This window comes from Anastrepha obliqua, chromosome 2 (assembly GCF_027943255.1).
Source record: "Anastrepha obliqua isolate idAnaObli1 chromosome 2, idAnaObli1_1.0, whole genome shotgun sequence".
Taxonomy (NCBI): domain Eukaryota; kingdom Metazoa; phylum Arthropoda; class Insecta; order Diptera; family Tephritidae; genus Anastrepha; species Anastrepha obliqua.
The window spans coordinates 71,116,197-71,188,285 of NC_072893.1; the positions used below are offsets into that span (position 1 = coordinate 71,116,197).

A 72,089-nucleotide genomic window follows, 5' to 3' on the forward strand; every position below is an offset into this window, starting at 1 on the left:
TATACTGAACTTGATCGCTTTTTGAGAAACTTAAATAAACCTTTTTAAGCTTACAAAAAAAGAGTAATTACAGAGCTGAAGAGAGATCAAAGAAGCGCACACGCCATTACGTATAGAGGTATAATGAAAAGAATTGCACTTTGTTTAGTTAATTAGCGATAAATCAAAAGACTCAAGCAGCGAACTTGGCCAATGCAGGTGCATTTGACTATGAACCCATTTACAGCGCTGTAACTTACATAATTAGAAAAAAACTAATTTTCCACAATTTAGCAGTATTGCTCATATTACAAGGGTGCGCATTTTTTTATTTTCATTTTATTACTGGCATTCTTCTATAAATATAATACATTTATGTACACAGTCCACCATGTTATCCGCTCCTTCATTTTCACTGATTTGCAGCGATCAAGGCACTGGCCTCGACGCGCATATATTTAAAATATGCTAAAGAATGCAAGAAGTCGCTATTGCTTGTCCAATAACACAACACCATATCTTTTTGTGGTCCCCGGCCACTCTGGAGTGGAGAGAAATGAAAGAGCGGATGAGTGCGCAAGGAAAGGCTCTGAGCTTTACCTTCAGGGAGCTGTAAAGGACTTAAGGAAACCAATGGAAAGAGGTATCTGACTACTAACTGCAGGGTTTCCAAAGCGATCTGGCCAAAACTGACTCTTAGAAGGACAAAATGTCTGCTTGAATTCACCAGATCAACCACGAGCATACTCACAGGTTTTATAACGGGTCACTACGCTATTGGCACCCTAGCGAGTAGGATGGGTGTACTTCACAATGACTTCTGTAGGAGTTGTGGAGCTGAAGAAGAAATTGAGTCGGTACAACACCTCCTCTTTGAATGTCCAGCACTTCAAAGAAACTGTGCCAAATAACTTAGCGATTTTTTCTTTGAAGACCTGGGCGATTTGCAAAATGTCTCGCTGGAGAGACTAGTTGCCTTATTAAAAATATCTGAGTGGTTTCGGCAACGAAGTTAGGGGACAGAAATCAAATGCAGGTATCATTACGGGCCTTAGGGTCACCAAGTGGCTTGTCTTAGATAAGCAACCTGGCTAACATAACCTAACTCAGAGAATTTGGTAGTCGAGCCCATTTTTTTCCAATATCGGTCACCCAACCGCAGTAAATGCGGAACCGCTGAGTTTATTTTTGCTATGAAAAAGTTCTTCATGAAAACCATTTGCCGTTCGGAGTTGGCTTAAAACTTTAGAACAGTCCATTTGTAGAACAACATCGAGACGCACACCACAAGTAGAAGGAGAAGATTGGCCAAATATCCAATAAAAATGAAAATAGGAATTATCTAGAGGAGATTTAATTGGCAAAGTAGCTAAGGAGTACAAAGGGCTGCACTCATCGGTATCAGAAATCATTTCTTCACTCGGTTAAGGGCGCAGCCTGCTTTAGAGGCTACAAAAAATCGATGTTTTCGTGGATTTTTTTGGGAAGAAAAGAAATATTCGATTGAAACGAAACGTTCAGGTTTTATTGTTATATATTTCAACAGTCTTATCAAATTTTTCCTTTAAAATATATGTCATATTATGCCTGGTACAAGCATTTTGCCGAGGCGCCTCGAGTGTGCATGTGTCGTGGCGGGGAAGATGCAGGTCGAAATTTTCATCTAAAACCAAAAACCCAAAAAAAAATTTATTTTAGTATAGTATAGCTTCTAGTTAAACCAAGAAAATTAAACAAAAAGTGAGAAATTCAACCATTTTTCGCTAATTAAAAAAAAATTCATTTTTTTGGAAAAACCAATTCACTTTAGATTGTTTAAAAAGTGGGTTAATCATAACTTTCTTAAGGTTTTTTAGGTTCAACTAGAAGAGAATTTAATTCCGAATACAATCAATCGATTCGATAGGACGTTTAACTTTTTCCCTATCTTCCCGCCAATTAGGAAAAATCGTAAAAGTAAAAACCAAGAAATCGCACTTCGAGCGATCCGGCCGGTCGTATACCTGCACGACGCTTGCTCACAATTTCTTCTGTGACTCCGAAAATATTTTGGATTTGCTTCTGAAATTTTGAGGACACATTCTTGGATAGTTTGGCAAGACATGTATGCAAAAACAAAAAAAAACGATTTTTTCAAGCCTCTAATGCAGGCTCCCCCCTTAACGCTTTACTTAATGGGCTTGCCATGGACATTGTCGGGAAAGCTGCCATTAGTCGTGCCGTGATTAGCTGTAAAAGGACAGACTATGGGGTTCGTGTAAACTATACCTGTAAGCATTTCAAAATTCTTAGAGTACCTATCTAGTGTAAGCACAAGTTATATCCAAGCAGAACTCTTCACGTTTAATATTTGGGCATAGCGCCCAAGAGAACCTGTTCAGAGAATATCAGAAGTTAGTTACACAAAAATTAGGCGAAGAGTCTTCTGTGCTCCTCTGCTCCCTATTAATTTACAATTAGGCATTTCGATCACTGCAAATGTGCTTTAGTGCAAAGGTGCAAACAGCCGACTGGCAGTAAAGTAGTGAAATAGCTTTCCTGGAAATAAGTAGCTAGGTGAAATGGTTGAAGTACCACCCTCGCACTCCGCAAGAAGCACTAAAGCGCCGTTTTGATACCGTTATGCAACCTCCAAAAGGCAGATATCTACAATCAAACAAAGCTGTTGACTTAATGGAGAAGATTAATTGGATTTAGGTTGACGCACTGCCCCAGGCTGTCGAAAAAAAGAGCACTCAGTTACCTTAATCGTCTAGCTGTCAAATCCAGATATTTACAGAAAAAGTGTACAACAGTCTCCTTCTCTGAAAGGTCCCACAGCTTCTGCAAATGGAAATTAAAAGGTAAATCTAGCGCTTCTGTGTGTGTGCCGATCATCCCATGACCAGTAAACACAGCTACGAGTTTGCAAATTGAATGAAGTCCCTAGGACTTTTTGAGTGCTCCACCTATTGTACTGGGGCCAAAGGGATTTCGAAATAGCACATGAAAAAATGGAGGTTCATCTTTTCTACGCTTTTCTGAGAAATAAGCTGTGCTAACAACAGTCAAGGCGATGCCCATGGCCGGTTAGAAGGTCTCTGAAATCAATTCAATCCCCTTTCTGGTAGCTCATCAGCAATTTCATGTTTCTATGTCCACTCCCAAGAGATTTGATCTCCTCCTTGCAGGCGTTGATTAGAAAGGATCTGTGCTATGGCGTCGTCAGTGCCTTCATCGGAAAAAATATTAATGTCTCTCTCGCTCTCACATCCCCGAAGCACTCTGTATCCCATTTTGGCTACCTTCGAGGGAGCTGTCTAGACTAGCAACGCCACAACGGCGGTGAGGGTCTCAATGGTAGTGGAAATCCGTGCGGTGAGACATATCGTAGCCACGAGCCACTTGTCAAACTTTTACTTGCATTTTCGACCGAAGAAGTGAAAGAATAATTTTAACTTTTATTTTTGACTGAAAAAGCAAGAGTCGAGTTTTGATTGTTATTTTCGACCAATAAAATCAATGTCAAAGGAAAGTGCTCCCCTTTAAGTTGGCACAAATAAGGTTTGAAAGTTAAACTCTCGTGATCTAACCTTTAGATTGATAGACAGAAAATAATGTTTGCAGAGCAGCGATTTTTATTTAAAACGCAAAGCCAAAACAAGTTCACATTTTCATATAATTATTATTTTAAACCTCCAAAAATTATAATTTTAAATCTTTGTTGATTTTGTGAAAAAATTAAAAGAACTTTTGCTGAAAGGCAATGCAAAAAACCCCCATTCTGATGCAGTCACGATTTTTTTTCTTGCTTGAAGTGCTTATCACATTCCAAGCTCCACTTCATAACATCCAGCTATACGAATTTATGCCAAAGGAAGATATTCTGGCTTTTCATCTAATGTATAATTTTATCAGAATTCTTTTGAAACCTTATATCTCGTCTGCTTAAAATGACCAAATGAAAAATTCAGGCGCAACACAAAAGCCTATTTCATCCTCTCATACCAAACTGTAGATAACGATCCTTAAGGCCATCGGCCAAAGAGGCAGCATAAAAATAACTAAGAAAGAGACAAAAGGTCTTCACAACTAACAAAAAACAACAGCAACACAAAAACATCAACTTGCACCAAAGCTGCGGCAGAACCCCAATGAATAAGAAGCTGCAGCAGCCAAGCAAAGGAAGATCTAAACGCCAACGATGCGACCACGACGGGCAAAACCATCGAAAAGCAACAAAAACAAAAACAAAAAAAGATTGCTTCCTTCAGTAATTTCATCAACAACAATAGTCGGAACAAGAGCCAAAGTAATGCGGTACACGAAGGCAGCAAATAAGGCAAAAAGAGCCTACCGAAAAAGAAGAAGACCCCGACGACATTGCCGCTGCCGTTGCCGTTGCCATTGCCGTTGCCGTTGCCGTGGCCGACGATGTCGCTGGCGAGCCAGCAATGAATCCGCTATAACAGTGTTAGTACGTTAGTAGGTACATATAGGAACTGGTAAAACAGGTCTTTTAGCAAAATATAGCCGCAGCACAAACACAACAAAAACATACAGACATGCATAGGTACATAGATATTAAAGGCAATAAGAACAAAAACACGGCACATTCAATAAGAAGCAAAAGAAAGCAAGAACAAAAGTTAAGCAAAAACAAAACAAACAAACCAAAAAGTAAGAAACAAGCAGAAAAGTGAAGAACAGAACGCTTGAAAGCACACACGAAACACCAGTGATAAAGAATTCAATGAGGGAGTGAGGAGAGGACGTCGGCGAAGGAAGAGGAAAAGTATCTAGAGAAGGAATTAAATAAAGGCACGAAAGAGCTGCTGAACGAAAAACTTGTGATCGCAAGGTTTGAAAAGGGGTGGCAAGGCAAGCTAGCGAAATGGTAGAAAAATACAGCGCATAGAAGAGTGGAAGGAGGAAGAAGCAGAAGCGCGCATAGAACAGCGGCTTGTACAAGCACTTGAAGAATGATCTGCATAATGTATACAAAGTGCAAGCGAACCACCAACCGACGAGAACACACACACACCCCGGCATGCATATGTATGTAAGTGACTATTAATAGTTATGTTCATGCAAGCGTGTGTATATATGTGTGCTGCTACGGATACTAATAAACAACCACAGCTAGACACAGGAAGGAAAGAACAAGTGAAGATGTCGCTGGCAAATGAACAACAAAACACAAAACACCGCATGTGTATGTGTGCATGTAAAAATGTGTGTACGTGCTAGCGTGTGTGTGTTAAAAGTTGGAATGGGAAAAAATCGCTCAACGTAGAAGCAAAAACTTGCGCTATTGTATGGTGAAGGCCCCCACTTTTGCAACCACAAACACTCGTGAGTGGAGGATGTAGCGAAAAAAAGAAGACCGACAAGTACTTGTCTAGCTAAAGTAGGAGCTGAGCCAATAATTATAATTATAGTGTTTAATGAATGCGCGATCAAAGAGTAAAACTGAATTAGAGGCAGGTCGATATGCGGCAAATTTGAATTGGTTTAAAATAAAAATTGTATACATTTATTTATCAGCAACTCCGAAGCTTGAAACTTTCGGTTTCAGAAAACCAAAAACAAAAAAATTAAAAATGCAAAATACAAAATACAAAAGCAACAAAAAGTAAAATGTTATCAATTATTTAGTTATAAGCAGTAATAAAGCAGTAATCAGGTCTTCTTCATACCACATCAGTGCAAGAGCTCACAACGGCAATAATTTCCGCAAAAGAATGAATGAACTTCAAACGAAAAATTAATAGGACTATTAAAAAAAAAACAGCAATAAAAAATTGAGAAATTAAAACACACAACACACATAATTGATGCGAGCTTAAATTTTCATAGATTGGTTTTTATTGTCCTCTCTCGACGAACAAAACTAACACTTTAATAGGCTCCCTTCATGCCTGTGATGCAAGATGACGTTGTTCAATACCAGCAGCGCCATCAGAATTGGGAAGGACCTCTCCTAGCCGTTTGATACCAAACGAGGTTTCATACAGGGTGACTCGCTGTCGTGTGACTTCTTCAACCTGATGTTAGAGACGATCGTACGAGCCGCAGAACTTAATCGCTCAGGCACAGTTCTTTATAAGAGCGTATAATTGGCGTATGCCGATGATATTGACATCATGTAACAAAACTAACACTCTACAAGGCTCCCATCATGCCCGTTCTAACATATGGCATAGAAGCTCGGACTATGACAACATCCGATGAGGCGTCTCTTAAAGTGTTCGGCAGAAAGGTTCTTGGAAGATGGAACGATGAACCGTATGAGTATTATGATGACATAGACTTAGCGCAGCGAATAAAGATCCAGCGGCTACGCTGGCTGGGTCATGTTGTCCGAATGGATACAAACGCTGCGGCTCTGAAAGTATTTGATGCGGTGCCAGCTGATGGTAGCAGAGGAAGAGGAAGCCCTCCCCTACGTTGGAAAGATCAGGTGGTGAGGCACTTGGTTTCCCTAGATGTTGCTGACGCCGGTTAGCACCAGAAAAAAAAAACTGGCGCGCTTTGTTATACTCGGCCAAAATCGCGTAAGTGGTTATCGCGCCAATCAAGGAGAAGATACGTTTTCTATTGTATTATTTAATGGCCAAATTGGCCCCGAGGCCATTCAAGAACAGCCATTACATCTATTGGAAGCAACCGTTTGGTGCGACTTATAAGCTGAAAGACTCATTGGCGCACCTTTTTTCAAAGGCGATGCTGGCACCAATGTAACAGAGAAAGGCGAACGCTATCGCACCATGATAAATGACTTTTTAATGTCTCAAATTGAAGGTCGTGATCTCCACAACATTTGGTTCTAACAAGACGGCGCTATTTGTCGTACAGCCTGTGAAACAGTGAATTTACTGCGTCGGATTGGCCACCAAGATCGTATGGTAGGTATGAAAAGTCTTTGTGGATAAACCAGCTTCGATTCAGGCGTTGGAAGTGAAAATTACTAAAGCGCTTATTATCGAGAGGGGGCATGGAGAGATGAAAACACATGCGTAGCAGCGAGATTACTATGACCGCAAATAAATAAGAAAAAAACAAATGGGGATTCTCTTGAAAGCCTCTGGTCTGCTCCTGCAAATATGGGCTTCGTGTCAACTCAGTGAGTCCTGGGTTAGTGCTCAGACATGAAAAGCTGCGAGTCGAAGGCGCTCGAGAGAACTTCTAAGGCTAAAAAACCGCAGCTCTCGAATTTTGTAGGCATCTTTACCAGGCATTGTCCGTTAGATATCCGTATGAAAATATTTTAGATTGCTTCAAGTCCTTTTTGCAGAAACTGTCTGGACGATGAGGTGGGGTCATCTCAGCACCCTCCCCTCAACTGTCTCGTTCTCTCCTGTCTAAGATTCAGGCATCTTAGCTTTCACATTTTTGCTACGCCTACGGATACAGCAGGCATCACAGACCTAGTGAATTTCATCAGTAGCTTGGAGCGGTTAACGAAGTTGCAATTAGCCACCGTTTGGTCGCCATGCTCCTCGAATCCAAAGCCCCCAGTATGGTATCCCAGTGCTCCAGTTTGACTCTTTGTCCAAATGGGCTTTACATGGGGAGCCATTTAATCTAACCAACACTCGATTTTTGGAAGTCATTTAAAATCAGTTCAGCCCACGTAAATCTTAATGTTTTTCTAAAATCTGCTTACGGAAATTTTAAAATGTAATAAATTTTATAGTTCCGCAACAGCCTTTTTAAATACTCCTGGAAACTCTAATTTATCCATGGAAAATTATTATGTGGTGGACTTTTCATGCCCTGGGACCAAATATCTCGAAGTAATCTGGATTTTTGTGACAATTTTAGATGTATAATTTATGAAAATAAAGATATAATTTCCCAGAATCGCATCACACTGTACCAGTGTCATTAATTCAGCCTGCAAAGAGGTCCTCAGATATTCGGAATATACACCTTCGAGTTCCCAGTCCTCGAGCAGTGAGCCATTTTTGTATTCATGAATGGACTCACCCTGTTTTATAACCTCTTGTCTCCACTCTTCCATTGAGGGTAGGAGTTGGCAGTGGTTGGCTTCGGAGAACTCCAAAACATCGGTCAGGATCTTTCCGTGACCATCATCAATCTTCATATATTGTGCCTATGACAAAGGTTCAGTGACTGGCTGGTTCATGCATAACAAGATCGCTAAGGACAACTCCAGTGGCGACCTTCTAATACCTACTTGACCTACCACTGATAAATCTTTTTTCAGGAAACCTTGCAGCGAAATCTGTAGGAAGACGGAAAGTCCTAAACGAACTCGGATAGTTCAATAAACCGGAACAATATAGTCAATATGGGCTATTTGGCTCCCGTTTTAAGCTTCCATATCACTGCAGTGTATTCCAGGCTGAGGTTTTCGCAGTTGGAAAGGCAGCAGACCTAGCTTGTGATACTAAGGGACCAACTCCAAGGTTAACTTTTACAAAGATAATCAGGTAGCCATTAAAGCACTTTCACCGTTTGGTAGAGCGTTCAAGATCGAATCCTTCTTCAGAGCACGGAGTCAGTAAAAAGTATGGCAGCAAATTGCAAGCTACATTTCTATTGAGTTCCAGGCCATTAGAGCATTGAAGGGAACGAGATAGTCAATACGAATATTATCCAACGAACTAGGCGAAAACATGATCCGAAAATCCAGGACAAGATGGGAGAGCTTGTTCACTTTCACGAATACTAAGATCAAATGTAGAAGCACTGGAGAATGAACGAAATTGTAGAACTATGATACGCGTGCTGACGAGACATAGCCTAGTAGCAACGTATGCTTATATGATAGGAATCTCGGACAGCGAAAAATGCAGGAAATATAGGGCGGCTACCGTAGTCGAATTAGTTCCTTGTCAAATAACAGACAAAGTTTTATCTAATAGTGGTCGTCTCTTGACAGATAATGGCAAACCTCCGAGTGTATTTCTGTCATGAAAAAGCTTCTCATAAAAACCATTTGTCATTCGGAGTCGGCTTCAAAGTGTAGGTACCTCCATTTGTGAAACAACATAAAGACGCAAGCCACAAATGGGAGAAGGAGCTCGGCCAAACACCCAGAAAGGGTGTACCCGCCAATTATTTATTTTAGTTCTATAGGGAGTCGGGCTCAAGGGAAACTGTAGAGCATCTCCTTTGCGGATGCCTTGCGTTATTCAATACGCTCCGAAACTAAAAGTTGATGGATTGGAAGATATCTCAGCAGTAGGTTGTAAATGTCGTGAATTCACAATAGAAACAGGCACCATACGGGTGGACTATTTCAAAACGTATAACTAATAGAGTCCAACCGGTATCGCTATAGACCGAATCGTCTAGGCGTGACTGCAAGTCCAACCTAGTCTTACTCAACCTAGCCAGTCCTAACCTTTCCGTGAAAATAACTATAATTTGACCACTTCTTTACCACCTGTGGATTTCTATACTACAGAATTAGAATTTTTCCACTGAAAGCGAAATATAAAATTTCAAGTCTTACCATTTAATTATAACTCCGCGTTAATTCGATTTTACTTTGACAATTACCTAATGGAAAGATTAGGACCAGCGTCAACTACGAAGTTTGCGCAAACTATTCTTGTTGTTGTTGTTCAGTGGCAATTACTTTCGCCGCACGTTTCAGTCGTTACACGTCGCAGCAATCAACGATAAACAACAACAAATTCAACGTTTTAGCCAAGAACTGTAAAAGAGTTTACAAATAAGTACTTCATGTGTATGTATGTGTGTATCTGTACACGGCTATTAAATACTTGGTTATGGAATACTTACTCCAACACATACATATATGTAGTTAACGAATGTGAATGTGTTGGTTATCAGACAAGCAACAAATATGCAATGAATGAAGAACAACAAAGTGGTTACGTAAACGGCTTTTCTTGCCAACAAATTATGTGAATGCGAAGAGCCTCGAACACACACGCATTAATGCTGCACTTATGAACATACATTACTCACATTTGTACAGTTAACGCGCAGGGTTATATTGCAAACGTACACTTTTTAATTTTAAATGGTCAGTATTCGTATAAAAAGTGAGTCAAGTGAGTCAAGTAGACAGACAGAACAACAAATGAGTCAACAATTCAAAATTTGGTGGAAATTTTCAAGAGACTGATTTCTGATTAGAAAAAGGACTTGCATACATACCAAAAACTGGACGCTCTGTTGAGAATCTTGCCGCTGTAGCGCAGAGTGTTGCTGAACAACCTTCAACATCGATATTGTTCGCAACAATTCGGCATTCATGTCTCGACTATTTAGCGGATTTTACCTAGGAGTTGGTCATGATGGTCATTTACATACATGGTTGCCCATATTCGACGGACCCGACGGATTTCGATGACTCTTTGTGCCCATTCCAATCGACGAAGCTTGTCCGCAGGCAAGAATCTTTGCGTCAATTGAATCTTATGCGGGAATAAATGCAAATCAAGGCAGATAATTCGTTGTAAAGTGGTCCGAGTAATGCCCAACTGCTGAGAACGGCGATTTTGGGATGTCCTTGGTCGGTTTTGATTTGGCCTCTTTGGATTAGAAAGAGCATCACCAGTCGCAAACCTTTCATACAAACGTTTAATGGTGTTCTTAGAAGGCGCACTTTTCACATTATTTAATTTTTTATACGCACGTTGAGTTTTCACAATTGACTTCTTTTGTTGAATGTAAATTTCAACAATTTGGGAGCGCTCGCATGGCGTGTACTGTTCCATGGTAAAAATCTGCTTGGACTTAAGCGATCTGACGATCCTGTCAAAAGATACAGGGTTGCCAGATGGGTCCGTCGAATATTGGCAACCCTGTATTGTGATTATTCGCGTGTGGTGTAATTGTATCTAGCGCAACCTGAAAGCATATAAATTTTCACGTGTCGTATTTTAGAATAGCATCTAGGCGCGTCCTGAAAGGCGCTTTATAATAAAATTATTATAAAAAATTGTATCCCCTTTTACTACCTTATTAATTTTTCATAATATTCCCAATTCAGTTCCTCCATTACGAGGCTTCTTCTTCTTGATTGGCACGATAACCGCTTACGCGATGTTGACTGAGTTTGACAAAGAGCGCCAGTCGTTTTTTTCTCTTGCTAACCCGCGCCAGTTGGAACCCAAGTCCTTCTCTACCTGATTCCAACGTAGAGAAGATCTTCCTCTCCTCTGCTACCACCAGCTGGTACCGCATCGAATACTTTCAGAGCCGGAGCGTTTGTATCCATTCGGACGACATCACCCAGCCAACGTAGCCGCTGGATCTTTATTCGCTGCGCTATGTCTATGTCGTCGTAAAGCTCATACAGCTCATTGTTCCATCGCCTGCGACATTCGCCATCCCCGATGAGCAAGGTACAAAAATCTTTCGCAGATCTTTCTCTCGAACACTCCAAACGTCGCTTCATCGAATGTTGTCATCGTCCACGCTTCTGCGCCATAAGTTAGGACGGGCATGATGAGAGCTTTGTAGAGTATTAGTTTTGTTCGTCGAGAGAGGACTTTACTACTCATTTGCCTACTTAGTACAAAGTATCACTTGTTGGCAAGAGAGATTCTATGTTGGACTTCTAGCCTGGCATTCTTATCGGTTTTAAGGATGGTTCCTAAATAAACGAAGTCTTTTACAACCTCCAAATCATAACTGCCAACAGTGAAGTGGGCGCCGATACGCGAGTGCCCGGCTGTTTTTTTGATGACAGGAGGTACTTCGTTTTGTTCTCGTTCACCACCAGGCCCATTCGCTTTGCCTCTTTATCCAGTTTGGACAAGGCAGAACTAATAGCGCGGTTGTTAGGGCCGATGATGTCAATATCATCGGCATACGCCAACAATTGTACGCTCTTATAAAAAATTGTGTCTGAGCGATTAAGTTCTGCGGCTCGTACGATCCTCTCCAACATCAGGTTAAAGAAGTCACACGACAGCGAGTCACACCCTGTCTGAAACCACGTTTGGTATCAAACGGCTCGGAGAGGTCCTTCCCAATTCTGACGGCGCTGCTGGTTTTGAGCAACGTCATCTTACATAGCCGTATTAGTTTTGCGGGGATACCAAATTCAGACATCGAGGCATACAGGAAACTCCTTTTCGTACTGTAGAATGCAGCTTTGAACTCGACGAAAAGATGGGTATTTTCCAAGATTCGGCATATTGTGAATATTTGATCGATGGGAGACTTTCCAGGTCTAAAGCTACACTGATAAGGTCCAATCAGTTGGTTGACTGGGCTTCAGCCTTTCACACAATACGCTCGCTAGAACCTAATAGGCGATATTTAGAAGACTAATCCCGCGGTAATTGACACAGATTGCAGGATCGCCCTTCTTATGTATTGGGCAGAGCACACTTAAATTCCAATCGGCCATATTTTGCATACGCGCTGAAGCATGCACCTTACCAGCTCCTCACCGCCATGTTTGAATAGCTCAGCCGGCAGTCCGTCGGCGCACGCGAGTTTGTTGTTCTTTAGCCGCATTATCGCTATTCTCACCTCCTCATGGACGGGTAGCAGAACGACAGTTTCGTCGTCAACGATTGGGGTATCGGGATCTTCACATTCTCTGTGACATGCGCAGCTATCACTATTCAGCAGGTTCGAGAAGTGTTCCCTCCATAATTTAAGTATGCTCTTGATGTCAGTCACCCGGTCACCGTCTTTCCGCATTTCAAGCACCTCGCACACGTATTTCGGGCTCTCGTTTTTTCTTTCTGATAATACGTCTCCTTCCTTTCTTAGCTCCCGGTAGCTATCCCGCAAGACTCGCGATGCGCCCAATCGCAGCGTGACTCTATAGGTAGCATCCTCTCTTTGTATGGCAGCATGACATTCCTCGTTGTATCAACTATTTTCTCGGGCTCGCCGGAATCCGACTTCTTCTTCGGCGGCAGTACGTAGAGAACGAGAAATGTTGCTCCATTGCTCGTGCATGTCGGTTTGTTGGCCAGTACTCTCTGAGAGCAGGAGTGAGAGTCGAGTGGCGAATCTACTGGCTGTCTGTTGTGATTGCAGCTTTTCGATGTTGAACATTCTTTGCGCAGGTAGATGTACGTTTTTTGTTGCACAGAGGCGTGTGCACAGTTTGGCTGCAACAAGGTAGTGATCCGAGTCGATGTTGGGTCCTCGGATCGTACGTCCGAATGAAATATTTTTATCACTAAACTTACAGAATATGTCTTATGCAGCCTTAACTCATAAATGTGTTTTAAACATGAAAATCGCTTATGGAGCTCAAAAGATTACACACACATATGTACGTAATTAAGGGAATAAATTCCTATGGCTTTACATATATTTATATTTTAATTTTCTGTCAATCACTTAATTTTAATATCCGTACTTCCTTTATAGAAAAGAAAGTATATGCATGCATGCATATAAATATATAATATAATAAATAAATATGTAATATGTAAGTATACGTAAAAACATGGCTATATACTATGTAGCTGTGTAAATCTCTGTTATAAATCCTTACAGTGAGGCGTAACTCAAGAGCAGTGGAACGGTAAGCACTTACATACATACAACATACATACATACATACATGCATACATACAAACATTCATACATACCTACATACATACATAAATATGTATATACCTGCATACACACATAAACACATACACACATCAGAGTAGAACAGAAAATTCGAAATGTACGACGATGAGTGAGAGTGAAGTTTAATTTCGTTCGTACCGTTCGTCGGACGACACTGAATGCCAAGTGCCGATAGAGGAAAAATAAAAGAATCAAATATGAAAAGAGTAAACAAGTCAAATTGCAAGCACTAACCTAACTCCTGTATGAAGAATAAGAATACGAGAAGCGACAGCAATGGAAACGGAGAAACAATCGAGAAGTAAAAAAGTCAAAAATCAAATACCAATAAGACGGGACGAGCATAAGCAGCGCCAAGTAATTATATTGTTGTTGCCTTTGTTGTGTTGTAATCGCACCAAAGTCACAGTCAATGTTCAATGTTAGATATCATGTAATGTGCCATAAAACCGGTTTGTAGCGGCCAGTTCACTTGCCTCTCTATGTCTTTTTTTTTCTTATCTCTCCCTCTCTCTCTCTCTCAATCTGCCTCTCTACTAACATAACTTGCTGAATGTGTACTCTCCGCTAACCAAATAAAATCACAGCTAATCAATGGTCAACAAAACATATCTACAAACGACACATGTGCACATATGACGACGAACAAACACGTACCCACATATCAGCAATTATAGCTGTAAATTTGTCGGCAATCGGCTGGTCAGCTCGGCTGCGGAGGCCGAATGTCCAAACGGCCGACACAGCTTATCGTTGCTGAACCGGTGATGGTGCCCAGCACAGGTGGTAAGCACTTCGCTCTCACTACTACCAACACGAGAGCTCCTCACACACAATTTGCTTTCCTCATTCGCTTCAAGTGGCTTTGAATATGTGAGTGTAACTGAATTCGCCGCAGAAACCGAGATGATGGCACTCAGCTGTGTGTGCATGTGTAGGTCAGTGTGTTTCCCATACTGACGGTGCGCTCTGCAAGAATAACGTTAGTTAGGCAAATGCTTCATGTCAATAAGTAAACACTGCGGACAGTTAAGTGAGAGTAGTAGGAAAAATAAATATGTATGTATGTATGTATATATGTGTTGTTACACGATCGGTCGATCCGATTTTTGTGCTGAGTGAAGATGATGAAGAGAGCGCCAGATCGCCTGTTGGTTACGTTCGCTGATATTTCTAACAAAAATTCTTATTGGATTTTGTAATTTCGTTGCACGACTTTTTGTGGATTCTGAATAATAAATAGTATTGCCAACTTACTTTTCAATTCGATGTTTCATCACATTTATTATTTATGCATAAACACGACTTGTAGGTGATGATTGATTGAAGTAAATTCGATTTCAATGTTGAGATGACAAATAGTTAGCGCTAATAAATTTTTCTTAAAGGTCATTAATTATACAAAACATGTACAGTTGAATGGTTTTTTTTTAATATACCGTCATTATAAAAATATTGGCATAATCTTTTAAATGGAAAATCAAGGGCATTCCACGAATAAGTGAACAATATAAATCTCAAGCATAGATTTGTGGACAAGAAAAGCAAAAATTTGCCTTCAAGTACGAGGAAGGAATTTTTTCTCCATCGAGCGACTAACTTACGGCTGATGCGTGTACTCAGGACAACGTAGTAGGTGTAAAGAGTGTGACTTTCGCACCAGTTTTAAGGTCATTATCGCTATTTATTTGTATTATTACTGCAACTTTCCAAGGAAAGAAAATTCTCTAATACTTAAAAATTATAACTCATAAAAGTGGTGTACATATGACTGGCAACTCAATGGACCCTAAACGTCTACTACTATTCGGACTATTCGTTGGATATGGCCTTCCGGAAACAGGCAGAGCAAAGGAGCTTTCCATTAATACCTTTAACAATTAGCATTCTGGATTTTATTATCACCAGAAGCTGTGATATCAAGAAGATACGACACTCTGCTTAATATTCTTTTAGTGAAAGTACCGGCAATGTAGACCACCCAAAGTCAATGGATTCTTGTCTTGGCTGAGCAAAATTGTCTCTCATTTTTTTGGTATCGAGTAGAAGAAGTAAATTATGTTTACTGATAATATGAGACCTGTATTATTGCCAAGTACTAAACCCATTAAGGTGGTCAGAGTATGCCAATCAGCAGTAGGAAGGTCGTCCGACCAACAAAAACTGCATACAAGCGGTCTTTCATCATGACTGTCCTATTAGTGCGGGTCCTAGATCGGTGTAGCGCCTTGCAAGCTGAGATCTACGCTAGAGACAAAGCAGCAAAAACGATAAGACTGATGGACTTACCATTTTTGTTGATAATCAAGCAGCGATCAAGGCAGTGGCTTCAACGTGCATCAATTCAAGATGTGTTAAAGAATGCAGGAGGTCGCTATTGCTTATCCAATAACATAACATCACACTTTGTTGGGTCCTCGGCCACTCTAGAGTGAAGGGAAATGAAAGAGCGGAAGAGTGAGCAAGGAAAGGCTCTGAACTTGACCTTCAGCGAGTAGTAAAGAACATTAGCATTCCTCTAAACGAACTGTACACTGCGATTGACTTGAGCATAATCGCCGAAACCAATGGAAAGAGGTCTCTGACTACTAACTGCAGGGTTTCCAAAACGATCTGGCCAAAACTGACTCTTAGAAGGGCAAAATGTTTTGCTTGGATTCAACAGATCAACTTCCTGCATCCTCACACTGCAGTATTGGTATCTAAGCCAGTAAAACGGGGTGTACCTCACAATGACTTTTGCAGTAGTGGTGGAGATGAAAAAGAAATTGACTCGGTACAACAACTTCCCTGTGAATGTCCTGCACTTTAAAGAAGCCGAGCCAAATATCTTGGCGATTATTTCTTTGAAGGCCTGGAAAATTTGCATAATGTCTCACTACCTTCACAAAAATATCTAAGTGGTTTAAGTAATTTAGTTAGGGGATGGAAATCAAAAAACAATATCACAATGGGGCTTAGAGCCTCCGAGTGTCTTTGATATGGCTAACCTAACTACACACTTTTTGGATGTTTGGTGGAGCTCCTCAATGTTTTCCACAAATGAAGGGGCCTACAGTTTTATGCCGCCTCCGAACGGGAGAGGGTTTTTAAAAGATGCGTTTTAGGGCTTACGATATATGATATGCTACAGTTGTTTTAAAATTGGCTTTTATCAGCACATGAGCAAAAACTTTATGAGAAATTAATGAAAAGTTTCATGGGAACAAAAATAAAAGTAAAAACTAAAATTTCTTTACAAATGTACATAAAGTCCAACGTCAACGAAACTCTCGCTGAATTCAACAATGCATATACACACACATATGCATTCATAGATACATACACATGCATTCTCGTACATGAGAACAAATGCCAACCGACATAAGAAATCAAATGTCTCCCCACCACCCAATCTTCACTTCAATTTCATTCCAACAACTAGTAGAGGTGCACATACACACACACGCACTCAAGTGTAGGAAATCTCATAGTAGGTACCTTAAATTTGGCCAAAAGTTACAGCCACAAAAAGTGCAACAATAAAAATGCAACGAGCCAAATAAACTGGCATCAAACACAAAAACAAACCCGCATACCAGAAAGGCCGCAAATGGCTAAAAATTCAGAGTCAAGAGCAATAGCAACAAATGCAATGAATATACATACATACAAACAACAAAATTTTATGTGAAGTAACAGCCGAAACCAATGCAGTCCAAAAAGACGAAAACGAAGAAAAACACAACAACGCCAAGTTGCCGGCAATAATAGAGTCGCTATGAAAGAAGCATAAGCAAGAAGAAGAAAATACTAACATAAAGCATGCACACAAAAATGAAAAACAACAAAAAAATGCAATACTGGTATTACCTCTACCTTGACTCTGAACTGTGAAACCGCGGTCGCGATCTGACGCTCGGTCGCCGAAGCCAAATTCACGTCTAAGTCAACCCGCAAGCCGCAAACCAAGAAACCAAAGCACATTTGAAAAACTAATCAAGTATAAGCACTAAGAGCCAGAAGAGGGAAGAAGGGGTTAACGAAGGGCTATGAGAAAAAAAAACATGTGGCTTTACAGCAAAAAAGTGCAATGTAGGCTCTACTCAGCCAATACAAAGTGAGCGTCGAAAAGAAACGTTGCTCAGCTGAGTAACTGTAAGCATAGTGCAGACTGAGCACACGACGCATACACGCACATACGTGAGAGTATGTTTGGAAAAGAGCGAAAAAGAATGAGAGCGACTTCGCTGAAAATCTCCAGTTCCATCTATAACAAACAACGCAACACGCCAGCAGGTGAGCTAATTCTATCAAGTGTTGAGAGAAAACATAGGTGTATATGTGAGCTGAAGCGACGACTAGTGAGCCACAGCAATAACAACAACCAACCGACAAGCAGAATGAACAGTAAAGGCAAGTAAAATTCTAAAACCGTTAAACACAAACACGCGCATAGCATGAAGCATTAGTGAGCGGTGTGGGAGAGCAACTCTGAGACTAAAACTGTTGTTGAGGAAAGCGAAGCCGCACTCAACCACCCCAATCGTGTGTAAGTGAGTACAGGTGGAGGAAGATCTTATTGCCTGTTGCTTGGCACAACTAGTGCTCGCTCACCTGAGCCAAGATCACTTACACTCTACGTTGTTAGCACCAACAACACCGTTATCGGTAACTCAAATACACACAAATACTATTTCTCCTTTGCTCTGACACTCTCGCGCCCACTTCCTAACTCTGCTGCATCGACTCACTTTGGCACGCTATCAAACACATGCGGAGAGCAAGAAATGTGGCTTAGAATTTTGATCGTCTAGCGTTAGCCGTTTGCTCAGTTCTAGCCGCATTCGTTGTTCGTACGTTGCACTGAAAAAGTACGCCTTAGCTCAGCCTCTTACGGTGTTTTTCTTCGTCTACAACAACAAAAGCATATATTGTATGAAAAGCCCCAAGTAGCAGCTAGAACTTCTAACAACAACATTCACTCACATGCATACATATCCATGCATGTATGTGGACTATTCTCTGAAAAGGAAAAACGACGAAACGAAACGAAACGAGGCATGGCGATCACTAGCTGCTAGCCAACCAGCCAGCTAACCGACCAACCGGCTGTATAAAGTGCCGACGTTCCACCGTTGCCATACACCGTTCCACCTTTAAACACACTTGCGCTTGAACGTATGCATGTGTGCGTGTGTGACGATATTGGATGAACCGCTGTTACTGATTGACGACGACGACGGCGACGGCAACGACAACTGGCTGACTTTGGACTAACTGCTTGTGCGCGAGTACCGCTGGAATACAGTAAGAGACGATCAAGCGTTGAGGATACACGCGTTTAGCGCTTCCAAATCGCGTTCGTCGTTTGTAAAGTGAATTATTTAGATCTTTTTGGAGTTCTAAGTAGAAAAACCAATACACACATACATACATATAAGTACAATATATGTGTAGAATACAAATTTCCTACTGCCACTAAAGAAATAAATAAAAAGTAAAAATCTATTGAATCTTGGATGAAGTGAAGTGAATTTAAGTGAGAAATTCAAACTTCTAAGTGAAAAATTTTATATAAGTGTGAATGGGTGGATTCCAACAAAGGATATGAAGGATTAAAAATCTAGAATCTAAACCAAGTTCGTACTGCGCAGAGCAGCGAGCGAATCAATTAAAAATCGAAGCTCAAAAAGTTTTGTAAAATAAAAAAAAAAGTTAAAAAATGCATAATACATACTTTTTAAAGCCGTGATGAATAAAATAATATATTTCTGCAATTATTGTACAATATTTGAAACACTGAAATACACACTGCGTGAAAACAAATCCATTTAGTTAATTGAAAACCAGCATAAAAAACCTTAAAATCGGTTTCAAGCGGTTTAAAATCGGTAGATTCCCAGCAAATAAATAAAATACAAAACTCAAATTACTCAAAATATTCTTAAAACAAAGTTCGAAAAAGGTGTTCGGTGAAGTGCTTAAAATGGCTCACTTTGATTGCCAACCCAAAATAAGTTTGAACAAAATATACCAGCGAGTGAAAAAGACATCGAATTAAACTTAAAAATTTTTCTTATTTTGAAAACAAAAAACATAAACAAATTCAAAAAAGCACAAACAACTGTGTTCAAGCATTCAGTGGCATTTGTAGCTCCGGCAAACACACAGCTTGGATTAGTGTTTTGCTGGCAGTGACTATGACTACAGACAACAAGCTGAAAAAGTGCACTTAAACAACAAACAAATCAAAGAAAAACTAACATTTTCGCGCACATTCACAGCATTTAACATTTACGTCAGAACACTAACACCAAAATGCCGAAAATTTTTCTCATCAAAAACCGCTTGCATCAGCAGCAACAGCGGCTATTGGAATCACAAAATCTACTGCAGGATAAAAATGAGGATCATCGCCTTGTACCGCCACTAAGTCCCTCACCGCCGGTAGGCGGTGGCGGTAAGCCCAACTCACCGCCAGTACCCACAGATGTGTCGCCGCGTTCATATACACCAACATTACGCAACGCATATAGCGTCAATAGGCCTTTACGAACGCCCACACCAACTCAGACACCATCGCAATCACCACCAGCACTCGTACCAGCACCGTTGCAACCACCCAAGACGCCTGAACCGCAAGGCAGTGACTTGTCGCCGTCGCAATTGGTTTCACCTGCAAAGACGCCTTCACATTGCACATCTCCTGTAGCAACGGTGCCGGGTGAGGATTTGAATGAACCAGTGAATTTGTTGGTCACACCAAAAACAGCAGCATCGACAACAACAGCAAACACTACAACGACTCCAAATACGCCGCCACTTTCGCGCAAACGTTTCCATCATCGGCGTTACTATTTTGGCCAACAGCAACAGCAACAAAAGCAATTATATAATGACGAAAATGATGCTGACGCTGCTGAAGGTGAGTGTTTTGCTAAGAAATTTCAATTTCTGGAACTTGCCTTTTATGTCTATGTGAAGTGTTAAAGTACGGGGTATAGCTAAATATTCATTCTAATTGTTAAGGTGTTAGTTGTTTAGTTAGAATTCTAATAATTGAAGTGTATTTTTCTATTTTGGTTGTAAAAATTCCATTCAGCCCCAGTTACCGACAGCGCCAAGTTCGCCGCTTAAGTCTTTTGTTTGATGGGTGCTTTGTGTTTTTGTTTTTGTTTGTGCCCACATAGAAATGGTCAAAATTTAAATTTTTCTTTGTCGACCACAAATTACAATTCCTTTGTTTGTCGTGGTCTCTAAAACGTTGTCAGTGTCATTTCATAACCTCCCTAAAAAATTTTGACACATTCAATTTTAATTTTATTGTTAGAATTTAGTGCAACACAAACGCACAACTACAGCGCTATACTTTAAAGTGCTAAATACTCTACTGATCACCCAGAAATTAAATATAATTAATTAGAAAAATTAGTTTTTTTGAAGGATACGAAAAATATATTTTGTTACAAATAATAAAAAAACGTAGCAGTAGTGAAGCAGTGAAAATTTGACTTCTAGATTAAAAAAATTTTTTTTATATATTATTTTAGAATCTTCCGTTGCAATATTTATTTAGTAAATTTTTTTTTTTAAATTTTTTTTTACAATTTTCTGAAATTGTGTTTTTTATATTATATATGATAGATTTTATTTTAGAATCTTCTGCTCTAATATTTATTCTGCAATATATGCAAATTTTATATTTTGTTTTAATTAAAATATATATATTTTTTTTGAATAATCTATTTTATTATAAACATAGTTAGATATATACATAAATAAATATGCATAGTTTATATTTCGCCAGTTTAAACGAAAATATTCCATATCGTGCCTTTTTATAAAAAATTTTGGTAATTTTTAACTAAAACTTACTTTTCTACGAATTGGCAATTCACTTGAGCTGGCAGCCAATATTTTATCGATAAGGCGCGAAAAGAGCTTCTACAGATGACTTCAAATCTTCCCTCAAAAATGCGAACTTTTTTTATAATTTTTTTTTTAAATTTAAATATTTTTTTTTTTGCATTTGAAAAATGGCCAAAATTTTTTTTTTAATTTTTTTGCATCATTTTTTTATTTCTTCAATTACTTTTGCCACCTTATTTCGGTATAATTTTTTCAGTAAAATATTTTGTTTTTTTTCATTTGAAAAATGAAGAAAATTTAAAAATTTTTTCCTTTAGAAATTTAAATACTTGTTTTTCAATTGGAAATTGAGCAAAATTTGTTTAACTTTCTTCTTGACTCAACATGACTCAACATTTTTCAATTTTTAAATCATTTTTTAAATAATTTCTTGAAGTATAGTTGGTATTTTGACGTTTTTATTTCGGTAAAATTTTCTTCAATGAAATAATTTTTTAACCAAGAATAAAATTTTAATTTCTTTAAACAACAGGCAACACTTGATTTCTGTCAAACTTTGTCTATTTCCAGGCATACAAATTTTGATCTGTTTTCGTCAAGCAAACTCGTTTGAGACATAATTTAGCACATCGAAAAAGTGTTTCGAAAATATATTTTTAATTTTCCAAGATAAGGCAATGAAGGTTTTTTAAGATCTTAAGCTATTGTTTAAGCTATCGAATTGAAATATATTTTTCCTAGCCCCTATAACACCAAGTTGGGGAAGCTGAAGTTGAATATTTTTTGTGCAACTCTACTCATTCCTTTTAAATAGCTGTGGTGCGAGAAAATGCTGTTTGTGTTTTGAACCACAATTCTATTACTTTGTAAAACTCTGAAGAACTGTACTTTATAGAAAATTCCAAAACATTTTTTTGCTGGAAAAACTTAAGTATGGTAACCTGAAAATTTCTATGAAATTTTGAAACATTTTGTGCATAAAATGGCAATCTGAGACCCATTTTAAAAATTCTAGTTAAACATTTTAAAGTTTTGAAGAAATGTAGAAACAATTTGAGCATAAAGTTGCAATCCAAGGAAAATTTTAAAAATTCTGGTTAATATCTGAAATTTTTGAAAAAATTAGACAACACTTTGTTCAAAGTTATAGAATTTTATGGTTGTATATAACATAAGTTCTATGGTATTTGTTGTAAATAAACTATATTTTTATAAAAAAAATTAATGGGACATTTATATTTACATTTGCAACAGGCTGTAGATGAGAAGAAATCGTAGGGGTACGTATACAATGTGATTTTTGTTGTGTTATATTAATAATTTTGATTAATCTTCGAGTTAATTCATGTATCGAATGTGCGCAATAGCACTGTATGCAAGTTCGCTACTTAAGTCTTTGGTATGAAAGCCGATTTTCGCTATTTGCTGAAGTCAATAATTCACGCTTTTTCACTTAAGCAAAACCAAACGAAAAGTATTTGTTTAAGACGAAAAACCTAAATGCAATACAAAATACTGATAAATAAATGGAAAATATTGGGAAATATATGAAAAATTATATTTAAAAAAAATTGTACCTGCATTTAAATGTACACAGCATAGAACTCAAAAGTTCACCAAAATGCGCTATATTTTTCTATGTACATTTCTTTGTTCGATAATTATACACATACACGTCATATCTACTAATGAGCTAGCATATCTCCTTTTGAGTGCAGCGCGCTTCTTTTCTATGTGATTTTTTAAACGCGTTCGATTGCTGATTTAATTAAGTCATTGCATATACAGGTATGTGCCATATTTACACAATTGCATGTATATGTATGTACATCGATCGCTTGCTCGCGATAAAAATCATCTAAACTAATTAATAACGAACAACAATTGGTCAACACCCATGTTTTGCTTTGCTCAAATAAATACAAGTAAAAGTTACAAATAAAAATCATACAGCGAAAAAAAATAATATTAAGCATTTTGTTTATGCCATTGTATGTATGTATACGAGCGTGTGTATGTGCATAGAAAATAAGCGCTGGCCAACAAATGAGCTGCGATTACTCGTGCTTGTCACTACTAAGCACACACAATTTGACAACAGACAAGACAAGGCAACTTGACACAGTTCTTCAAGCTTAGAAGTGGCAAATAAAAAATATTCCACCTATATCCACTCGCTTTGTTTATTCTAATTCACTCCGTATTATGCTCAGCAAAATTTAGTGCGCAAATTCAAGCAAAAGCACAAGCACACCCTCAGTCGGTTGAATTCAATGCGAGATGCTTTATGACATAAGAAATGTTCAATTATCTGTGTTGTTGTAAGAATTCAGTTTTACAATATCATTATAGGAACTCAGCTGCACAGCAGGGCGAATACCTACATACATTCACGTGTGCTTCAATATGTGCGCGACAATAAGCACTGATACACTCATACATTTGAAGCGCGAAAATGTATCGTAATCGTATTTTTTCAACTTAATGCATATTTATCTTTTGCAATTTTTTGCTCATTTAATTTTTCTCAATTATTATTATTTTCCTTCTTGTTTTTTCGATTTTTTCCACTGCATGGGGGTGTGTTTGCCATATATTGTCACACAACAATACACATTTGTATTCTAATATATCGCGTAATTTAGCTTAAGAATAATTGTTTATGGCTTTTGCTAGCAAAACAATGCAAATTCAAAAATTTCAAAGCGCATTAACCGACCGACGACGGCAGCCAGCCTGCTTGACTCGCTGATTGACTGCCAACACCCACACACACACTTGTACACATGCACACATGCATCCATTTGCCATTTGAATGGCTACTGTCTCGCTAAGAAAAGGCGCACATTTGGTGCTGAATGTCTGACCGAAATGAATGATTGTCAACGACTGTTTGACTGTCGGTTTTGTATGAAATGCTTTGATTTTCTGTACTTTGTATATCATTTGCTTAGTGAAGTAATGGATGTTTATTGTTATTTGTGTAATAATTTTGAACTCCAATATGTGCGGTTACTGCAGCGATTTAAAATGTTTTCATTCATGCATTCATGCGCTGTAATGAATTTTTAAATAATGCTAAATTTTTTATATAAATTTAAAAATGGTATCAAAATAATTTATAATACAAAATATTTTTTCATAATTTTTTGTCACTTCATTTTTAAAATATTTTTTTTTTATTTCTTAATTTTTTGCTTTTTCATTTCTTTATGTTTTTATTTCTTTATTTTTTTTATTTTTTTTTATATTAATAATATGTAAAGCAAACCACTTTTGCTGCTTGTGTTAATAATTTTTTTCATTGATTTCTCAGCTGCCTAATTTTTTCATTCTGAGAAAGCTTACAGCCTTTTATGCAATTTTGATTGAAAATTCTTAAACTGGCAACAAAGAAATTCTATTATAATTGGAATGCAAAACATGCATACGACGCGCTTCGCCTTGGCTTTGTGGGAAGGCTAAGCAGCTAAAAATTGTTGTTGTTTTGAAAAGTTTCTTTGTTTTCACATAAAAGGGAATTGAAGATTTTGTGTCATTAATTTTAAGCTACTTCACAGAGAGTTGATGCTCTATTTTACGGATTTTTCGAACTTTTGAAACCAACAAAAAATTTAATATAAGCGCTAAAATGGGTTCCTATAATTACAAAAAAAAAATGCTTTAAATTAATATTCAAAGAAAAATCATGAAGGTATAAGAGGCAAGCAATGTTTGAGATTTTTGAAAACAAATTTTTTAATTGCCTGGGTTTTAACTTTTATTTCAATGCAAAATTTGGCACCATTAAATAAGTAATTTGAAATTTGGGAAATAATTTATATTATATTTAGAAAAAAATACGTTGTTATAAAATAATTTAACAAATTAATTATAATTTAATTTGTTTTATTGTTTTAAAAATATTTAGTTTACCTAGTGGCGCAAAATAAATCACCCTCTTGGAAGATTCATAATTTTTGCAAATAGCCGTCGTAGATCAAACATATTTTTTCGATTTTATTAATATGTAAAGTGGCACAAAATTAATCACCCTATTGTAAGATTTATAATTCTCGAAAATGTGGCCGAAACATCAATCATATTGGACTCCTGTGCACTGGATAACTGTAAAGTAGAAATAGACAAGCGATGGCATGCGTAAAGACCACAATAAAGATTTGCATCACACAGAATATTGTTTTTGTTTTACTTAGTAAAAAAAGTTACTCATAAATGAAATTGGATGATTAATTTTGCGGCACTTTGTATTTTCAAAAATATATGTGAGGCACGTTTTCTAATTTTACAATGAAAAAAAAAATATTTTTTTTTTAGTTTAATTTCATTAAATTATTTAATATTAATTTTTTTATAGCACTGAAGGCCCTAGCAGCCGGTGTGCTATTTAAGTTAGGGTTATATTGTATATATCCTATAAATAATAATAATAATTTTTTTTATTTTATGTTGATTTTTTTAAATAGCTATTTTCATTTATTTTTTATTTTATTTTAGCTATATTGTTTTATATTATTAATAAATTTTTTTATTATTTTAGCAGTTGCAAATTTATTTTTTTATTAACAATTCACCCCCTTTCCAGTTTGATTTAATTTCTTAGGATTTCATTGCACTTTGTTTTATATTAATTAGTAATGTTTCATTGTTTTTTTTTTTTTTCTAAGTGGCAAAATTCAAATTTTTATTATCTCAGCGGGCGTATATTTAAATTATTTTTGTATTCATTATTTTTTTTTAAATCACTATTTTTCTAATTAAATTTAATTCGTTTGAATTTTTTCATGCTTCGTTTTGTATTATTTAATTTATTTTATTTTATTTTCTGTGTTTTTTTTTTTAATTTTATTATACTTTATTTCGTATTATTTAGTAGTTTTTACTTTTATTTTATTTTTTTTCTTATTCTTTGAGTTGAAAAAGGCGATATTAAAATTTTTATTAACTCATCAGTCGCATATTTTACTTATTTTGTTATTAATAATTTTTTTTTGTAACTCATTATTTTTCTGTTCTATTATTTCATTTATTTTATTTCATTCTTATAATTTTTCAATTTTTTAATTTTTTATTTCCCGAATAATTTTTGCTTTTCCCATAAACATTCTTTCCAAGAGATGGGTTTAAATAAACACAATTCTTAGAGTGGCATCTCTTACATACCCAACTAATAAATTATATTTTCAAAACAGATGTAACCACTTACATATTTTGCATATATTTTCTTTATTATTTATTCATTTATTAATTTATTACCTTGTTTCATGTGACCACATCTAATTATGCGCTTAAACCTCTTTTTACTTTATTTATAGCTTTTATTTAGTTTATTTATCAACTTATTATTTATTTCGTATTTATTGCGCATTTACCTCTGTTACACATTCTACCACTTCGAAAGCTTCCACATACAAGCGTACATATCTGTGCAATATTTTGCTTTGCTGCTTTAGTCTTCTCCGACTGGAAAGCCATCTCAATCTTGAAAAACGAGCAGCAATTTTATTCAATCATTTATTTGTCTTTTATTATTATGTATTCACTATTACACAACAAAAATCTCGCCGCCGTCAAATGCGCTTTTACCAGCTCGGCTAGAATGAAGAATGAAGCGCAACTAATCAACGCCATCAACGAAATGGTCGCAAACTTATACATACACACGACTAAAGCACGTCAGTACAGCTATCCAACCAACCAACCATTCAGCCAGCCAGCCAGTCAGTCAGTCAGCCAGTCTGTTTGCCAGTCAGGCTTCTAGCCAAGTATAGGCGTTCGTAACTGAAGTCTAACATTTCGTTACACTGAAATGAAATACAAAAAAAAATGAAGTAAAATTACAAAAATAAAAGCCTCACAGCGCTTTCGGTAGAATTTTTGCTGTCATACCAATTACCAACACCAACACCGTGAATTTGTTTTTTTTTTTGTCGTTTTGACTTTTTATTGAAGTTGCCTTGTTTATGACTTTCTTTCTTTACTTGCTGCTTTGCTGTTTTACTGCTTACACGTTCTCCTCATCTGTTGTTGGGGTATTCAACAATTCTTTTAAGTGTCTTGATTTTTTATTTTTATGTTTTTTTATTGTTGCTTACATAATCTCTTTCACCTTCGAATGAAAGTAGTAACAGCGTAGTTGCCTCAACTTAAGCTTCTTGCCAGCACAGCTTACCTTAGGCACAAAAACAACACCCAGTGCCTGTTTGTCTGTTGGTCTGCTTGCCTGACGCAGCTTCCCAAAACAAAAACAAAGACATTTGTGTATGCTGCCATAACCCAGACTTTGGAGGTCGCTAGCAATCAAGTCTTTATTCAACTGAAATGTTAAATACTTTCAAGCTTCTAGTGGATTTTTTTCACTATCTATTTTTCTACGTAATTCCCTTTCTAGCCGGCTTTTTTCGAGGTGTTCGTGTTTTTTTTTTTTAGAATGTGCAGCCAAATTTGTTCACCGCTGCTGCCGGCATTCGTAAACAAATTTATACCAATTAATAAAAACTAAAGAATTTATTACGCGCTAAGCTTTAGATTGAATTACCCAAGCAAAGCTCACTACACCAGCGGTGCCACTGTGTTAACCCTTTTAGTGCCTATTTGAATCATTTATAACTCAATAAAAGTAACATAAATACATATGCATATATGCATATATATGTAGATGTTAATATAATAATTATGCATGCGCGCTGAAGACATTAATTTCCTCTACTGCCCGCTTTACCAAATATGCATTTTAGTCTAATAAACTTCTCGGCGGTGAGACGTCAGCAAAATTTTGACTGCCGCTGCTTTTAGTTTAGTTGTATTAATAGCTTTTTTGTTACTCTTTTATGTTCACTATCAGCAAAAGTCTGCTTATGAATGAAATGTTTTTAACGCTTACTGTTTTCAGATACTTTGCCTCTTCCCCCAATAGGGCCGGAGGAATATGCTAATTACCGCCGTATAAAGTTTTAGTGCTTTTTTCTTTAGAAAATTTAATCTTGTTATCTAAACGGCTTGTTTTGAGCACCCGCTCGTTCTCTAATCAGCATTTCAATTACGCTCATAAATATTTATGTAATTGAGCGGAAAATCGCTGCACTTTAATATTTAGATTTTTTTGAATAATTAGTATTAGAGAGTAATTTTGATTTAGTAGCGCCGTGGCCTAAAGTGCTCACACGCACATACAGACAGCAGATTCTAGACTTGATCTACACTGAGGACTTAAAGCATCCAGAAAATGTTTTTTTGTAACAGCACTCGCCACTCCGCAGGCAATAAAAAACCTTCGTGTGTATTTCTACCAAGAAAGAATATAAAATTAAATTAAATTTGATGGGCTGCTTTAAAAAAGGTGACTCGAGCTAGATGTAGTAGAATGAATGAATAATTTCGCAGTTCTACCCCAACAGTTTCTTAAGCCAAACCCACCTTTTGGTGCACCCAATCAGCTCCTAGTGTGGCTGTGACTAAACTATGCATATCCTCGAATTAATTGTGGTTTGGAAATCTTAAGCGTATTTCTAGAGGATAATATTCAATTTTATTGTTCAATAAGAAGAAAGTAAAACGAGTTAAAAGCTTTTTATTTTATTCAGAATGGCGGCAAGCTCCTTTATTGATTACTGATTTATTTCGCATTGGCTCTATGAGGGCGTAGATTCCAATTCTTTGTTGAGAAGATACTGGCTAGAGCTTTCAAGCCACAGCATATATGTAAATAATTTCATGAGCCTGTTGAGAATTGCAGGCATGTGTGCTATGCGAGCGAAATAATGCGATAAATAGAGTGATCCGCATAGTGAATGCTACATAGAAGGCAAACTCACCCGATATTTTATGTGTTTAATTCAATTTTTTGTTCATGTAAATTTGGTGGTTAAAGAAAAAACAAAAAGCATTTCAAAAAAATTTTAATATTTTTTTACTTTAGTTGTTGCACTGAAAAGTTTCATTGAAGGAAATTTGGTTTGCATTTATTTGGAAATATTTTAAATATTGATTAAAAATTTTAGGAAATTTTTTTGATATTAAAATTTTTTTTAAGTTGATTTACCAAATAGCTTTTATTGTGTAATTTTTTACTTCAGTTGCTACACTGAAAACATTCATTGGAAGAAAATGGATTTCCAGTTTTTCTAAAACTCTTGGTGACAGAAGAAAATATAAATTTTAAAAATTTCTTAAAAAAATAGAAATTGTAAACCCTTTTTTTGATATTTTAATTTCTTTTTCAAAGTTTGGTTACCCCATAGATTTTAAAACACCATTTTTTACTTTAGTTGTTACACTGCGAACTTTCATTCAAGGTTCATTTGGTTTGTATTTCTTCAAAGACATTTTGGTGGCCAAAAACAGAGCAACAAATTCGAAATTTTACAACTTTTTTTATATTGATATTTTTTCTGCTGCTTTTTAACTAGTTTGTTTTTATGTTTGGTTATTAAATAGACTTTCTTGGGAAAAGTTATTCCAGAAAATTTATTTTCTTCAGAAATAAAATAAGCTTAGAATAATGGAAATAATTTTATATAAAAAAATATTTCTTTTGCAAAACAACACTGTTTTAGCTATTTTCGTTATTTTATAATCACTTAAATTTAAAAACCGTATATATGTATGTATGTAAGTAGAAAGTGATGCACCTCGTTCTATACAAAAAAAAATCAGTTGATATTCTGATATCTGTGTTGGTTTTTGGAAAAAATATTTTTAAACTTAGTTTTATAAAAAAAAAATTTTTTGAAATCTGTCCTGCCCAACCAAATCTTAATATTTTTAAGAAATATTTTTCAGAAAACTTTAAATTAATTAAATAAATTTTTTTAATGTATACATTCTTATCGCCTGTGAACAACAATGCAATTGGAGAGCTCAGCTATACTCTATGTTCTCTCAATTGTTCCTTAATTCACCCCTTTAAAAGTGCAAAAATGATGTATAAAGGCATCGCATGAAAGCCATTCCGCGCATCCTATATTGAAATCAATGAAAGTACTCACTAGGCGCATTTTTCAAATATTCTCAAATAAAATAATTATAATTATGCTGTCGACTGCAAACTATTTTATTACAAGCAGCAGAAAAAAATTAGCATAATTTTCACACAAATATGTCGTAGAGGAAAATAAAAAAGACTCCACCGACCTCAATGAAGGTACACGCACTCGATGTAATGAGCCAGCCATACGAGTAGCCAGAAATGCCAGTGAGAAGCGCTACAAGTACGAAAGTACACTCATAAAAATCCTCAGTACCTCGTCTCGCAACAGCTCGACTTCCATCAAAGCCATTACACGCTCAGCGCTTGCTCATCATTCCCTCGTCGCTGTTCAGTGATTTTCCCATTCATGCTGCCATTCATGGCACGCTGGCTTGTTCCTTTCCTACAAATATCTAAAACTCATGCAATAATTAATTATTTCTTTCATTTCACCATTAATTAAGCCAACAGCAAAACAACAGAATTCTAGAATGGAGAGAAGAAATACTTAGCTTACAAATAGGTAAAAAACACAAAAATAAAACACATCAGAAGTTTAAATTAAAAGTAAAAAAACAAAACAGAATAGTATGAATTTATGAGTAAACAAGTCTTAACTAACTATGGGTGTGTGTGTGTGTGAGTGGTGGCATAAAAATCTTTTAGTTATGCCCGTCAGCCACTTCAAACTGACACGCCAGTAGACTTAGTTGGTTGGAATGAAGCCTGTGCTTCGCCCATATTTCGGCCCGGTTAAGCAAGATGGGTAGGCTGACTAGCTGCGTGATTATGTGTGTTGTATGTGTGTGTGTGCCTTAGTTCTGCCCGACGGCTTGCATTTTATATAAGATGGTGCTTACCTCCAGACATTTCCCACATTTTTGCTAGCTAAATAATTATGCATGCCATTTAGCTGTGTATATGGCTGTGTATGTATTTGTCCTAAGTAGTACTAATTTTGTACTAATTTCAAAAATTTGGAGATTTAAAGACTTTCAAAAACCATTCAACTGGACTTAAAAGACACTTTTGTATAAAATAAATCTTTTTTTTTGCGCTGAATTCGATTTTATAAATTTATATATATATTTTTTAATTTGGCTTATAGAAAAAAATAGCATGGGCTAATTGCTTTAAAAACTGTCACATTGAGTCTTTAATGCTTCACATGTGGAGGTTGTAACATAACTCTAAACCTGTAATACTATAATTTAAGAGTAGGTCCAAATCTCCGTGCATGAACATCAAATAATAGAAAACATGTGTTCTCCTCATAAAAACCCTTTGCCGTTCGGAGTCGTCTTTAACCTGTAGGTCCCTCCATAAAAACACACGTCACAGTTAGGAGGAAGAGCTCGACCAAAAGTAGAGAGTGAATTTTTTTCAGGAAACAAATATTCCAGAGTTATTGGGCAGGACATTCCCTCGCTTCTAATCACAATTTTTGATTAATTTTTGTTGTCCTACTTTTCTCATCCTACTGTCGGCCGTCATAGAAAAAAGGGTTGATGCGTGACTACAACTCGTTAGTGCCCGCGCTCGAAACTGCGATCATGAGACTCCGGCAGGCAATAGCAAACCTCCGATTATATTTATTTCTGACCTGAAAAAAGGTTCTCTTAAAAACCCTTCTGACATTCACAAGCGACAAACAACCTCCGTTGAGTTCTCCATTTGCGAGAAGACGCTCATCACAAATAGAAGCAGAGGCCCGATCAAACACCCAAAAAGGGCGTAAGCACCAATTATTTGTAAAATTTTAAAATATTTCCACTTAAGCAAATCCCCTCAAAGCATTTTATATAAAATTAAAAAACAAGAATTTGCCCAGAAAAGTCTTCATCACTGTTCAACTAAATCTGTATCACATCCTAAGCATATAACAAGCAACTTAGACAGTAAATCAAGTTAGCTTAGCCAACCATTGGGCAAATGCCTGCGCCTTTGGCATATTTTTGCTTTCGCTTTATACTCCCTATTCCACCACAATCAAATGCTAATACTTATAAACCTACTCATATACATGCATATGTATGTGTTGCCACATTCTTAGCACATTCACGTAGATCTTACTAACTGTTGGGTGCCTTTGGTTGCACACAAAATCAGCAGTCTTCCATGCCACATTCCTCATTTTCCACCTCGACATGCACAACTTTATTCCCCATTCTCGTTTGGAAATTCCTTCATTTGCCACATGCACACACACACACAAACACGCAGAGGCACACAAAAGTTTGCTTACTTGAAGTGCTTGTCGTGTTTTGTTATTATTCTTAGTGGTGCTATTGTGGTTCTTGTTATTAAGCAGCAAGCATTACGTATTCACAAACAAAGCACTTAATGCGCCACGGTCTGGTGGATAAGTTACGCTGTGCTGCGCTGCGGTGTTTTGCCTATACCCCAACAACAATTGGCACTCAACTCCTCATTTTACAACCAGCACCACCTCTTCCCTTTTGCATACACACTTACTTACTCACTTACTTACTTACAAACTCACCTTCAATAAGCACTTCGCACGCTGCTAAGCTGCAAACTTTATTCATAGTTACTGCGAGTCGTAACGCCATTATGATAATCATTATCATTATCACTCACATACTTGTGTAGCACTCAGTGCCCACAAATAAAGAGTTACCAATATATGAGTGTGTGTGTGTGTGTGTACCCGAGTGTACTCTGTACTCTTACCCATGGCTGACGTTCACTAGAAATAGCGTAAATGGCAAATGTAAAATCACTACTGTCTCTGCCACATAACGCCGCAGCAGTATTCTATAATGGTTTCCTAAAAGGTAAAAGGAAATCGATAAGTGAAAAATTGCCTAACCAGCACATTTACATCCACATTTGTTCCTTGACCAGTTAAGCCAACTTGTTATGCCCAGTACGGGATACTGAAGTTCAAACCGGCCCAGCCTGCTTTGCCACGAAGTGCCAGACCTGTGGCATTTATCAACGTTAGTTGAAGAGGATGCCAGTTACCATTGGGCTAATGGTGGTTTTCGTTAAGGTTACAAAAATTCTATGTTTTGTTGTTGTTAATGTTAGATTTCCTCGATTGCTTTGCTTTTAGAATTTACTCACAGCTCAATTTATTTACGCATATTCCCATTAACCTTTGGTAAAGTAAAGAAACGAATTACCAAGCAGGATGAAAAAATACTTATATTCCTGTTTTGAATGTAAATTAAAGAAAGAAAGGAGCATTTCTTCCAAATATCATTTATGTCACATTTATAAACAAATTCAGTGGGGCTGTCATTCAATCTAAAAATTTTGCGGATGAAAAAGTTTTTGTCATAAATTTCCAAAACTCCGTTCTACGAAGAGACTCGATCCAGTATTTCAAACAAAACTTTAGTTCAAAAAGTCTCAAGCCTTGTTTAGTCTCACATACGTTTCATTCTTTATTAATTATTTGCTAACGCTTCAACTTAACATAGTTTTATAATAGCTTTAAACTTTTCCTTTTCGTAAATTTATTTTGTTTCAAATTTTCTAGGCAAGACACATTTAGTTTTTAAATGGTCATGACATATTTCGAAGTCATTTTGTCATTAGATAAACTTAATAAGAGAAAGTGAGGAGTAAGGCTGAGAAAATAATAAATTGTGTTCTGTATTATAATGCAGATTTTTCTAACTTTTTATTTACCAAGTACTGAGGTCCCAAAGTTGCTTACTTGAACTTGATATCTGAGCTAAAGTTTACCCAGTAGAAGTCAGTTACAGCCTAATAGCTTGATTAAAGTCTATGACAATCTTGCATATTGCTGCTACCTACCCTCACTTCCAATGGCGCAGCGAGTTTTATGTGAACGACTTGGGTTCGCTGCTTAAGTCTTTTAGTTCGAATTTTAATATTCAGGCAATAGAAATGACGTGTTTTAGGGAGAAACGACGCTTAAAAAAAATTTTTTTAGTTGTTCAAATTTGAATTAAAAGTAAAATTTAAATTAAAAATAAATTCGAAATTAAAATTAAATAAAGTGTAGAATTAAAATGAAAATTTATGTTAAAAATTATAATAAACATTTAAATTTGGGTTCAAATTAAAATTAAAATAAGAAATAAAATAAAACCTAGAATTAATACTAAATTTAAAAAAATTAATAAATTATTAAAAAAAATGTAAATTAAAGCTTCAATGAAACTATAATTAAAATTCAAATCAAGTTTAAAAAATACAATAAAACAAATCCATAATTAAAATTAAAATGAAGATTAAATTTTAATTAAAAATTAAGGTTCAAATCTAATTTAAATTAAAAATGATAACTAAAAATTTAATTCAAATAAAAAATGATAACTAAAATTTTAATTAAGTTTCAAATTAAAGTTAAAATAAGAATTAGCACAAAAATTTAAATTAGATACATTAACAAAATTGAAATTTAAATTAAAATTAACATTGCAAAAAAATTAAAATTGAAGTTAAAATTCCAGCTTGTAAACAAAAATTATACAAAACAAACTTAAAGTCACAGTCAAAATCGAAACCAAAATCAAACTAAAAATCAAAAGTCAAAATTCAATCAAAATTAAAATCTAACCGAAAATGAAAATGAAAGAAAAAGAAAAAATATCAAAAGCTAAATCAAAACTAAATTAAAAAAAAATTAAAATAACAATAAAAATTATAATCAGAGTAAAAATCAAAATCAAAGTCAACATCAAAAAATATATATGTAAATCAAAATAATTATGTAAATAAAAAAGTAAAAATCAAATTAAAAATCCAACCAAAATGAATATGAAAATCCAAATCAAAATCAAACTAAAAATAAAAATCAAAATCAATATCAAATTAAGAACCAAAATAAAAGTCAATTCGAAAAAAAGTTAAAATCAGAGTCAACCTCAAAATCAAGATCCAGACCAAAAATAAAAAGAAAATCAAATAAATATGAATTAAAAATAATAATTCATATCAATATCAAACTCAATATTAAAAAATATTAAAAACAAAAATAAAAATCAGATAAAAATGAGTATGAAAATCAACTAAAAATCAAAATCAATATCAAATTAAGAACCAAAACAAAACTCAATTTGAAAAAAAAAACTCAAACTCAATTTGAAAAAATATTAAAAATAAAAATCAAAATCATAATCAAAATCAAAGCACAAATCAATAATAAAACAAAATACAAACTAAAATCCAAAAACAAAATTAAAAACAAAATCAAAAACAAAATCAAAACTAAAATCAAATCAAAAATCAAAACAAACTTCAATATGAAAATCAAAATCAAAATCAAAGTCAAATTAAAAATCAAAACTAAAATCAAAAATCAATACGTAAAGCAAAATCAAAACAAAAAAAAACAAAAATTTAAATGAATATCAAAATAAAAATAGAATTAATACCAAATCAACATTAAAATCGCGAAATCAAAACCAAAATCAAAATTAAACTTGAAGAATATCACAAAGAATATAAATACCAAAATCAAAAAAATTTTTTTTTACATTTTTTTCCAACATGGCGGATCAGGATCAATTTTTGTCGGCTGCCTACGTTGCGAGGTCCCAAACTACTCTATTTATTGCTCTTAATCTATAAAATAAGCATTTGAAAAAAGTCAGAATTTGGGTCTATTTTATTGACATTTTTTACCCCCAAAAAGGAATTTATCAACGCGAAATATCTGAAATTTTAGGTTTAATCTTCCGATAGCATTGTACAGAAAGGCCTCACCAAACTTCAAACAAATCGGTCGATAACTATTTGAGTTACAAGATGAGCAGTTTTTAAAAATACCGTTTCGAGATAAAAGAGTTTAAAGTCAAAGGTACAGAAGCGCGCGGACCGCTCTCTAACTAGTTAATGGGCTGTAGTAGCTATAATATTAGAAATTTCGGCATGAAAATTTCACAGTATATTCTTAAGATACGATTTTTTGAACATTTTACATGGACTTCCCCCCTTAATAAAACACTGTAGAAACTGTTTGCATGTTAACTTCCATTGAAAAAGGAAACAGTGACCGCCTTCAACACCTTACCTCACCTCACCACACCTCATCCGAACACTTCACACTAAATCACAGTTAAATACATTTGTTTTTGTGCATTAGAGGTATTCCTCCACTGCGTAGTGCTAAAAAATGGCAGCAGTAAGTCAGATTATCATCAACATTGTGCGATTTGGCTAATTTGCAAAAAGCTGGCAGAGTAACAAAAACCCGATAAACCCCGGTATTGAGCAACATCCACATGTCAACAAAAATAAAATTAAAAATAAAAAAAAAGCAAATCAGATACCGCAATAAAATTAACACTTCCAAGAAGTGAAATAAAAATCGCCAATGTACATTTATGTATATAGAACCGAGTCAACGACTGCCAATAAACTCCACATCCAAGTCATTTACAAGCAAATAAAAGCATAGAGAGAACAACAAGAAAAAGTCCAAGGAATCTATGCAGCAATTACAGAACGCAATCAAGATGTGATCGCTTAACACACCGAAAAAGTTCAGTATAATGCTGGTCGTTTTATTGCTTCACTAACTTTGGCTTAGAAGTCAAACGCACACACACACACACGCATACAAATTGTACATACATGCCTCCGCTACTCGTATCGCTATCTGCTTCGTAATTTGCTTAGTCGTGCGGTGATAAAGACGCAATGATAAGTGCAATTCCGCTCCAGCAGCTGCCTGCAGTCTTTCTATGAATTTGGCGGGTAGCTTTTGGTTGTGTTTTTGTTTTTTTGACTGATTTTCTTCAGTTATTTTTACCATAGAACATTATTGATTTTTTAATAAAACTTTACCACTTTTTAATGGCTGTCAAGAAGAGCGGAAGGTGAAGGTGACCGTTGTGGCTGGTCTTCAGTGCTCCCGAGCACTAATGGCTTCAAATAATTATGTGATCTTTTACATTGGTTCTTTGTTTGTTTTATTTTTGTAAAATGTTTTTAGTGTGGCGAATTTGATTGCTGCAATAATTAGTTCGTACTTGTGTTGTAGCAGACTTTGTCTTTGGCAGAGCCACGTTTGTGGCATAGAAGCAAAACTTGAATTTTTACTTCGTTCGTAAAACGGTACTTCCGTATAGCCGAAGAAATATTTATGTCTAACAATTTCACAAAAGTCCTTTTTTACAACCGCGACTAGAGCGAGATCCTTTGAAGTGTTTTACGTTGTTGCTTTTTTATGTTGCTCATTTTATGTGCATCGTTGGCTTATGTGCATATGGGCATTTTACAAATCTGCAGATGAGAAGAGACAAGTCAACTGGCAGCATCCTACCGCCACATGCTAAGCAAACAACCGCACTGATTGCGCGCCCACTGAGCGAAAGCAAACATGACGAACAGGTGGTGAGTTGATGAAGTGGCAATTTTTCGCAGCGTTAGCCGCTGTGCGGACCAGGCTGGCAATATTAATAAAAAAACCGAAAGAAATAAATAACAAAAAATTTGTATAAATAAAACGAAGCATCTTCAATGCTTAAGAAGAAAACGAAGCAGTTAAATGAATGCGCGAAGCCCAGTAAAATAAAAGAATTACAGAATCATAACTTCAACTATAATTTCATATGAAAAGAGTGCTTTAGAAAAGTGAAAAATACAACCGCCAACAATTTATATAACACATAAATTTTTATTTCTCTTTCAAATTGTCTACTCAGGTACTAATTTCTGTATTTTCGTTCTTGCAACCCTTTCAAACTCTCAACTTCTGCCATTCGCGCAGAAACTCATCTGCCATTTGTTTGCTCGGCACATCTGTTGCATTTGTGTTGATCGTTAACTATTAGCTACATCCGCTAATAATTCTTATGTCGTACATAGCTGCTACTTTGCCATTTCACTACTCGTATAAAAAGCGCTTCCAACTTGCCATTTTTTTCGGTTTTGTTTTTCTTTTTTCTAAGAAATACTTCGCTTCATTTCATTTCCTTAAACAAACGAAAGACAACTATCTAAGTGAAGGCGGAAATGGTTTAGGCCACTGCAGAGGGACCACCAAAAAAACATCCGTTAGGTTGTGGTAAATGTGCAGCGTTTGCTCGCTTGCCGAAAAAACAATATTTGCGCAGGATGTGCGCGAGTTGGCGCGCGAGGCTTTGTGTGGCAAATGTTGGAGTATTTTTTTTTTTTGTGATATTTTTACATAGGACTATATTTTTTTCGTTTATTTTGCATGGCTGTTTAAAATACTCAAATTATTAGCAAAGGTATTGCGGAAATAAATTAAGCCAAAAAATTGAGTGCAAGTATTGCCAAAGGCGGCACTTTCTTTGGCTCTTCGCTGCACCACCTTGCAATGCCATTTTTTGGGCAACTCAAACAAATGTTTTATTCGGTTGGAATTTTTTTTATTATCGGTTTTTGAAAGAAAGAAATAAAAAAGGTAACAAATTTAAAAATAATAAAATTAAAACTAGTCTTCTAATGAATTTTTGTTGGTAAAAAGTCAAGGAATACTAATTTTTTTCACATTTATATAAATAATATCCTTACTTATTTTTATGGAAAATTAATTTTTTGAGAGTGTCAAAACATTATTTGCAAAAAGTCATGGAATATAAAATATTTTTTATTTATATAAAAAAATATGCTCACATTTTCACGGCAAAATACTATTTTATTTTATCTTTTTTTTTTTTTTTTTTTTGTAAATTGGAAAAGTAATGAATTACAATCACAATGATTTTAAAGCATTAGCGGCTAGGCCATCAGCTTTTTATTAAAAATTATTATTCACTAAAGTCATGAAATATAATTATTATTTTTAATTAAAAAAATATGCTTACATTTTTTTACGAAAAACAAATTTTTTTGATACTGCAAAAATATTATTTTATTAACAGTAATTGTTTGCAAAAAGTCACGGCATATAAAATATTTTTTTATTTATATAAAAAAAATTCTTTGCAAAAAATCGTGGAATATAAAATTTTTTTATTCGTATAAAAAAACCTGCTTAAATTTTCTTTTGAAAATTTTATTTTTTACAGCGCACACTTTCACCATTTGAATGCTTCTGTGTCAAAATACAAAAAAAAAGGAGTCAAATCTGGCCCACTTCAAAATGAGTTAATTTTACTCCGTTTAGAGCATTCCACCGATTCAAATACGGCTAATAATTATCACTTCAGCAGCATTTCTCAAAAACGTATTGGTAGTCTCTTATGTTGTTAGCACGCCAGCAATAGCGCCATTCATAAGAATTGTAAATCTTGCAGTCTCGTTAAAAGTATTGGCCTACACCCCGTAAAGTTCAAAATAAGTCAAGAATTGAAGCTTTGAGGTCACTCGAACGCTTGAAATTGCTTTGTCACTATTGAAAACCTGATCACTGTTTTTTAGCTCATCTTTTTTTTTGCTCATCATTTTTAGCAGTCTGAGTAAACAAAGTTTGCTCTCTACTTTGCCTTGATATTATTTCTGCAGCTCAATTCCATCCACTCATCGCAAGTAATTTTTTATGAAAACCCTTTTCATGGCATAAATGCACTCACAGCTTTGCTTTTGCTAACGAAATTACTCTATACTATAACTTGGTATTCCATGCTCACAATAGACATCGAACTCAGAATCAATCGCATTGTAGTCAGGCACAAGCCCATTCATCAACGGCGCCTGCTTTTGAAAATCTCATTATGGAAAAATTAAATTTAAACGAAAAACAGCATAATAATTACAACTCTACTGTACTTCATTTTAAATAAAAACGTTTAATTACTTTTGTGCGAAAAGAACGTTTCCATATATACAGACAATAAAACGGGTGCATTTCCAAGTTCATTAACTTTCAAACGTCGGCAGCGTCACGCTATCAAACTGCTTACCATTCCCTGCCTGTGGCAAAGGCTTCGAATCATTAAGTGTATGACATCATTCTCATCAAGAGAAACAAAAAAGCAGAAATCGTAAAGTGAACTTCAAGTATTCTTTTTTTTTTGTTTTTTTTTTTTCTTTATTTCCTTTAGCTGGCGAAAATTGTGTGAAGAAATCATGGCGCGTGTATTTTGAATTATAAAATATAAATGCAAACTTAGGTACAGCATTTTAAATTTCCAATATATTGAAGATTTTATACTCGTATGTACAATAATTACTTCTTTCGGAATATTTAAACGGGCACACTAGACACATAGATCGCAGTGATCTATTCATATTAATAATAATAAATTCTCCATAGAAGATAAAAAATCACTTTATTACGACAGCTGCTGTGGCAATGAATTTTCGATGACATGGTGCAGATCCAAACTAGTCACTTGCTATAAGGTGGAGATGAAATCTCTTGGGATTGCAGGTAAGATTTCTCTGATCTGAATTCCACGATATAGGAACATGAAATTGCTGAAAGCTTGACAGAAAGTGAACTGAATTGGTCTCAGAGAACTCCTAACGGTCATCCTCCTCCCCTTAGTTGTTGTTGAAGAGGAATCGCACAACTTATTTTTCAACAAAGAGCAGAAAAGATGGAGCTCCATTTCTTCATGTGCTATTTCGAAAACTCTTTGGCCCCAGTACAAATATACGCAGGCCACAGGAAGTAATGGGGACTCTACGCCATTCAAATTCCAGACAGCAGCTGTGTTCTCCGGTCATTGGACGATTAGCAGAAGCACAAAAAAGCTAGTTTAACTATTACACCCCCTGTAGGGGCCTTTCAGAGAAGGCGACTAACGATAAAGATCCATCACCAAGTATTTTTTGGTCGACCTCTGCTCCCTTGCGGGTTCCAGTCAAGTGCCATTCTCGTGATGCTATCTGGTGGTTTTCTAAGTGTGTGACCTATCCATCGCCATTTTCTGCGTTTGATTTACCTAGAATGGGTTCCTCGTTCGTTAAACTACACAGAGATTACGAGATGCGCCCGTTATAAAATCCCGTTATTTTGCGTTTTTCACGTCCTCAATGAACCTTGAGTATAGAAATTTTGGGCTGATATGAGACTCACTGCCACATATACACTTACTTTATTACTTTCATAAAAATAAAAATTATTTTTTGCATATAAAAAATTATAATTGCCTCAAAATTTATTTCATTAGTATGACAATACAAACGCATAGCTAAGTGGTTTTTGCTTGTTATTTTTTACGATTTATATATTTTTAGCTCATTGAGAAAAACATGAGATTTTATAATTTATTTTCTTGATGCCCAAATAAGTATGAAAATTTAATTGTATCGACAACCCCAGCCGAGTGCGTTGGTGCGTGACTACCATTCGAAAATGTACGGATTCATTCTAAACCTGTTAAGAGCACGAACCCAAATGATAGAAAAGAGTTTTCGCCTTTCAGCAGGCAATATCAAACCTCCGAGTGTATTTCTGCCATGAAGGAAGCTCTGCCATTCGGATGCGCCATAAAAATGTAGGTGCAAAAATAGGAGGAAGAACTCGGCCAAACACCCAAAATAAAGCCTGTAGGCGCCAATTATTATAATATAAATTATATATATAATAGTTATATATTTAATTGTAAATGCTTCTAAGTACGCACAATGAGAGAGCAGTGCTTAGCAACGGCAACGTTTTAGCCGAAAAAGCGGCCTTTCACTTATAAGCTTTGTAAAATGATAGTAATTACTAAGTATGCATATACTCACATGCTTACATACACACATGTATATGTGAATGTATGCTTATGCCATACAAGTTATAATATTTAGCCTTAATTAGCTCAAGTAGTTTCTGGCGATTTATAATTTTTGTGCGTAAACTGTAAGTTCTAAATTTATTTTCGTTGAATATCACAAAAAAAAAATAAAAGGAATATCAAAAAATTAATTCTAATTTACGAATTTTCGCGAATCGTTTGAAAAATAAATTTGATATTTCGTTATTATTTTTTGATGGCTGTTATAAAAATTAATGGCTTGGCTGCTACATTGGAGAATGAACGGACTAACCTGTTTTCTTGTTCGAATATTTTCACAACCAGCAAACGGCTGTTGTTCTTGGAGAAATAATTTTTATTTGTTAGCAATTTTCTAGCATGCCTTTGTTGTTGTGCAAACAAAATGTACCATAAAGCACATTCACCTCAATTAGAACCGCTTTTTCGCGTTTGAATAGCCACCAAATTGAATGCTGATTGATATAATTAAAAACACTTATTAGCCAACAAAACATGAAATGTTATAGAGAAATTTTTAATAGGAATTTGCATGAATCGGATTTGAAAAAAGGAGGCTTTGGAAATGAAAATATAATACAAAAAGGAGAATTAAAAAAATATTAAGAATTAAAAAAGCATAAGGAAAATGTAAAAAGCTGAGTTATTATATGAAATATAATAAAATGCGACAAAAATATTTTTTTTTGTAATACAGAAATAAAATCATATGGACGTGAAACAATAGATTTTATGTATATACTAATGCTGCATATTGCAGTTTTTAATGTTCTGAAAAATTAAGTTTTTAAAGGTCCTTAAAATTTTAAACAGAAAAACAAAGATATCGATTGAGAAAAATTTACTTCATAAGAGGAAAGTTCAATTTATTTTTTTGCGTAAAAAAATATTTTTTTTTTGTTATGCAGAATTAATTTCATATGCACTTTTAGGATTTTATGTTTTTTGAATTTATTTTTTTTATTTTTTTTTTTTTATTTCCATCAATTTAAATTTTACATAACTTGAAAGTTTCTAAGACAAAAACGTAATAAGTAATATCGATTGCGTAAACTTTATTTCATAGAAAGAAATTTCAACCTTTTCTAACGTTTCCATAAAATGGTAGGAATAGTGTAGTTCACGTACGCATTGCCACACCTTGAACACATATTTTTTATAAAATAATTCAGTTGAAAATTTCAAGCATATTTAAAGATAAATTTTTCAAAGAACTTATTCTACTGTATTTGTACTGGCGAAAAGCAAAGAAAAACTGTTTTCCAATAGCTGGACACTTTTTTATTTTCTATAGCCATATTAATATTATATCATAGAATTAGTACAAGTACAAGGTGGCGCAAAATTAATCATCCAAATTTGTTTTTGCATAATTTTTTTACTAAATAAAAAACCAAATTATTGGATATATGAAATGCGATAGACGTTCGACGCCATTGTAAAAATTATAACCCTTATGATAGGGTGATTATTTTGCGCCACCTTGTATTTAAAAAAAAAAAATAAAAACACAATATGATTGACGTATGAGGCCGTTTGCAAAAATTATAAATATTTTCATAGAGTGATTAATTTTGCGCCACCTTGTATTTAAAAAAAATTAAAAAACAATACGATTAACGTACAATGTCATTTACAAAAATTAGAAATCTTTTGATAGGTTGATTAATTCTGCGCCACCTTGTATTTTAATAAAATAAAACTTAACAAAAACAATATGATTGACGTACGAGGCTATTTGCAAAAAATTATAAATATTCTTATGGAGTGATTAATTATGCGCCACCTTGTATTTTCATAAATTATAACTCTTCTAACAGGGTGAATAAATTTTGTGCCACCTTGTACTTAAAACCAATTTTTGAAACTCTATTGCTTTGAAGCTTAAAAGTTTTTAAAAAATTAAATTGATGAGAAAATAAAAAGTGTGGATGCAGCATTACTATATTGAATCTGTACATATGAACTTTTTCCTGGATAACTTTTGCTGTCGCAAGGGACCATGAGAGCACAAAAGTCCATGAGATTGAAGTGTAAGCCGCGAAGTAATCTAATCTTACGGGTTACATAATCGAGTTTTAGTTTTGAACAGAATATTTGAAAAATCCACTTGAATGCAATCTTAGAAATTTTATAAAGAAAATTAAGAACAAGTGGATATAGGCCAAATTAGAAATATGTATATATATTAATAACTCAAATTATCTTGTAATAAAGGTGAGCTGTGCAGGATTTAATAGAATTATGTATTGTTTTTTTTTTCAACTAAAAATTTGCAAAATCCAATGTAGAGTACAATCGAATTAATTTTTTTTAACCTAAAATCCTGTTTAACGCGTTCATAGTCATTTTATTGTGAAAGTAAAGAGCACAGGCGTTATCTGCAAGTACATATAAGCAAACTAAACAAAAACATTTGAATTCTTCTAAATTTTATATAATACAGCCTATAAAGAATTTAATTGAATTCAATTTTTTATTTTACAAAATATTTGCAATATCCAGTTTTACGACTTCTTAGTAATTTTATTGTGAAAATGAATAGAAAATATTGTCAAACGCTCTCCTTTACACATCAGTTAAACCAGACAATTTTCGAAACACAAAACCAAATTCAACTTTTGTTAGCTGCCATTACAAAAGGGCTGCATTAATAATTCGATTTTGCGTCATGCGTCGTCAGCGAGAAATATTTTCTTTCATAGCAGCACGAATTTCCGCAGAAGATTATAACACACAATCAATTACGTATACACAGATAGCGACACAGTGACCAGATATACGAGTACATGCACGTGCAAAGAAATTGCATAGAAATGCTACAGCATTGCTTTCAACAGCATAGTTAGCAAACGCTGATGAGCAACAAATATTCCGGAGCAAAGCAACGGAGGGTAAACATGAACGCATAAAATACCAGTTAAAAAATCAAGCATACGTAGCAGTGCAGTCAGGAATATAAATTGTTTTCATTTTTTTCGTATTTTTGTTTTTTTTTTTGATGTACTTAAAATCAATGTTACTCTACCTGCGGCATACCTGTCGATGCCTTTGCCTGTCTGCCCTGTCTGTCCTATCCTACCCTGTCCGACTGCATTTGATTATCTACAACAAACATGAAGCAAATAAAATATTTATGTGTGGCAAACAAACGCTGCGATGCCCGATCATACAAGCGCACACTTATGCGCATACACTTGCATGGGCCCGCATAAAGGTGTATGTGCGTCATAGAATACAACAACGCAACCGGATCAAATACAGCTTGCTAACTAACAGCACAAACAGGTAGAATATATATAGATATATAATTTTTTTTTCATTTGATTGAAAGAAAGGAACAAAGCAAAGAAGAGTGATAGAAGCACAGGAATAAAGAAAAAGGGCGAAAAGAAATAAAATTATAAAAATCACGACGACGACGGCGACGACGATAATGTGCCTTGTTTGTATGTGCCCCATTGGAGTTTTATCGTGTCTGATTTTCGCTTTTTAATTTCATTTCGTTGGCTGTGCACACTGAAATGCATATTTGATAGCCCAAAATTTTGGACACAAAAAAAAACCTGCACACAACACAAATGAAAAGACAAATAAAGTGCCTTGAAATTGAGGCAAGAATCCTGGCTATCCCTACTCAATCGAATACACTTACGCACACACACAGACATGCTATCAAACATACAAATGCAGACCTGTTGTAGATAATGAGGAGGAAAATAAAAGTAGGGAGCGGCTATAAACGAGTAGACCCAAAACCGTTTTTACTTTTTTCTTTTAATCAAAAACAGGAAAAAAAAAACGCCATGAATCATCATTTGGTGAATTGGCAGTCAAGAAATTGAGAAAATAAAAAAGAATGTATGCGTTGCGTGTGTAGTTGAATGTACATATATACACTTGGCAAGCATAATGCATTTTGTATACGCATAGAAGGCAACAGGAGTAATCAATTATGTTGCTGAGACTTAGAATTAATATAAAAATAGGTACGCACACCGGCACATGTACGAGTTTGTATGTATTTGTGTACTAGGGTGACCGTGCAGGCAAGAAAATCACTTTAATTACATTGACGCGCACTTCAATTATTAGTGATGCCTAGCAGATATGCCGGGGCTCAGGACTAAAGGTATATTAGAGATGGCAATATTAGCATTCCGAGATCCGCAAAATGCAATTGCATACTTTTTAAGGGGATTTTGCGAGGAGCTTTACACGACAGACAAGCAGATGTTTATAAGCAAGCTAAGGTACTTTTAAATGCGTGTAAATTTAACTGTCCTCTTTTGTTTTGCAGAAACAAAAATGAAAAAATTTTCACTTTAAATTCAATAATAATGTCTGAAACCCATTTATTTATCATTTATTATAAGGTAGTAGAGCTTCTCAAATATAATTGATGCAATATTTTTCGACTCATGTTGCTGCAAAATAAAATTTATCGAAATCCCGGTACTGTATAATATAATCACGAAATCCCGATATCGCAAAAATGTCAAACATTCATACTCCAAGTATCTATACACTTGAGTTGAACCCTCAAACCAACTTTCAATATGCTGAGGCTTATTATTCTAATGGCCCACTCTACCAAACACCTGTACGCGACAATTATTTATTTTATGACCTACCCTCTTCCACACGCTCTTTCTTAAGCTTACTTTTATGTGTCTTATCATAGATGTGGTCCCAATAGCTGTGGAAATAATACGCTCCAACAAGTGCTAAAATGTTTAAAAGGCCTCAGCAAGCTTTGCTCCATAGATATCTTTGGTGGAATAATTATAAATTGTGGAATTAGGAGGCCATTGAGTGCACCTTACACACCACAGCAAAACGGCATCGCAGAACGAAAAAAAGGAAACTTTTGGAACTGTGTAGAAGCAGGCTAACCACCTACCCTGTCAGAAATCAAAACAGATTAACGAAACCAACCCAAGACTGAGTCTTGCCGAGGTCCTATGCTCCTGAGAGGAGTGAACAAGGAAAAAAACAACAAAAAAAGAAGCATTTTAGCACAGGCAAATCTACCAGCGACATTCTGGGCAGAGGACATTAACACAGCGAACTATATTACGAATATGTATCCAACTAAAGCTCTTACAACTACGGGCCGTTGAAACTCTGGTGGGTGAGACCGGTGCTACGTGTTACGTTTTGATAAAAGGCACCGAGTTTGTTGCTTAAGTCTTTTGAAAAACGCAGTACAGTAGGTTCTGTTTTTATGCGGTAGATACGTTCCGCAAGAAACAGCATAAAAAAAACAGCATAAAAAAAGCTACTAGTTCTATAGTAAAACTATAGATACGTTTCAAATGCTAAAACCGCATAAATCTGGAATAATGTAATAAAATCGCATAAAAAAGGGCACTAGTCCCATATTATAACTATAGATACGTTCCAAAGACCGCATGAATCTGAAATAATTAAATAAAATCGCATAAACAAAATATTGTATTTTTGAAAATTATATCTTTATTTAAGAAACGTCAGAATCGAAAAATAAATTTAAGTCAGAAATAGAATCAGACAATACCCACATGTTGCGCGTTCGTCTAGGATTTGGCGTAAAATCACTTTCGTCACTTGAGGAAATGTACACGTCTTATCTAGATGGTTATGCAGGCGGTTCCATACTTGTAGGGTTAGCATTTCTGATGTAATCTGTGATGAGTTTTTGCTTAGCTGGTTTAGAATCTTGTTTATATGTACAATTCCCGATAGGTCGACATGCATTTTGTAATTTAAAAAAAACCGCACTATTTCAAAACCGCATAAAAACAGAACTTACTGTACTACTTTGGGATTATTGCTTTGGTTGAATTGATGTGAGACTGGATATGAAAAAATATATTTCACGAAAAAAAATTTATATTTTTATTTAAATATATAAGAAAATGTTTATAAAAAATAAAAAAAAATTAAAAAATTGAAATGTCTTAATACCAAAAAATTTTTTGTGGCAACGTGGTACTCCCGTTACAACAATAATTACGCCACATTTACGAGTATAAGGCGCATATGTAGGCGAGCAGCAAACTGCCGTTGTCAGCCACCACGCAACCGCTTACTACAAGTACGTATATGTAACAAAAGGCGACACAAGTCCCAGATCTGCATCTGAGCAATGAAGAGCAACGCAGCAGCTAGTCGGCATGCCAACATTGTGACACGTTTTGTGCACTTCTCCGTTTTTTATTTACTCAAATATTTGCCTTTTTTATTTGCATTTTTTGTAGGTATTACAAAATCGGACATAAAATTGGCTAGCATACCAGCATACAATACATGCGCACGTATTTGGTTGCATATGTATGCATATGTATGTATGTGTGTGTGTGCATGTATGTATTTGTGTGCTCGAAAAGCCACATCGGTATGCTAAAAAGCATTAACACATCTCAACGCTCCATTTCATCTGCTCAAATTACGCCAGAGCTGCAGCAACACTAATAACAATAACAACAAATCAAACAAAACAAAATCACCAGCCAGTTACAAAAATAGCAGCAAAATATTCGACTAAATACTTAAATCATGTGCGTATGTACATAAGTGTGTGTGTGTGTTGGAGGTTTATACTCATATGTGTCGTAGCAGAGCTGCTGCTGCAGTCGCCACAGCAGCCGCAGCCGCAGCCGCAATCAGGTGGTGTTTTACAGTTGGAACTGTTGATGCAGTTGTTGTTGTTGCATTGATACGGTGTTTATTTTAAACACTACGCCTCGTCGGCCATATATATGTACATACATATGTAATGTATGTATATGTGAGTGCGCGCGTTTATTTGTCTTTATGCAATTCATATACAAGTCAACCCTGACCTGAAAAAGCATGTAATTTTTTCACATTGTCCCCGCCGCGCCGTTGCACCGCTGCACTCGTCATTGCGCTGCACTCACCGATGCAATCGTTCGGCATTTATTTATTTTCCCCACATTTATTTCAGTTTTATGCAGTGCTGTGTAGCGCGTTGCATAGCACAACCACTTTGCGGCTTTTCGTCACAGCTTCACACTTGTTCACAGGCACTCGCACACTCGCACACACACACGCGTGTACTTCACTTTAAATTTAGTTTTGCTTAAAAATATTCATATATGTAAAATATTATTTGATTTCCTTTTCATTTGCAGTACAATGAAGAGGCGAAAAGGAAGTGAAGTTATTTTGGAAAGTTTTCGCTTCAAATGCTGAAGGAGATTTTTTTGCTTTATCGTAGAAAATTAGAAGAAATGATTGTCCCTCAAATTAATGAATTCTTTCCTTTTCTGTCGAATCCTAGCAATTTTGTGCCTACAACACTTTTTGACTCGCATGCATATTGGGAAACTTGCAGGGACTACTGAGCGTAGTGTAAATTATCTTTAAAACAAAAAAATTCTAATCTGATTTTTTTAAGTATGACAAAAAAAATGTTTAACAAAATTGTACAATTCCTTACCCAAAAATATATTTCTAAAAATAATTTTTTTACAATAAAAATCCAAAGACGAAAAATTATTTTCACTCAAAAATTTAAACTGAAAATTTCTTTTAATTTGAAAAAGAACCAAAAATATTTTTAACAAAAAAATTAAAAAACAAATGTGTGCCTACAAAACGCTTTGCCTTAAAAATTTGATTTTTTTTTTTTAATGTTTAAAAAATAATTAAATTTCTTTCCAAAAAATTTATTTTTAAAAATAAATAAAAATAAATTGTTCACAAAAAATTAAAAAAAAAATATTTTTTTTCATAAAACCAAATCCAAAAACGAAAAATGATGTTCACTAAACAATTGCAAATCAAAGATATTTCTTACAAAAAAATTTAAAAAAACTTTTACAAGAACATTAAAAAACCAATTTTTACCAACAAATTAAAAAAAACAATTGCCAAAAAATTGTTTGTACAAAAAAGCCTACAAAATGCTTTGGTTTTCATGCTTGTTATGAAACTTGCAGGCACTACTGACTTTGTAAGCTATTTTTTTAATGACCAAAAAATACAATACAAAAATACAAAAATTGTTAACAAAATAAAATAATTTCTTTTACAAAAATTTATTTTTACAAATAAATAAAAAATAAATTTTTGCAAACAAATTTAAAAAAAATTTATTTTTATATTACAAAAATTTTCAAAAAAAAATTATTTTCACTCACAAATTTTAACTCAGATTTTTTTTTTTAATTTAGAAAAGAACCAAAGATGTTTCTCTTTAAAAACTCTATACCCAAATTTTCAACATTCAATAAATCTCAAAATTATAAAATTTTTTCAGTTTTTCAAATTTTTTATTATCCTCAAGCCTACTAATACCCAATTTTCAGAAAAATTTAAGTTTGTATTAAAATACTTATATCACTTCAAATGGCATCTCTCTTCTGCCTACTTCGTGAGTTAGCTAATGACACTAAAATACACCAAGTGAGGTCAAGCTTTTCTCCAAATAAACTTTCTAAGGCAGATAATGGATCGCTTTTCTGCTGCTGCCGGTAGCAGATGCCCTACCAAATACTTTGAGACCTTTTCAGTTCATGCCCACCAAATGCCCAAGGCAGTGGAGCGGCGGGGCTTGGATTCTTTGCACCATATTTTTGTCCTTGTTAAGCTCACAGAGCTCACTATTTCCATCCCCTGCTAGTGAACGTTTCCTAAGAAGACTCCAAGGACCATCTAATCTAAGATGGTGCGCCTTATAATACGTTGAAAATAGCTTGACCACTTGCAGAGTGTGACTTTTATGCGCTTAGCGAGAGCTTTCATGTTTAATTTCCTTTCAGTACAACGTGGCAGTTGTTGGCCTGAGTGACTCTCCTTTTGATTGCAAGATTAATATTATTAGTGATCAAGTTTCGAATAGTAGAGTAGGTAAACGAAGTCCTCTACTACTTTAAATCTACAACAGTCAACAATGGCGTTGGTGCTAAAACTTAAATATGCTAAGTATTTGTTTGACTGGGTGTACTTCGTTTTGACATTATCCACCGCCAATTCCATCTGTTGATACCAGTGGTTTTTCTACCAAGTTTATAGCAGTCGGAACTAGCATTCAAGTTTTCTGTGGTGTGTGAACGACTCAGTTTTGTATCCAGGATTATCTTCTCCTCAAACTTAAATTAAAGAAGTCACACGATATGAAGTCATTCCTCCTAAAATGTCTCATGCTATTAAATAGGTCGAAAAGGTAGGGCCAATTCCAAAAGAGCCGAAGCAGAACAGTTGTTTGAAGATACATTCATTCTGAAAAGTGGCTTTCAAATCGCCAAGATCGCTGTTTCGGGCCTCATTTCACGCATTGTTTTTGGGATTTTAAGTCTAGTCAATCTGCTTATCAAGCAAGGTCCAAGAAGCTCATTGCAGAAGCCTTTCACATAATACACTTAATAGAATTTTATATGCAAAATAATAAAAAAGCTAACTACCTGACAGTTAGTGGAAAATATAAAATCATCACCCTTCTGTGAAATCAAAACTGAAGAAATATTCTTAAACACCTGCATCACATCATTTGCCATAATTTTTATGCTTTAAAAAAAAATCTGTGCTGAATAGCATTCTTCGATTTAAATATAGTTATAAGCGTTAATGGCTGTGAATTTTACTTTCACACTCCACCAACATCGTTCCATTACTTTGCATTTCATTTCCAGCAATAAGTATTTTTATTCGCTATTAATATTTGCTGCTGCTGCCAATTGATATATTAGTGTATTTTTATGGCACTATGGTCATTAATATCATATCCCATCAAGCACTTCATTGCAGCTTGTTTCGCGGAAGGTGTTGAAATGAAAGGTTAAACTCACAAAGCAGCTTAAGTAGCATCACACACACAAGCACACACAGTTAGTATGCAGCAGTATTAACCCTCTAATGCGCAAGTGCGCATGAGAATAAGTGTGCGATGAGAATAATAAAATCAGACCCCTTGGAACTGATTATGAAATAGCAGATAATATTGAATAGACATTTTTTTTATGAATAGAAAATGTGTCTATCACCAAGTCATTAAAAAAATTGCTTATTTTTCTCTTGCGGAATTAAAATATATTTTGAGCTCAACTCAGAGTAAAATAATTCAACTTTTTTATAGCTTCAGAAAAAGTAAAAATTGTGATAATTTTTAATCAGTTAGTAGCACAAAGAAATAAAGTCTGTGGGCTAGCTACATAGACATACCACTAAAAAGCTCATCTAGCATTAAGGCAAAAATTGATTTGCAAAAATGTACTTCAATTCAGAGGGTTAAAAGCAACCCTAAAATCAAACATAATGAATACAAGAGAGCATTTGTGCCTTTCCCATATTCCCACTGTTTGTGAATGTTTATAAATATTTTTCTAAATCTTAGCAATATAAAATAAATGAGAAAACGGGAGGATATAAATAAATTTGAGTAAATAATTTGCTCAACTCACCTTTGAAATGTCAAGAATATTAATTGAAACACGTTTTGAGAGAAATTAAATACCCAAAAAAAATTATGTAATGTTCCAACTTTACCCTCAAACGCCCGTTGGTACCTCCAGGAACCAAAAACTTTTTTAGAGAATTGTCCAGTTTTTATATTAGTTTTACATGATTTTTAATCGTGTTTAGTATTAGGGCGAGTGTGGGAAACGAGAATTGGCTCAATAATACCTGAGTTTCTGGCTGAGCTCCTTTTCGTGTTTATTTATTTGAACTTTTTAACTCATGAGGTTAGTTGGCGCATATCGCTGTGGTACGGCTGAACGCATTTGGGTAAATTTATTGAGCCTTGTGACCAGAAAAATTCTTTTAAAATGTAATTTTTAACTTCAAGTACATTTTTCTATACAAGGAGTTGCACTTTTTGACAAGAAAGAATCAACAAAACTTTCTACAAAATACCTCTATCACCAATTAGAATAAATATGACTTAAATTTGATTGGCACACCAAAAAATTTGGCCATTTAAGGGTTAAAAATCCAGCTTTATTATTGTCATAACTTCGCTAACTGCATACAAAGTAAGTTTTCTTTAAATATTTTTCTTTTGTTTTAAAAAAATATATGGGAAAAAAAAATACTACTTCACTAAAAGCAAGTCCGCCCACACTTTACTGCAGATAATAAACGGCATCACTCAAGTTAAGACAAACAAAAACAAACACGTTAGAAACTAATGCAACAATGTGGCAAATAATAGCAAATTTTCAACCGCAAAGACAGCGTCAAGAATTATAATTCATATGCAACGACACATTCACACACACAGACACAACTCTATGCAGATGAATACAAACAAACCACGAACATAGAAGAAAACCAAAGCAAAGTATGCAGCCAACGGCAAGCCAAAGCTCCAGCCAGTGTGTGTGTGTGCATGTGTATGCATTTATATGACGAATGTGCATTAGGGGGCGCAACCCAGTCGAGCGAGGCAAGCACCATCAAGTCAATACCAAGAATTTATGCCAAGACCAAGGTTAATGCTGAAGCGCGTAGCCAAGCTGCCGCCAACGAAGGCGACGAAGACAACAGTGGTGGCGACTGGGAGTTGGCGGTTGACGGTTGACGGTTGACGGTTGGCGGTGGTTGATTGCCTCGCTGGCTGACAAGTGCTTCGCGCAATTTTTACGACTTTTATAATTTTTTACTGTTGTTTTCGATAATTTGTGCGATAAAGTCAAGAGCTGATCATGAATAGGCTATAATAGAAGAATAAATTTGGAAAATATGCATAATAAATAATTTTATACGTTCGTACACTTGCCATTTTATTGAAAATTTTATGCGGCACTTTTAAATAAAATTTGTGAGAATTACTTCGCTTAAGCATGCACACTTTTATGAATATCCCGCAAAATCAGGTAACTTGTTCCGCCACTCGCTAGTCGCCCAAATTTAACTCACAAAAAACCAACAAAAACTACAACACAAACACTCTAAATTTAAAACATGCATCTGCCTGGCGCAAAATAAAGCCAACAAAAAACAACAGTTATTTCGCTGGCAACGGCATGTGCCTGGCTAACTGGTTGTCATTTTTGGCAAAGCTGGAAAAATCGTTATAAATATTTTATTGCCTGCATACTCGTATTTTGAAGAAAAAAAGTTGGCTAAAACTTGTTTTGTTGGTTTTATAAATTTTGCAATACATATCGACTTGCTAATATCAATCGTGAAAAAACATTAGTTTACAACAAAAATTAACGGCATATTCTAAGCCAGTCAGGCGACTTGTGCGCTCGCAGTTATTGAAATTTGAGATTTAATTTATTTAGTCAGCTCAGCTCAGCATCAGTGTGGGTATCAGCTGACAACGTGCCCCGCACGTTTAGCATTTTTAAAGTTGTTGACTTCTAACCATGCGAAGCCGCTTGCTTGCGATATTTCTATGAATAAATAATTTGTTTTTTTTACACACATCTGAGTAGTAATGGGCAAAATGTGTTTTGGAGAAAGAGAGAAAGAGAGGGAGAGTGAGAGAGGGAGAGAGCGAGAGTGAAAATTTGCATATGAAATATTTCATGCCAAGTAAACCAAGTAAATTAGCGGCAAAATACTGCGGTAAAACCACTATACAAAATGAAGCACATTTTTGACAACAAAATAAAAGACTCAAAAAATATTTTAAAATGCATCAAGCGAAACGTTTCAAACACACATTATTTTCGAAATTTAAAACATTTACAATATAAATTTTTCTATTTCCAAAATTTCAATAACTTTCAATACACAAATCTTCTGATCTTTCGCTTAAAAAAATACAAATGAAACAAATACACTCTATTTCACAACGACAACAAAAAAAAGCAACTTTTGTGCTAATTAGTTCTGGGCTGTGTCACACGGGAACACCTCCGCAACACAATAATTAGTTGGTAAATAAAACGTAGCTATGAGCGATTCTATGTCAAGAGATACTAGTATTTTGGATATGGTCCTCAATTTTTCTGAAAATTGGCTTTTTCTTGGCTTGAGTAGGATACAATGCACTAAAAAATTAAAGGGAATATATACTTTTGAGATTTATTCAATTTTTAAAATGTTGATAGAGTTTTTAAAAGTGAAATATCTTAGGCTCTTTTCAAGATTTATATAAACAAGTTTTTCTAATTTTAAGTTTACGTTTTTTTTAATTTTAGATATTTTCTTTTTTAATTTTTAAGAAAAACAGACTTTGGAAACCAATTTCTATTGAAAAGGTTCCATTTGTTTGTTTAAAATTTTTGGGAACATCATGTGTTTTCTAATTTTTCTAATAAGCACTTAGACTAATAGACTTAGGACATTTTTTTTTATTTTGGTAAAGGGTTTCAAAGTGAAATACCTTTGGTTTTTTAACCTTTTTATGACTTTTTTTATTTTTTTAGCATAAAATACACTTAAAAAAAAAAATTGGGGAAAAAATTATATTGTTTTTACAAATTTTTGAAAAAAAAAAAATTACATATTTGAGAAGCACCCCCACTCATTTTTTTCTTATTTCAAATTAAAAAAAAATTACATGTTTGAGAAGAAGCTCCAATAATTTTTTTTTTTTGTTTTAATAAAAGCTTAGTCCAACATGCTGAAATTTTTTTTTAAATTTTAGGATAGCTTTTTATGCGAAATATGGCCTGTTCTTTGAAATATTTCACAATTTTTTTTTAATTAAAAAATTTTTTTAGGCCCCTTGACGCCACATAAGTCTTTACTCTTTATTAAATTTGTAATTGTGGCAGGCATTTTAATATACTTTAACAACTTTTCATCTGCAAAAGCTTAAGTTTTAGTTTACTTAACAAAAAGCACTCACTTTAAAACGGCCCACAACTATGGCGTCTAGAACACTTCTTACCAACACTCCACTCAGCTGCCTACCTACCAACACTGCAAGGCGATGTGAACCTTGCAAATGCGCAGTCATTAATCATTTTAACGCGCGTTCTCAGACATTTTATGCAGTGCCACAATTACCGCTATCACCATGTGTTTGTATGTACCTCATTTCATTTGTTGTTGCTGCTGCAGCGATTTGCACGGTGATTGCTTGATTGCACTGGCATCATTAAGCAAGTGATAAATGCGTTTTTGAAATTGACGCTGCACTTTGTGTTTCATTTATTTCTTATGATTCTTTAACATTTTTCACAAGCCCACATACAACTGAGTACTAATTTGTATGTTTGCATGCACTCAGGTGTGCCTATTAGTGGGGCGCATAACTGCACATAGGTGTATGTATGTATGTGTTTATATATTTCAAATAAATTTACTTTAAATTGCATACTTACTGCGCTCACATGTATTGGTGCAAGTTGAAGGCGGTTTAAGCGCTGAGGGTGAACTGCATTTCAACGGCAAAAAAACATAAAAGCAAAAAAACAGAAAATACAAAATTAAAAAGCGAAATGTTAGCTAACTATGTAAGCATTCAATATTTACAGGAAATTAGAAAATTGCTATTTTTTCACAACAATCCAGTTGTTTGCGCCTCTGAAGGTGAATCGCTTGTCAGCAAAGCAGTAAAGCATAAAGTAACACTTCAGAAAAAAATAAATGAGGTGAATGCATTTGAAAGTAAGTCGAAGGTGTGCTTGAAATTTGCATAGAAATGAAATTATTTGAAAATAATGTGATAGAAATATATGTATGTAAGCGTGAAAAATAGCAGCTTTTTTGGCATATTAAAATGTCCTTTTGTGTGCAAGCTCCCAGAACACAAAAATTATGACATTTTCTAATAAAACAGCATTTTTTCGACATCGCTGGTAGCAAATTTGAATTATACATGAAAATTACAATAAAAATATAAAAATACAAAAATATTAAAATATACAAAAACATAAAATTAACAGAAAAAATTCAAGAATATAAAAATATAATAAAAATAAAAATATAAAAATAGAAATATGGAAATATAGTAAAATATAGTAAAATATAAAAATGTAATAATTAAAAAAAAATATATATATTGTACATACAGTCACTTTCCCTATTACAATATTAAAAAATTACATATAATTTGCTTCGTAGCGTTTAAAATAAATTATAATGTTTTTTTTTCATTGAAATACTCTTTTTGATTTTATTTTTTATTGTTTACTCCATTGATATTTTTGGTGAATACCAAACGGGTATAAAAATTTAAACTCACTCGAAAATATCCCAGCATCCATTGAGCAACTTAGTGTTTCCTTCAAGGAGCAGCAAAAGTTCGTCGCCTAAGTCTTTCATTTCATGCCACAAAACATATACCGCTAAAAATTTACACCTGCGACTACAACAGGCAAACAAAAATTTCGTTCGATCCATCCATCCTCTAAACCAAACAAAACAAAAAAAGGTTAAATAAATTATCTTATTCAACGCCAACAACAAAATAGTGTCGTCACTATGCAACATCAGCTATGGCTATGGCTATATTTACCGGTTTTCAAGGTTATCGCTAAGTTTAATCAGCAAATATCACAGCGTGCTATGCCCGTGGTTGTTGCTGTTGCTGTTGTTGCATTTGCCGTTTTCAATTTTCAGTTTCAACGGCTGCTGTTTACATATTTCATTTCATTTAACTGTATTTACTGTTGTTGCTGTTGCTTTCAGCAAAATAAAGTTGGTCACCCGGCGGCGCCTACGACGACGTCAACGACGACTACGACGACACCAAAAATGTTACGTCATTTTTGTCTACTATGACGGTGGCGACGAAAAGCCAGTAACGGCTACAACAACAAGCCGCTACAGAAAGCAAGCAAAAGTGATGCGGGTTAACTGGTAGAGCAACGGCAACAGCAGCCAGAGCCAGAGCCAGTAGCTCAGCTCAGCTTAGCTGGTTTTTTATTTGTTTTGGTATCTCGTATGCTTTGCGGTTTTTGGGTTTGCTTTATTGCTTTCCAATATTTTGTAATACATATTGAATGTTTTTTCTTTTTTTTTTTGTTGGTTTCCCAAATATTTTGGCTGCCGTTGCTGCATGAATATTTCACGCACAATTTCACATTGGTAACAAAATATTGAGCATACACCAACACATGCATGCATACTTGCTCATACTAAGGGGTTGCCTTCAATTTACATAAAAACGGTACACAAAATTTGAAAAAAAAAATATTAATAAAAATACCAAAAAACCAAAACAAAAAATGCACAAGTGTTGCGTAGTTCATGCATCTATTAGCTATTAATGGCTTGTATGAGCGTGTGTCATTAACGAACTTACCACATCGCTTTGGTCATCAAATATTGCACAGCATCGACTTAGTCAATATCTACATGAATATTTTTCGATTTGCTCATTTCCATTTTCAAAACAAGTAACAGGGCTTTGTGAAGTTTTTTTTTTTTGTATTTTTTTTTCTTTCTTTTGTGAAAAAGTGGGTGTTTGCTTAATACGTGAGTGGTGAGTGTGATTTAAGTTAAGCAGGCGTTTAGCAATTCGGTCAGTTTGTTGTTGGCCCATTTGCTGCTGGACCATAAATCAGTAAGTTTGAGTATTAAAATTAATAATGACTGCAGGATGAAATATGTGTTGATCTATTATTTGATCTGGTTTTGGTTTTTTCCCCCCATTTGGTTGAGTCACTTTTCTGTGCGTTTAGGTAAAAGCAAAATATATTTACTTATGAACACATATTTACTTACATACTTATACATATTTTCAATTCTACTATTAATTTGCTTATGTAGTTACATTTTTTAGGTTATTTGTGTTTCTAAACTTTCAACGTCCATGGCAGTAAACATTTTTAGCATAGCCAAAAACCCTTATATTTATTAAATGCATAAAAATGGTAACGGGAGCTAGCTCAGTCTAACCAAGTCTCCACTTTTTTATACATAAAGCTTTCACCTTAATCCTAGTGCTAATGAAAATTTGATCGAATTTTCTTTTTTTACCTCCATAGAACACAATTGGCTACGCTAAAAAGAAAACAGTCACAGAATTTTTTTTTGAAGTATTATATACCGATAACGCCTGCTACCAAGGTAGGGCGAAACTCATCGCTTGTGAACACAACAGGTCAGCTGAGCTCTAAAAGTTAGCCGTAAGTAAGATCGGTGAGGTGTGGCCAGGGTTTAGGTGGCTTAACAGAATACAGTACAATAAGCATCCACGCGTTGAGGCTGATTACTATTTCAAGTGCATGAAAATGATCTTACGTCATCATGGGTTACATAAATATATGCTTACCGGATTGCAACCACAATCTCATTTCCTTGGTTATTATTCTTCTTTACTTCTCCCTTTTACTTCGCGATCTCACCAGTGATTCTTACTCTTTATATTAATGAAGCGTTTTGTAAATTTTCGTTCAAAGCAAAGAGTCAGAGTGAAAATGAGAACATATCGCAGGGATTTAAGGAAAAAAATGAAGCGAGTTCTATCGTAATGTCAATTGAACAGTAATATTTATAAAAAGTACTTTCCCTAGCCGCTATATTAATTCGTACCCTACGACTTCTTCTCAAATACATCAAAATTATCAACCCACCACATTTTTTTTCTTATACCAAAACTTTTCATAGTACAACAAAAAACGATGTAACGGAAGACCTCTAATTTTATATAAAATTAAAATTTCATCAAAACTTTCAACATTTTATACAGAATTTATAAAATTCTAATTCTGGTTACGCAATTTTATGACCCAAGAAATTTTAGAGCAACAAAGTGCAAGTTTCAAGTGACTACAATCGTTGATTTTTGAGAATTTGTTTCGCTAAGTACGCGTTTACTTCCATTCAAAGCACAAGCTCGAATTTTTATGTATGGCAGAAAGGCCTAGCACTGTTAACAAGTGTAATTTTGGTTACCATAGAATTCCTTCTGTGAATTGGCTGCAGTGCAAACAGTATACAAACATTTTTTTTTTAATTCGTATATGCAAAACTGCATTGCATGACAGGTATTTTCATTAAATTATTCCCTTTTGTCATAGGAAAATTAGGAAACTTACGGAAAACAGGAACATAGAGTGGCGAAGGGGCAGCTTGCGCAATGAAGTCAAAGTGCCAGTGACTTGAATGCCTTTGTATCATTTATATGCTATTGTTGCATTCCTTTCCAGACAGTCGTCTTAACTCGGGAGTATTAAAGTTATTATCTGTACAAAGAAGCATTGTTCTCCAAAGCCTGTTAAAGTATGTTTAGGGTATTTACCATTGCCTCAAACGAAAAAAGTTCACACAAGCCCAACATATTTTGCTATTAGGGAATATACGTTTGCAAAATTATTAAGCTTGACCGTTAGCTATGTTGAAAATTCTGCTTCAAGTGGGTAATCTAAATAAGTAAATAATAGACGCGTACACTGCTGTTAAGTGTTAGGCCGAACTCCTCCTCCTATTTGTGACGTACGTCTGGGTAATTTTTAGTTAATTAATTATTACATTTTTTTTAATTTATTTTAGGTTAGGCTAGGTCAGCTGAGATGATAAATAATGATCTCGTTGAGATTAAAAGTTTTAGAAAGTGTTGCCAAGGGAGTTAAGGGAAACACAGGCTTCAGACATTATTGCACTGATATGCAAGCTTTATTAAAATTCCTCAACCACTGATATCCCTATAACGCAGTCGCGAGCTGCAAAATGCTGGGCAATGACAAAGATACTGCAAAAAAATTCCATTCCATTTTATGTGATCCCCCTTCATTTTATTTAGCTTACGTGTAATTTGGTTTCTCTTCATTTAGTTTTGCTTCACTACATTTCATATCGTTTTATTTAATTTCCATGTCGCATTTTATCTCATTTCATTTTAGTAATTAATTATATATGATATTATTTTTTTAATATTTTTTTTTTAGTTTATTGTATTTTTTGTTTTTGTTTTTTTTTCCTATACATAATTTTATTTTATTTTCATTGCTTTTATTTTATTGTATTTTATTTTCATTTTTATTTTTTTTATGTTTTACTATATTTTATCATTTTTATAATTCAATTATAATTTTTATAATTAATTTTCTTACTTCATTTCACTTTATTTTTTTTATGTACTTTATACATATTATTTTTTTCATTTTAGATTTTTTTTATTAGATTTGAATATATTTAAATTTTTTTTCTTTTACTTTATTGTATTTTATTTTTATTTTATTTTTTATATTTGAGAGTATTTCATCATTTTTATTACTATTTTTTTCTTGTTCACTCCACTCGGAAGCATAGGGCCTCGCCAAGGAGTATTCATATTATTTTATTTCATTTTAGATTTTTTTTTTAATTATTTTTTAATATATTTGAATTTTTTTGTTTCATTTTATTTTAGTTTACTTTTAATTTTTTTATTTTTCTTGTAAACTTAATTTTTTTCACTTTGTTTTCATTTTTGTTTTTTGCTTATTATTATTTATTTTGTTTCATTTAATTTTTTAATGCATTTTATTCGCATTCATTTAACGATATTTTATTTAATTAAATATTTATTTTTGTTTTTATTTTTATTTTAGATTTATTTTACATAGATATATATATAAATGGAGTTTTAATGCAATTCACTTTATTTTTTTTCATTTTGTTTTATTGTATTTTACTTCGTTCCTTTTATAATATTTTTTAAGTTTTCCAAACATAATTTAATGTTTTTTATTTTTTTATTATATTTAATTTTTTCACTTTATATTTTTTTATTTTTATTTTTAAAATTATTTGTAGTAAGTTTTAGTTTTTGGTATTTCCCTTTACCTTATTCATTTTATTATTTTTGTTTTATTTTTCATATATTTTTTTCTTATATACTATAATATATTTTTAATAAATTTTTATTTATTTCATTTTAAATTATTGAATTTCACTTAATTTTTCTCTTTTTTATTTGGCTTACATATTATTTTATTTCCAATTTTAAATTTTAATTTATTTTATTTTTCAGTTTTTTTTGTCTTACTCAACTTTTCTTTTAAAATTTATTTCACTAAAATTTTTTTGTTTTATTTTATTTTACTTAATTTTTACTTATTTATTTATTTTTTGATTTATTTTAAGTTTTTTTGTATCTTTTTTTGGATCTTATTTTGTCTTTTAATTTTTGGCAGCCTCATTTCAGTTTTAAATTTTAATTTATTTTATTGTTTTTTTTTTTGGTTTACTCAACTTTTCTTTCAGAATTTTTTTCATTGAAATTTTTTTGTTTTATTTTATTTTACTTATTTATTTATTTAAAGTTTTTTTTGTATATTTTTTAGGATCTTACTTTTTTATTTTAATTTATTTTAGTTTTCCTTGTTTTCCTTTTTTTTTTGCTTAATCAACTTTTCTTTCAAAATTTATTTCATTCATTTTTTTTGTTTTAGTTTATTTTACTTAATTTTTACTTCTGTATTTATTCCTTGATTTATTTTATTTTTTTAATTCTTATAAATATATATATATTTGTTTTGTATCTTTTTACTTCAATTTCATTCATTGTATCTTATTTTTTTAATTTTAATTTTTTGCAGCCTCATTTCACTTCATTCCCTTCCATATCATTTGAGTATCACTCTCAAAACTCTTTTTCTCCTTAGACATGAGTCATATTTTCAGCCTCAAACCTAGCCTAGTAGAAATAAAATTAACGAGGCTCTTACGCACCCTATAGTACACTTAGAGAAACACAACATTTTAGCACTAAGCGCACCCAAATTTATAAAATATTACGTAAAATATATAAATTATTGCGGCCAAGCCTACCAGTGTGGAAATTTTCAAGTTTGTGTATTTTTGACGGTTTGCTCACTCAGTCGGAAATGTCCTGGCAAGCTACACAACTTTACCAGCGAGCAATTCAATAGCATTTGAACAGTAAATATGACATAAAAGAACACAACAACAAAACCCATAATGCTTCGCATACGCAAATGGGCTATGGCTGCTAGGCAAACAATGTGTCGGTAATAAAAATGTTAATATTTTTTATGTAAAAAGTGTAAAATAAAAATTTTTCTACGAGTGTGTTTTGTGCACTAACAAAATATTTGAAAAGCAAAACAAATTGCGGCAACATACAAAAACTACAGCACAACTTTGGTGGGGCATAGAAAAAGTTAGTAAAATTGCAAAATAAAATAAAATAACAAAAGTAAAAACAATAGCGGCAAAAAACAATTGGTTTTTTTTTGTTTGTGTTGCTTTACTTTTCGTTTTTTTTTTTTTGCAAGCGACCAAACAATAACAGCAATAAAAATCGCCAACAAAAGGCAATTGTTACAACAATAGCGGCAATAACGAGCGCTACGAAACCGATTGCAGTATTAAGAATGGAGACAAAACATGCAACATCTAACAGGCATATGTGAAATGGTTGCACAAATACTGCCACCCATACGCCCATACACGCACACACACACTCACTCAGTGGTGTATGCATGCACATAGCCGGCTATATTTGCTTAGATGCAATAACCGATCGCTAACTAAGCGGCGAGCACATACTTACACTTGCATACATAAAAAAAACATGCATACACGCACACATACATATTCACAAACTCACAATATATGCGTTGACCTAAATTTTATATTATTTGCAATTTAGTTGCAAAATAAAAATCGAGCAAAAATCAATATTAACAATTACCTTTGCACACTGAAAAGCGGAAAAAATAGTTTAAATAAAATTGTGCAGCAAATAAAACTGTCAAATAAAAGACAATAGCAAAGCCGTGAAATAAAAAGTGCCGCAAAAAGAAAACAAACAAATTGTAGCACAGAATATTTGCAATTGCAATGAGAGTGTTGGTCAGCGGGCGGCTGGATGATTACATACTGATGTACACACACACTGAGACATACGAAAACATGCACATTACCATATGCGTTCGCTTTGCATATGAATGACTTTTGGACTGTAGTTCGAGGCGCGCTGGCGCTGCATTTGGTTGGCGCACGCGCGCGCACATGTCACCACAAAAGGCCACCACAGTACACACACACACACCCATGTATGTGCGTATGTGTGTATGTGAATGAATTCTGGCTAGGCAGAATCGTTCATTTCTACTTGCATGCATGTGGAAGCAACCTTCTCAACGTCCACTGCCCCATTCGTCGGCCAATCGGTCGGTCGCCCAAACGCCTGCATCCCCACCCCACTTGCACTGCGCTTATGAGTAATAGCTAGGCGAGTGAGGCGAACATGCCATGCCCGGCTATGGCGTTGGTGATGGTGATGGCGATGGCGATGCTAATTTGCCGCTGTTAGATAAGCAAATGCAATGGCACAAAAACAAGTCAACGAAATGAGCAAACAATACACATACATATGTGTTTGCGTATGTATGCATGTGTGTATGAAGTAGTGTAGTTTGTTAGATTTAAGCACGCTTGAATTTGTTTTTTATTAGCCAGTGTTGAAAAATGCATCGAACACAAGCTTACATTTTTCAAATTCATGTACAAATGTATGTACGCTTATTTGTATTTTGTCTGATCTGGCAATTATACGACAGTTGGCATCCGCTGTAGACACGCAGAAGCGGCTGTTAATATTTTACTAATTTTTCATTGCAGTTGGTTTTTTTTTTTTGTTTTTTTTATTCTATTTAGCAGCTTCTATGTGGAAGCTCGGCCCGAACGTGTACAGTTCATATGGCACATGCAGTTATTTTTATTATTTGCTAGCAACTCACATTCAAATATTCATAGATGCGCATATTTACTCACCTTCACCTGCTCTATCGGCTTTGAACTGCCCAACTGAGTGGCGCAAGCGCTCGCTGCTGTAAATTTTCGCTACTGTGCATTTTTTATGCGCCATTTGTGCTATGTTTTGAAATTTAACCCAGACTTAATGTAACAGTTTATTAAAAATTTTCGCATAATTACTAGCCTTTGAAGTCCCCTTGGCGAAAATCGCCGCTCAGCCTCCTTACGATACTTTATTTCAATCGCTCGTACTCTCGAATGGTGCCTCCAGATTTAAGCAATCTTGTTCCTGGAGTGAAAAGTCCCAATTTTACTATATATTTTCATGTATCCACATTTTTTTATTTCTTTTCATTTCAAGTCAACTCATCGCCTTTCGTTTCCCTTCCTGCAATGTAATTTGTTTTAATTCCATCCCAAATCACTTCAGTTTATTCCCCATAATTGCGTTCCCATTGGTTTCATACTTTTTCCTTTAATTTAATTGTATTTAATTCCTCCTAGTCTCATTTCGTGGCATTTTTTTACTTTGCTTACATTTTACTTCATATAATTTGTTTTCATTTCGTTCCATTCAATTTAATTCATTACTAGTCACATTTCATTCAATTCCTTTTGATGCATTTTTATTCTTATTTCATTTCCTTTCATCCCATTCATTTCGTTGCTCAACTCAAATCATCTCATTTCTTTCAATTCCACTCCAGTCCACTTATCTTTATTACTAATAATTTCATATCCTTCTGCTTTATATCACCTCCTTTTATTATTATTTTATTTAATTCCTCCTAGTCGTGTCTGGTTAAATTCCATTTTGTTCGCTTTTATTTTATTTCCTATTCATATTACCCTCATTTTATTTAATTTAATTTTATATCATTTTTCTGTTCCCATTCTATTCAATGCCTGTCATTTTAGGGTATTTATTCTATTTGCTTTCATCTTTATTTCATTACATTTTATGTCAACTCATTTCATTGTGTCTCATATAACTTGTCATATTTAATTTCATTTCCCACTCTTTCACTCAACATCATTCCATCTTATTTCATTTAATTCCCCTCTATTTCAATTCATTTCATTTCATTTATTTCATTCCTTCTAGTCTTACTTCGTTCAATTCTATTTCATTTGCTTTTATTTTGTTTCATTAAACTTTACTTTGCTCCTTCTAATCCCATTTCAAATCACTTCATTTATTTTTACTTTCACTTCATTTATATTTCATTTCATATTATTTTATTTAATATCCTTTAATTTAATTTCAATTAGTTTTTTTTTTGCATTTTCATTCCATTCCGTTTTCTTTCATCTTACTTTATTTGATGCCATTTTGTATCAGCTCATCTCATTTTGTTCCAATTTATTTTATTTTATTGTCAAATCGTTTCATTCCGATTCATATAATTTCATTTCATTTCTTCTACCCTCATGTCATTTCATTAAATTCCTTTTCATTTCGCTTTGATAAATTTCATTTCATTTCGTTTCATTCTATATTAATTAATTTCTATAAATTCAATATAATTTCAGTTACTCACTTCATTTCATTTCATTTCGCTCCATTTTATATCAATTAGTTAAATTAAATTTTATTTAAACTCCTCTGGTCACATTTGATTTTATTTCATCTCAATTTATATGCATTTTCTTTCAACTCTCATCATTTAATTTAATCTCATCTCATCTCATCCTGTTCCATTTCATCTCCGCTCATTCCATTTCATTTCCATCTCTTTCGTCTCATTCCATTTCATTTCTATCTTTGATCCCATTTTATTTCCTTTAATTTGATTCTATTTCATTTAATTTCTCCAAGCGCACATTCATTACATTTCATTTTGTTCCATTTTATAATATATCAATTAGAATCAATAAAATTTACTCTAGTCTCATTTCATTTCCTCTCCTCTCATTCCATTTCATTTCCATCTCTTTCACCTCATTCCATTTCCTTTAATTCCCATCATTTAATTAATTCTCATCTCATTCCATTTGATCTCCTCGCATTCCATTTCATTTTCATCTCATCCCATTACATTCTCTTTGATCCCATTTTATTTCCTTTAATTTGATTCTATTTCACTTAATTTCTCTAATCGCAATTTCATCTATTTCATTTTGTTCTATTTTATATCAAATAGTTTCAATAAAATTTACTCTGGTCTCATTCCATTTCATTTCCATCTCTTTCATTTCATTTCCTTTAATTCCATTTCGTTCTACTTTATTTAATTTTATTAGAAAAAAATTTCCCATAATGAGCCTTACTCCAAGTCCATAGAACATAGAACTTTTCTGCGTAACTACACAAAATCAACTAAAGCAGCCCAAGGTTAGGCCACTCGACTACTTTACATTAACAAATAGCCAACTAAACTGAATGAAACATAACCAAGACCAAAAACCACCAAAAGCCAAAGCCAAAGCCATGTCAAGACCAATTTCAGAATCGAACACTCGCAATCACCTACAAAGCGCGCTCGATACATTAAGTGCGAATGTGAATTCGAATACGAGTATCTATGAAACACAAAACTACAGCCTGCAATTATGAGCTGTTGATGGTCGCGTAATGCAGCTAAGAATATATTTTTACTAGCAAACATACGCGCACACACACACACACACGTACGTGAGCATTTGTGTGATTTCAAATATTAGCGCAGTGTCAACTAAAGCATAGATTACCATTGCGGTCGCTGGCAAGGCCAGTCACAACGGATAACTTACAATAACAACCGCAGTACATTACATACATATGTATGTACTTGGAGCAGGGGGCAGGGCGCAATGGGAGTATGACAGCAAGCAAAAATGCTCATAGCCAACGACTTACAATGCGAAGTAGTAAAATTAATCGTTTATTTAATTAAAGAAATACAAAGCGCACAAACTCATACTTATAGTATATACAGACAAACAAATATACATACATACGTGCATATGCGACTCCAACTGCAACTGCTGCTGCAACTGCAAATTGTTGCTGCATTTAATTGGCCACAATCAATGAAGCAAATAGTGCAGCACAAGCCCACACTTAGCTAAGCTATAGAATGCGCATGTGTGCATGTGTGTGTGCCGGTTCGTTTTTATTGCTGTTTGTTGACCTTGAATTTGTGTAATTTTCTTGTCCATTTCTGTTTTTACACCAACATTTATTCGCCGCTTTTCTTTGCATTGCCATTTTTTTTCGTATTTCGTATATGCTTTGTGACAGCATCGTCTGTCCGAATGTCGTCAGTCTTGACAACCAGCAATGAACAAACATTATTTAGCCAACTGATTGGCTGCACGCCTGCCAGGCTGCCGCCGCCTACCAAAATCAATGCTTCGAAATGACTTTGACCAAGTCAAACGGTTCTGTGTAAGTATGGGTGTGTGTGTGTATTTTTGCTGCTGCATTACGCCGCAACGACTTTTGCACTGCACTTTTTGCTTTGCAAACCCTGAATACTACATACTTATACTTATATGTGTAGGTATGTATATGTACATGTGAATTTGTGTGCATGTGTTCTCTTCTAATTGTGGCTCGCTATGACGTCAGGCTTGCGCGCGCTTACGAGGTTAATGCTAAAGACAAGCGCTTGTGGCTCATGCAGCGCGCAGTCCACTGCTGTTGTCGCCGGTAATTTCCTTGAATTTTTTTCTCTGTTTTGATTTTCTTACTTGCTCTTGTATACATACATACACCCATACATTTTGGTTTGTTTTTTGCTTGCTTCCATTTAAGCTTTTTTCCATGCAATGCTTTTGACATTTACAAGTTTACGCTTTGGCGCGCTTTTGACCAAATTCGTATGCATTTTTGGCGCCAACTGCTGCACTATACCACGAACGCAGCAAATGCACCGACGTTTTTGACATTTTTGTCAGCTTACATGCAATACAAACAAATCAACAAAGGCAGGGGTTAGAATAGATTTTCTTTTTTTCGCTCTACTCTTGGAATGGTTACATGGCCGCTATCGTTTGGTTGCCTTTTAGACTTTGCAACAAAAAGAAACATTATTGCTTGTGTTGCTGCTGCAGTTCTTCATTTTTTTTTTTTTTGGTGATCTAATTTTGCCATATTTGCTATTGTTGTTGCTATCGCACTGACATAATTTTTGCCTTTTGCTGACTTAAATCGAAATGACATGCGTCACCTTTGATTTGGGCGAAATTGCCGCTCCAGCACAGTGTGGCAAGTTTGCGTGGAGGTTCATTTTTGAAAATGTGAGTATATTGTTTTCCAATTCTCTACAAGTTGCAAAGGAACACAGATCATGAGAGAGTTGATATGAGTAGTGTGAGCTAATAAAAATTGAACAGAAATGGATTGGATTGAAGTATGGAAAGTTCAAAAGCAAATTATATAATTTTATATAGAAGTCGATAAATATAGAATTAAAAGGTAGCGCAAAATCAGTCGTCAAAAGAAAAATAGTTTTGATAAAATGAAAAGAAAAAATTGTTTGAGTGATAAAAATCTCTATTGTGACATTGAAGCACTCCATTGTTTGTCTTTTTTGTATACTGCAGCTGTCTAGTTCGCCATTGTCAAATATGATTGACGTACGACGGCCATTTGCAACAATTATAAATCTTTCGTTAGGGTGATTAATTTTACGCCACCTTGAATAAGAAGAAATATTTTAATTCAACCAATTTATGAGTTCTGTTAGTAAGTTTTTTAAAATTGATTCGAGAAGAGTTTTATTTGAAGAAAAAACGAATTTTTTAAGATAGTATTATCTTATCACGATACACTTCATCCAACACTTTCGCAGTCTCTTGATGACCTGCAAATAATTCAATTTTTCGCGCCCCAAAAAGCGAATTTTTTCTATGGTTAACCAAATTTCTTACCGCCGTGACATTTTTTTTATAATTAGAAACAATAAAAAGTCGCATTGCTATACTTGACTCTGAATTTACGCGCCGTTGTTTTGCTTTTGCTTGGAAGAGATCTCTTTTACTAGCCCAATAGGGTCGTGCTTTCTTCAAATCGTCGGCGAAACGGTCTCAGAGCTGGCGCAAAACCTGTCAAATTGCAATTGACAAAGTGATATGCTTCTTCTTTATTGACATCATAAGTGCCTAATCGACTTTGTTCTATAAAGCGCACTAGCAGTTTCTTCCTCACATTCACTGGCGCTAGCTAGACACATAAAGTGAAGTTGAATAATTGCCTTCTTGTTATTTTCAACACAAAGGTGGTCTGCCTTTTTCTCTGAGCATTTAGCATGGCTTAGGCAGTAAAGCCATTGGATCTTATTCATGGCACTTTGTTTATATTACAAGTAAGGCTCAATCCAGTCTCAAGAAAGCTCAACATTTTTGTTTTATACGGAAGCAGATATCCAATGCAATCAGCAAAAAAAATTAAAAAAATCAGCGTGATTTTTGAGTCACTTCAAACCTGCACTTTTTTATTTTAAAATTCAATGGGTTATGAAACTGCATACATAAAATTCTTCTAATAATTCTGCTTAAAAAGTTACAAATTTTTTGAATTTTTTTTTTTGTGGCCATCAGCAAAATTGATTTTTGCGTCACTTTAAACTTACAAAACTCCCTCTGTTATAAAACTGCATATCTGAAATTTTTCTAAAAATTCCGATTTAAAAAGTTAGCAATTTTTTTAATTTTTCAGAATATTTTTTTTTAATTTCATTTAAGTTTTTTTTGATTTTTTAAATTTTAATTGCGTAAGTTTATGGGTTTTCGTAGTAAAATCAAATATTTTTTCATAGAATAATTATTTCAATTAAATACGAAATAAATAAATTGTCAAAACTTGCCAATAATTCTCTGTATTATAGTTAGAAATCGCGCTCCATATGAACTTCGTACTGCTCCATTATATAATTTACCTATTATATAAAAATATATTTCCCATTATTTCTACAAGGAAGATAGGGCCTTTAGAAAAATATTCCAATTTTTTCCATCTAAAGCCAGAGCTTTCATCTCTCTCCAGCTCTTGTTTTGGGCTGCACTTACGAGCTCGGTCTACCTTCTCCAGGTATGTGCTGGGCCTTCTGGCCTACGGCTACCCTGTGGATTCAATTCGATGGCCACTTTCGATACGTCACGCAATTTATTGTCATTTCCTTCTTCTAACTTCAGCGTTAATAGCATCTTGCTGCGTTAGCTCCCATAGTCTTTTATTCAAACTGTTTTTATATCGCTGGCGGCCATGTGCCACAACTCACAGTCGTACAGGAGTATTGACTTTACATTGGAGTTGAAAATATTTATTTTGTAGCATGCTGACAAAAAGAGGGACCCCCACACAGGTTGCAGTCGCCTGAAGGCCTGTCTTGCTTTCTGAAGTCTGCGATTAACATCAGCTCCAGATCCGCCCTCGGTGGTAATATTGAATGAGTTGGCATCTTCGATCGGCTGGTTATTTGTTGCGCAACAGTTGTTATTCGTTGTGTTGATTCGTAGTATTTTGGGCTTATTAAAATTGATTTTGAGCCCTAGCAGGCTGCCACTTCTACAAGGCGTTGAATTTTTGCGGCCATGTCAGTAAAGCTATGCGTAAGCAGACAGATTTCGTCTGCATAGTAAAGGTCGCTAATACTGCCGTTTAGACCGAAAGTGACACCCCCACCTTCGCGCATTACATTCGTCATAACCACGTCGATAAAAATATTAGATAGTAGTGGGGCAAAACGCAGCCCTGCCCGACCCAAGTACCCACTGGGATTTTGTTGCTTAGTGAATTGTTATGTAGTACTCTACACTTGGGTTGTTGGTATAAGCTCTTCTTTACATGCCAGTTCTTTCCACAGTAGATCGTGGACGAGTCTATCGAATGCTCTATAAAGATTTGTGTTTAATTGTTTCGGTTTTCTTTTAACTCCAAGAGAGCTGAAAATTTCTTGTGCAGCTATTGACTGCCTGAACCACTTTAATTCACCTTAAACGAGCAGTACTCAAAATTTAAAGTCAAATGATTTCAATTATATAACTTCTAAAAAATTAACTCATATATTCTAGGAAAATTTCTGGTAGAGAATTTAATATAATATATAAATCTTCAATAGCCACTTTGTCATCAATTCAGTTTTATTTCACTTCAGCAACTTTTTAGGGCTCAGGCTTATTTTTCGCACATGAATAATAGCTTCCCACTTTAATTATACGCTAAACGCCAAAAATCACATTTATTTTAAAGCAATGGGCGTTTTTTAATTACACGTACCGAAATTTCAGCTGTTATCGAAATTTTCCCACATACTTTTGCGCGCCTCTTCAACAAATACACATACATATCTACCTAGTTTCGTTAAGTTATTTTTTTTTTATTTTTTTTTTTGTTTTTTTTTTTGCAAAATCACGCTACATAAATTCAGCATTAATTTGATTGCAAATTAATTTATGCATATTTTTGTGCCTCCCGCGAATACGCAGCGCTCTGTACTTGAATTTTTACGCTTTTCAATTAAGCTTATCACACAAGCGCATCGTCTTGCCTTCCTCATCAACCATCCCCAACCATCAACAGCGCATGTCTGGTGAGTAGCAATGGCAAATGCATCATTAACTTATTTTCGGTGTTTTAA

General features: G+C 34.5%; 1 protein-coding gene across 1 annotated transcript; it reads left to right on the forward strand.

The window, feature by feature from the left end:
* The first annotated feature begins 19,818 nt into the window (after nt 1–19,818).
* On the forward strand, nt 19,819–53,488 carry LOC129238199 (uncharacterized). The gene is made up of 2 exons (XM_054873242.1): nt 19,819–20,425; nt 53,331–53,488. The coding sequence occupies exons 1-2, from the start codon at nt 19,819–19,821 to the stop codon at nt 53,486–53,488; spliced, it is 765 nt and encodes a 254-aa protein (XP_054729217.1).
* The last annotated feature ends 18,601 nt before the right edge of the window (nt 53,489–72,089 follow it).

Excerpts from the sequence above, each read along its gene's own strand:
- LOC129238199 (XM_054873242.1), top strand. The coding sequence starts at position 19,819 with ATGCCGAAAATTTTTCTCATCAAAAACCGCTTGCATCAGCAGCAACAG. Across the intron at positions 20,426-53,330 it reads TGATGCTGACGCTGCTGAAG|GGGGCGCAACCCAGTCGAGC; the intron begins GTGAGTGTTTTG and ends AATGTGCATTAG.